This window comes from Armigeres subalbatus, chromosome 3 (genome assembly GCF_024139115.2).
Source record: "Armigeres subalbatus isolate Guangzhou_Male chromosome 3, GZ_Asu_2, whole genome shotgun sequence".
NCBI lineage: Eukaryota > Metazoa > Arthropoda > Insecta > Diptera > Culicidae > Armigeres > Armigeres subalbatus.
In genome coordinates this window covers 313715136-313787224 of record NC_085141.1, presented here as the reverse complement: position 1 = coordinate 313787224, position 72089 = coordinate 313715136, and the positions used below count along the sequence as shown (strand labels likewise).

At 40.1% G+C, this 72089-nt stretch overlaps 2 protein-coding genes across 4 annotated transcripts; one reads left to right on the top strand and one right to left on the bottom strand.

Moving 5' to 3' along the window:
- Positions 1-16442: 16442 nt before the first annotated feature.
- On the bottom strand, positions 16443-63454 carry LOC134220830 (uncharacterized). The gene is made up of 3 exons (XM_062699944.1): positions 63123-63454; positions 17170-17504; positions 16443-17106 (listed from the first exon to the last, which is right to left on the bottom strand). Exons 1-3 carry the CDS (start codon positions 63141-63143, stop codon positions 16602-16604), a joined length of 861 nt encoding a protein of 286 aa, XP_062555928.1. The 5' UTR covers positions 63144-63454; the 3' UTR covers positions 16443-16601.
- LOC134220827 (uncharacterized) lies at positions 46259-47549 on the top strand. Of its 3 annotated transcripts, none has more exons than XM_062699943.1 (4): positions 46259-46650; positions 46720-46918; positions 46986-47114; positions 47194-47549. In XM_062699943.1, the coding sequence occupies exons 1-4, from the start codon at positions 46574-46576 to the stop codon at positions 47254-47256; spliced, it is 468 nt and encodes a 155-aa protein (XP_062555927.1). In that variant the 5' UTR covers positions 46259-46573; the 3' UTR covers positions 47257-47549. The 3 variants fall into 3 exon arrangements, with proteins under 3 accessions (XP_062555927.1, XP_062555926.1, XP_062555924.1); XM_062699942.1 differs by having other exon boundaries at positions 46986-47123; XM_062699940.1 differs by having other exon boundaries at positions 46986-47129.
- Positions 63455-72089: the final 8635 nt, after the last annotated feature.

Sequence of the window (72089 nt, the reverse complement as noted above, 5' to 3'; positions counted from 1 at the left end):
CCCTTGTTATTTGAACGTCATCTTAGATAAAGTTATTTTGTTGTCTACAACCTTCAAAATAATGTTCACGAAAGTTTTCATACATTTCATACGAAAGTTTTCATTGCAAAACACTGTCTATTTAGCGCAATTCTATGTAAAATAGTTCAAGAAACGATTTATTAATTACGCCAAGCTTAAAACCGGTTCCAATTTCCCTTGCGTCTATTGGCGAATGAAGGTTGCATGAAGAAGAAGAAGAAGCCAAAAGATATTGTGTCGCCAGCACTAAATTGTATTCCGACTTCCGACGTTTTACTTACTTCCTTACTTCCGACATCATGAACGTCAGAACGAAATTTGAATTTGCTACTAACACATTGTCAGAAGAGCATTCGGAAGTGTGGAAATCGACATCCGAACTTCAATTTGGTGCCAGCGACGTTGTCAGTGACAAAACAAGCTCGATTTTTTTTTACAGAAAACACCGTGCAGTGCTGCATATTTATATTATTTTTCCGTGTGAATCTCGTCGGAAGTGGGCCTTGCTGCCAGTTCATCAGCGTCATATAAACAATTTTGGTCTAAATGCACAATATTCCTGCGAGCATCATTGAAAACAATATCGTTTCCAAGAGTATTTGTAGCATTCGCTACAATCTGCAATAGGTTAAATGGATAATAGGCAACACAATCTTCAATTTTAGAACATAGCGTTCTCCATAAAGCAATCAAATTCACGTACGCTAAATGGTAGGCCAGTAAAAGCATAACGACACTGACCGATTTCCTATAAAACGATAGGTCGCAATTTCCGCCGCGCTCGATTTCGCGAGATCAAGGTCGGGTCCAAAGAAGTCTTCGGGAAGATTGGGAAAGAGAGAGTCGTGGCTGCACCCGAAATTGCACGAAGAGCCAGCGGTCAAATTAACGTCTCGCAATCATCCAATCGGTCGAAAGGGTTCGCGGGAAATCCGAATTGAATTCGGCGAGGTCACGTTCCTTTATCTGAGGATCACGGTTTCGCTCACTTTCATCCGAACCGCAGATAACAGTGGAAGTGTCTTGCTTTGTTCGTGTTTCGTAATTTAATTTGTAAGTTAGAAAACAACGTGGTTAAACTTTGATTATTGTATTTAATTTAATTCTCCTCGTTTAGTTCAAGTAGTGCAAGTAAATATAGTGTGCGACGTAGGCTAGATTTGTGCGTCTAAAATCAATCTAAGCTAGGTAATGTTAATTGTGCTATTGTGAAATCTGTGCAGTATGGTAATTGTCTTGAGTAGCCGACGGCTATATCTCTTCCGTGATCCGTCAGCAAATCGCTTCAGCGGGGAGTTGTGGTCGTCAATTGCCACCATCGACCAAGCCGACACGTGGAAGTCGCCAACCGCCATTTATTGACCCACGTGGCGATCATCAATCGCCAACTGGCATCAGCGGTAATAGTAGCGCAGGTACAGCAGAAGCAGTAACCATCTAGTGAGACCGGCCCAATTGTTCTTTGAGTGAAGTGTGGCGTCCGCTGAGGACGCCACGGAGAAGTTTTTTGTACCAACCTTAGGTTGAAGAGCGTGAATAGCTTAACATTCAAACGTTTGGATGAATTAAGGTTGGGTGTCGGCGAGAAACTACAACGTGCGCACGTATCGTGATTTATGGCCGCCCACCCAACCCATTCAATGTAGACACCCGGGTGCAACAGCATTTGCCGTTTCGTTGCTGCATCGTCGTCGCATCGTTAGTGATGAAGAAACAACACAATAGCACAGATAGTAGAAGAATTTGAATACGCACACAGATAGAACAGGATAGGTTAAAGAGGAGAGGAAAGAAATTGATAAAATTCAAACATGCCTTATTAAATAAACTTATCATTACCATTCCATGTGAATAAATCCTTGTTGTTTAACCAAAAATAATGTAATATATGTTATTTAGATGATCCTATCCGTTAAATACATGTCTACGTTGCTTCGGAATCGTTTTAGTTTGATTTATTTGTCCTCCGCAGGCGCGGAGTTTGAATTCATGTTGCGCGACCCTTTAGCTACCATCGCGACTCTGGTGGAGGATAGCGTAAACTCCCGATGATGATGAAATGACGTTTTGTTGCGTCGTCATAAGTATGCGTAGACCTCTTACCGCGAATTTTGAAATTTGATTGATGATGCGAGAGTTACGCTGATGCGTCAATAGGGGTTTCTACCTGTTCCATTTTGGGAAAGTAGTCACACTGGACCGATCTCATTCTTATCTGAAGATTGTACTTGGAATCGCCTTGATTGAGTCTCATCCGAGCAAATGAACTTGGTATGCGGTCTCCTTTATTGGAGTGGCGCTTAAGCCGCACATTTACTTAAGATCGCCAGTGCCAGCTACATATTGCACTAAGTAGCACAACTTTGTGTTGGCCCAACTCTCGGCGGAATGATTCTCTCACTCTTCGTCTTCATCCTCATTCATCGTGTTGGGTTTGTTACACAATGAGTATCAACGTCACTCTCTGTGCTGTGTACTGAAATCTCCTCATTGTGCACAGTGTGTGAGGAAATGCCAGCTCTGTTGTATGCTGGGCCCAGGGTTTGCACGCTTAAAATCAATAACACAGAGATGTGTTTGCTTCACACAAGACGGACCTAATGCAGAACAACACCTAGATGAGCGACAGTTACACAGGCACAAAAATGCCTCGTACGGTCGTGATAATGGTCCTTTTTAACATGTAAACGTTTGTACAGATTCCTTGTTTCATGAGGAACCAAATACTGTTGAAAATATTGAAATCCAAGCTTCAATAAAACCACACGAACTATTTTTCTGGCTGTGTAACTGTCGCTCATCTAGGTGTTGTTCTGTAACAGGTCCGTTTTGTGTGAAGCAAAAATATCTCTGTGTTATTGATTTTAAGCATGTGCAGAAATCGCTCTCAATAGATAACGAACAACGATAAAAGAGAGACAAAAACTGTTCCGAATCATAACAAGCCATGATAACAAATGTATCAAACAGCCTCCACAGAAAAATGGTGATTTTCGCTTTATTTTCGCTCCTTTCGTTTTGGTTACTGCACAGCTGTGTAGAACAAGTTGAAATGCATCATCAGAGCCAGTGCACCCCGCATATGGAGCTTACTAAAAGAAGTTTATCATGGAGTATAGCCTCCCGAATCAGTTCTTTATCATGACAGCTTGCGAAAAAGTCTCTCGCGGTATGGTGCATGTCGTATATGTATACAGAGCTGATAAGTACGATACTTGCCCTTTCTCTTTGATATCCAATCCCTGGTTGTGCCAATATGGACTACCTGCTGCAATACCAGGAAAAGGCATTTTGGAGAATTCAAAATAAAATTTTGAAGCCGATTCAGAAGTTGTCTTCCTGATAGTACCATTGAACTTCATAGAAATTCTTAGTCAAAAATCATCGACAAATGCGAAGGTATCCCCGTCTATCGTAGCATTGGTTCCGAGGCGGAACCTCGCGCTCTGTTTTGCCCACTAGCGTGTACTTCGTCTTCGACGTATTCGTCACCAGTCCAATTTTTGTTAGCTCACGTTTCAGGCAGAAGTACAGCTCTGCAACCTTTTCAATTTTTTGGCCAAACATTGACATTTCATCCGTGAAATTGTGAAAATAGTGTGACACCGTCATGTGCGTCTAGATTTTGATTCAGAAGAAATGAAAACGAAAACCATAAACCATTTGGAAGCTCGACTACTTTGGACGCAGTGAAATGACGTCAGCAGATATGAAAACTCTATGGCTCTGAATGTGCCTACTTATGCAGCGAAGCCACCGTTAAACATTCCTACCTCGAAAATGGTAGAGAGGGAATCATTGATTTATGTCCTCATTTAGTTGATTGTTGACTAATAAAGTCGGAAAGCAAGTTAAAGTAATTTCTTTTGTTTGCCTTTCATAGCTTGATCCAATATTATCAATACTAAATTCGTCTAGGGCATCTTTTGCTGCCCCTGCCAAAGATATTGTTGACGACCCAGGTATCCGGTTCACGCAATTGCAAAGGTGTCTCTTCTAGACCTTCTATTCGATAAGCAGTTAGCACGAATAAGGGTGTCTTTCAAGATGCTGCAAAACTTTCAGTCATCCAACAATCATCCGGTAGGACGTCTGAGCACCACCTAGCCGACGACCGTAAGGGCTTACTGAGGAAATGCCTTTTTGTCAACTCGAACGGGTAAGTTCATCACGTAGGGCTTGGCATAAAAAATTAGACAAATCGATCAAAATCTATCCTGGAAACAGGTTGAGGCAATTGTGTTTAATCCAGCCCGGTGGCATCCCTATCTCACACAATAGGTTTGTTTTGCAGCCAACATTGCGCGACCGTATCCCACTGACAGTTCTGTATCCTAATGAGAATCAAATGTGATGTTTGTAAACAAAACATATACTATCATGAATTTTACACTGAGATGTTGACTGCAAAAACATGGCGTCCTGCCACCCACCTGGTTTAATCGCCCAAGATAGAGATCTGCCAAGTCGGCCTTTGCACGATTCAGAGTTAGCAGGAACCCTGAGTGAGTAAGTAAGCATACTAATATTAAAAATAACGATAACAATTCGTCAAAATGTATGTGTATGTGTGCATAACGCAAAATTACATCTAAGCGATTGAGATGGCTCTCAGTAGTAAAACGAAGATGTGCATCAAGATAAAGAAAACGATTTCATATATGTATTACAATATTATTAAGATGCAATAACAAAAATCGATAGAAATAAGTAATAAGTCCCACACACGTAATTTATGGCGATGTCCCTTCACAATTCACAATTTACATTACAATGAGCTCGGTGGTCTAGTGGCTACCGTTTCTGCCTTATAAGCAGGAGGTCGTGGGTTTAATTCCAGGCTCGTCCCTTTCCAACTTTGTATTTCTATCTTAATTTGTTCTGTGTATCACGTTCTACCAAAATGATTCCTACTGTTATAAACTTCCACACAATCCCAAAACCTCCCGTGGCACCTATGAGATGTCGTAGAGTTCTCTGCATCTTTCTTAAGTAGGTATCCAACTAACCATCACCATCCTTTCACTTCCTCAGCATTCGCAAGTTTCAAACTTCGAACGCATAACTATCGCAAGATCCGGGAGTTTAGCTCTGTTTTGTGTGGTTGGAAAGTAAATCATTCTTTGCGCGATCGATCGTGTTTTCTATCGGATGCAAAACGATTGCGCGAGCATCGATATGCTCTGCTCTGCTGATTGTGAGGGCTTGGTCAGCATCGTAATTGGTCTTGAACTAATGATACTCCAAAGCATGTACAGTGACAATAGTTTTCTAATCCCAAGAAGGCTATTCAATTGGTGAGCTATGCATATTTATTTGTTGTTTCTCGGTCAATCACGGCTAGTAACTACGACGTGTACATTCAATCAAGCGAAGCTGAGCTAAGCTAATACTTAGAGATACTGTCACTATGGGGTCTGAGGGATGAGGTTGTGTAACGACTTTAGGGATAGGATTAGAATTATATCCCGTATAGTCTTAATAACCAAAATGTTCGAAATTTTGTTGAGTAATTCTCGCTGAGACCGGGCCACTATTGACTAAAATAAATACTCCCCCTAAACAATTAGAAAATTCCCATAAAAAAAATAAAAAATTGCCAATAAAGAAATCATGGTATGAGCAATAAATAAATATTAAATTTACACAAATAAAACAAAATTTCCATAAACAATTAAAATTTTTCCACAAAACAAAAATAAATAAGCACTTTTAAAAGCAAAAATTGCAATTATAAAAGAAGAAAAAAATTAAATGTTCCACGAAAAAAAATACTAAGTTTCCATAAATAAATCAATATTAGCAATAAAAACCCAAATTAATCCACCTAGCGGTGACGATGCCTTTCTCGATTAAATCAAGATATACTGAAGGTGGTAACTTCGTTTTTTCCAATTCCTATCTACCAAAAATGTTGGCAATTTTGTTTTTCTGTAAAATAAGCATAATACATTATGTTACAATCAAGTTATGACGATCGTGAAATTTTCTTTCATCTATTTTTGACAGAGAAATTATTTCAAGTATTGTTATTTGTAACACATATTGATATAATTGTTATGACTAACTGGTCGGGTTGGTATATAACATCATGGGTCTCCAAGACTTCTATAAAAGGTTCGATTTCGGAGTCAAATGTACACGAACACACTTAAAATAAATCGCAGATTTCTGTGAAATTTCACCGAAATCTCAACAGCAGAACTGTTCGGTGAATAACTTTACAGATTTTCGGTGGTTTTGACAGTTGAACAAAGGAAAAATCACCAAAAACTTGGTGAAATAATTACCGAGCAGTTCTGCTGTTGAGATTTCGGTGAATTGAAGCAAAATTCACCGAAATCTGTGAAATGGTTTAAGTGTGAACATTTTGAAAATTAAGCCAATTATTCCCAAGGCCAACTAGAATATGACGTCAAATACATTTAAGATTATTCAACCAACGACACCCCCACCCCCCTTCGCCAAGGCCCCGATGCCATTTTTGAACGATTCCTAAATATAATTAGAAGACTAACAAAACCGCATACATAATATGGAAATAAGGAGATGTAGGTATAAAACGAAAACTATATTCAAATTTGCCCTTGACATCACTCAAACTTCACCATAAGTCCACACCACCCAAACCAAACAGCATGTTGAAACATCAATGAAATCCCTCTTTTTCCCCTTCCAATGTATGACACAAAACAAACGCAATCACCACCAAGGCCACGAGCGTACGAACCAGCAGTTAATCGTGTCGTTATCGAGTGCAATTTCTGTTGCCAACGAAGAAACTTACAACTGTGTTGGTGCGAATGCTCCGATAAAGTATTGTCGAGCCGCCACCAAACCGGACCGCGCGATTGAGCACTCGCGCTGCGACGCGAGTCGCGACAATTTGAAATATTTCATTAGTAGTGCGCATCATGCACGCATGGATGTTCTATCATGCGCACTAATCAGAAATGAGTTGCGACGTCTGATAACTGCAGATATTTCGTTTTATTGAAAACAAATTTTCGATTTTCTACTATACACGGAATATAATGGCAATAAACATTATCGAGTCGGCTCTACACTTAAAAGCGCGTACGTTGTTCGTCGATTAGTTTTCGTGTTCAACACGTTCCACATTGCAAGCTTTGAAAAGCTTTGCTCGTTGCGTTATCGATATTGCCGTAGCGAGGTTTCTAACCCATCGAGCGAACGTAATTAAAATAACGCATGGTAGCTGCTCAATGCTCGTAGTCCCGATTAGGGGAAAGTGGGGCAAGATGGCCATACTAAGCGGTAACCCTTGTAAAATAGTGACACTGCTTCAAATTCTGCTGATTTCTCCATGAAACACCTTTATGATGACCCGTCTTTGAAATAAGTATCAATAAACACTGATTAATAAAGTTTCAGTATCTTATAAACTGGTTTTAAAAATGCTGTTTTTATGATGCCTATATTTACCATATGGGGCAATATGACCACCCCCTCGGGGAAAGACGAGCCTGGACCAAAAACTATATCAAAAGTGTGCTAAATTTATTTAGAATAGGGGACACATTTCTTGCACTTCTATGGATTATATTCAAATGATGCTTCGTTTAAAAATGTCGTATTTCATGTTGATTTCTTGACAACTGGCACTACGACAATATCAGAATTTGCCTAACACTAATTTCTACTGTTAAAACCATATCCTTTGTTTTAAATCATCTCTGATTCACGCAGAAACTATTTTGATCATTTTTTAAATGCATTTAAGTGTTAGGCGACTCTTAATCCTGGAGATGACCTTGTTCCTATACAGTTGGCAATACCGCCCCAAGCCGACGTATATCCAAAGATTTTTATCCTATCAAACCTAATTACTGTGAATCTTCTCAAATTATTATTGTATATATGCTATAGTTATATAAAAGCTTTGGTAAATTGTCCTGAAAAATGAGTAATTTAGGCTTCAATTGTTAAATTATGTAACTAGAAAATTATAAGAAAATTCGAATTTCAACTAAACCATCTTCAAATCAATATTACAAGAACAAGTGAGGTTGTCAAAGTGCATTTTTCAGTTGTATAGCCCTTTTACATTATTGTGAACCATCCCTTGTAATAATAATGTGAATATAATGCTCACTTAAGACATAATTAATGTTGGCTGTCTTGCCCCATATGGCCATCTTACCCCACTTTCCCCTATATGGGAAAAAATGGAAAACTGCCTAAACCATTTTCATTGTCAGCTGCGAATGCATTAATCAATCTTGATGGAATTAAATAGCATGTAATTAGAAGAATGGCTCTGCGGAATGCATTTTTTTTTTTATTTTTTTTTTTTAATTTCTTTATTAAGGTGTTTTTTTACTGCGGAATGCAACTTGCTACGATAAAATCAGTTAAGTATAAGTACATGAAAATCGTGTGAGTTTTTGAGGTTGAAAAAGTGATTATACAGACACACAAACACACACACACAGACATCATTGGGGGCAGCAGGGACTTTGTCCAAGGGCTTGACGACCCCTCCCCATGGCCACTGCGAGTCAGACCGGGACCATTGTCCCTAACCCCTAATCCCAAGGCGTCAAGCGACCCGTGCCGAGGGGATGCATGGCCAGGGGGGTGAAATAATAAGCTAGGCATTTAACGGAGCCTGTGGGGTACCTGGGCACCCTCCACAGTAATTGTCCCTTACCGCGTCATGCTGGGCTCTGGCGTGGTGGACCTCTTTTCCCGAGCAACTCGTGGGACCAAAATGGAAAACCAAGGCAATTCTTCAACTAGTGGTAGTAGTGTAGGCGACAACCCCTTCGCAAGAGGTGGGTTGTTCAGGTCTCCGCCTAGGAGGCCAGAGGCAATTGTCGGCAGCTCAGTGCGCAGCGCCAGCGTGGGTCACTTAACCTTCGTCTCGGCTAAAAAAACGCCGGTAGAGGTTATTGACGGCCCATGGCTTGTGGAGGCGATGAACCGCAAACGCGATGGGCTTTCGGCCTTCGAGGTGGCGACGGAACAGCTGGACGCCATCATCGACTTTGCGTCATCGAAGCATAATATCAGTAAGGACCTCAAAAGGAGCTTGCTGAAACTTCGAAAGTCGATGTTGGACGCCAAGCTGGAAAAGGCGGTCGGGACGGCCAAGTGCGAACCCGTGAAATCCATGGAGTCAAGGTCTACCCAGACTGAGGCCCAAGAATTCGCGGATTTGGGCAAGGTCGAATCGACCGAGGACGTGCCAGCGAAGACGGTGGTGCCAAAGTCTGCCCAGACCGAGGCTCAAGTATTCGCGGGCACGTCGGGGTGGCTGCTCCAACGGAGCAGACACAAAAACGGGGAGACAGTCTCCAGGGGATGAGCTCCTGGGGCCGCCCCAAAACGCGGAGGGTTACTACCCCGAACAAGGGTAGTGGGGCTGGGAAGCCGAACCCTGGCCAGGTACCTCCAAAACCGGGGAGGAAGGACCTGGAAAGGTCCGTCCACCCAGGAAAGACGGTGGTAAGGGGGTTACGGCAGGCTGAGAGCTCTCAGCCGCCCCAGACCAGGGAAATAGAGGGGGATGACGCCTCCTGGACCCTGGTCAAGAATAAGAGGAAACCGAAGACGTCAAGGGCCGAAATGAAGGCCCAGGCGAATGAGGGTAGCAGAAAGTCTAGGGTAGGCGCCAATCGCTCCAGGGGCGATGCCCTAGTCATCAAAACGGACGAGGCTAAGTACTCGGACGTCTTGAAGGCGATGAGGAGTGACGTCAAGCTCGGTGAACTCGGCGCCGACGTACGTCGAATAAGACGTACCCGGACGGGCGAGATGATCCTCGAGCTAAAGCGGGGCGTCTCGCAAAGGCGCCGCCTACAAGAAGTTGGCGGAGGAAGTCCTAGGCGAGACGGTCAAGGTGAGGCACTCACGACGGAGGTGAATCTAAGGGTTAAAGACCTGGACGAGATCACCGAAGTCGAAGAGCTCGTCACGGCACTGCGGCGACAGTGTGAAGTGGAGGCGTCCACCGCAGCCGTTCGGCTACGGAAAGGTCCAGCAGGGACACAGGTAGCATTGGTTCGGCTACCTGCAGCTGACGCCTCCAAGGTAGTCAAGTTAGGGAGCGTCAAGGTGGGGTGGTCGGTATGCCCTGTGGGCATATACGAGCAACCCGAAGTTTGCTTCAAGTGCCTGGAACCGGGGCACAAGCAATGGGACTGCAAAGGCCCTGACAGAAGCAAGCTCTGTCGACGCTGCGGATTGGAGGGACATAAGGCACAATGCTGCACGAACCCAACTGTTTGATCTGTTCCAGCAAAGCTGCGAACAGCAAGCACCCCATGGGGGGTTCGAAGTGCCCTGCGTTTAAGCGTGTTGCAAAATCACAGTGCAGGTAACGCAGCTAAACCTGAACCACTGTGATGCAGCCCAGCAACTGCTGTGTCAGACAGTTGCTGAATGGGGGACGGATATCGCCATCATAGCAGATCCTTACCGGGTACCCGCCAGGAACGGTAATTGGGTCACCGATGGGTCTCAAATGGCAGCGATATGGACAACGGGGAAATACCCAGTTCAAGAGTTGGTGTCTTCGACACACGAGGGCTTCGTCATTGCCAAAATCAACGGGGTCTTCTTCTGCAGCTGCTATGCGCCTCCTCGATGGTCGATCGAGCAGTTCGGTCGAATGCTAGATTGTTTGACGGCTAACTTGATGGGGCGTAGGCCGGTGGTGATAGCGGGGGACTTCAACGCTTGGGCCGTGGAATGCGGAAGCCGATCCACGAATCAACGGGGGCAGATCCTGCTGGAATCACTGGCCATGTTGGATGTGGACTTGGCTAATGTCGGTACCAAAAGTACCTACAGCTGGAACGGCGCCGAGTCGATTATCGACGTTACGTTCTGGAGCCCTGGCCAAACGAGTAGTTCGAACTGGAGGGTAGATGATGGCTACACACAGCGACCACCTGGCGGTTCGCTACAGTATCGACTATACGACAAACATTTAGCGGACGGAAGAAGGAGCGAGGCCTGGTCTCGTATGTGGAAGACATCGTACTTCAACGACAAGGTGTTTAAAAAAGCGTTCCGCCGCGAGCACAATACTCTCGGTCTGAGCGACGAGCAGCTGGTAACAGTACTCTCGCGTGCATGCGATGCCACCATGCCTAGGGAAAGTCCACCCTAGGAATGGGGAGACCACCGGATTACTGGTGGGCTCAAGCAATTGCGAACCTGCGCCGCACCTGGCTACGGGCATAGAGGCGGATGCAACGAGCACGCACAGAAGAGGAGCGTGTTGAACGACGGGTGGCGTTCGTGGCTGCTAGAGCCGCTCTGAAGACTGAGATTAGATCAAGCAAAAAAGCCTGCTTCGAGGGCCTGTGTCAAAGTGCCAACGCGAATCCATGGGGTGACGCCTATAGGGTCGTAATGGCCAAGACACGTGGGGCGATGGCCCCCACAGAGCGGTCTCCAGAGATGCTGGAGAGGATCATCGCGGGGCTCTTCCCACGTCACGACCCAAGCCCCTGGCCTCCCTTCGTGGAGCTGCCAGGAGCCAGGGTGGCCGACGAGGGAAGAGTAACTGTGGCGGAACTTGCGGGGAATACACAGTCCCTTAGTGTAGGTAAGGCGCCAGGACCGGATGGTATTCCGAACCTGGCCATTAAAGCGGCCATTGCCGAGGCTCCCGAGATGTTCAGATCTGTCATGCAGAGATGCCTGGACGAGGTAGTCTTCCTGAAGCATGGAAAAGGCAGAGCTTGGTCCTATTGCCAAAGGCGGAAAACCACCGGGGGATCCGTCGGCATATAGACCAATATGCCTGCTTGATATGGCGGGAAGGTGCTCGAGAAGATCATCCTCAACAGGTTGTTGATACGCACGGAGGGTGCGGATGGTCTATCGAGTAACCAGTTTGGCTTCCGAAAGGGTAAGTCGACCGTAGACGCTATCTTGTCGGTTACCAAATCCGCGGAGATAGCTATCCAGCGTAAGAGGAGGGGAGTTCGCTATTGTGCAGTAGTGACTCTCGACGTGAGGAATGCTTTCAATAGTGCCAGTTGGGCAGCTATTGCAGATGCGCTCCTGCGTCTTGGAATTCCCGAGTACCTGTACAAGATTCTCGGAAGCTACTTCCAGAATCGAGTACTGGTATACGACACGGAGGCGGGTCGGAAGTGTGTTGACATAACCTCAGGGGTTCCGCAAGGTTCCATACTGGGTCCGGTGTTATGGAACGTCATGTACGACGGTGTCTTGAGGTTGAAGTTCCCGGTGGGCGTGGTAATCGTTGGCTTCGCTGACGATATTACGCTGGAGGTCTACGGCGAATCGATCGAAGAGGTGGAGTTGACTGCAGCCCACTCGATCGCAATTGTGGAGGAGTGGATGAGTTCCAGGAAGTTAGAACTGGCTCACCACAAGACTGAGGTGGTTGTTGTTAACAACCGAAAGTCGGAGCAGCAGGCGGTGATAAGGGCAGGCAACTGCACGATCACCTCTGAACGCTCAATCAAACTCTTGGGGGTAATAATCGACGATAAGCTCACCTTTGGTAGCCACGTCAATTACGCCTGCAAGCGTGCCTCCACAGCTATAGTGGCATTGTCCCGGATGATGTCCAATAGCTCTGCGGTTTATGCCAGCAAGCGCAAGCTTCTGGCTAGCGTTGCTCTGTCCATACTGAGGTATGGGGGCCAGCTTGGGGCACGGCCCTGCGTATTAACTGCTACAGAACGAAGTTAGAAAGTACGTATAGGCTCATGTGCCTAAGAGTTGCGAGCGCGTACCGTACCGTGTCGCACGATGCACTCTGCGTCATCACCGGTATGATGCCTATTGACATCGTTATCGGTGAAGACATAGAGTGCTTTGAAATGCGCGGCACGAGAGGCATCCGCAGGACTGTCAGGTTGGCCTCAATGGTCAAATGGCAGCGTGCGTGGGACAGTTCCACTAAGGGTAGATGGACACATAGGTTGATACCGGAGATAGGTACGTGGGTCAAGAGGCGCCATGGAAATCACTTTCCACCTGACCCAGGTCCTTACAGGCCATGGTTGCTTCAGACAGTACCTACACCGGTTCGGACACTCGGCCTCGCCCGAGTGTCCGGTGTGCGTTGGTTTAGAGGAAACGGCGGAACACGTGTTGTTCGTGTGCCCGCGTTTTCGCACAATGCGTGACCACATGCTTGCCACATGTGGTCTGGACACTACCCCGGACAACCTAGTTCGGAGGATGTGTAAAGATGAAGTTGGCTGGAACGCCGTTTTATCGGCTATCGTCCAAATCGTCTCGGAGCTACACAGAAGGTGGCGCGTGGACTCGAGGGATGGCTAGTTCAGGCGCAAATAAGAGGTGGTCCAAGGGTTCGGAGTCGGCTTCATGGGTCATACCGGTGCCCTGTGGTCGAACTCGATCCTTTTATCAAACAAGTGGCCGCGTGAAAAACAACATGGTATCGTCGCTTTCGCGGCGTCGGTCAACCGGGCGGGTTCCGAGCCCGAGGACGGAAAGGGGTCCTCGTCAAGGCTGGGGCAGGCGTATGCACCGCGTCGGCAAGTCCCTCTGTGTGCTGGCGAATAGGCCCTATCGCAGAAAGGTCAATTTGGGGTGCACGCGGCATCATCATTCTTGATACCAGTCGTGCAGAGGGAAGCAGGCGCGAAGTCGACCCTGCCCACCTTCCAAGGACATAGGGCGTGGTAAGGCCACCTGGAAAGCCGGCAATGCGCTGGCACGATACCATGGTGTTCTTCTAAAAAAGCGAGTCACGATGTTCGATGCTGCAAGGACACGCAGCTAACCTCGAGGGTGCGTTATGCACTGGCCCCCTTTGAAGCATTACTTTCTGGTTGTACCGAAGGGACGATGGGCTTGGCGGCAATGGAAACGGTTTAGCTGGTCGGGGATGCAGTCCTGCCTCCCTCATTGGAGGTGGCCCCTAACCCAGCACTTCCTGGTCAACCCAGGATGTCTGTTGAGCAGATTCCCCCTCCATTGTTTAGGAAGAAAAAAAAAAAAAAAAAAAAACACAGGCATCATCTCGGTTCATCAAACTGAGTCGAATGGTATAAGAAACTTTACTATCAGATGTTCCTGTAAAAAGTTCGTTTTCAGAGTGAAATGATAGCCTTTCGGTAGAACTTTGTTGTACGAGAAAGGCAAAATTAACAAAATTTTCCACAAAATAAATATATTTTTTCCACAAAAAAATAAAAATTTTCCACAAAATGATCAATAAAGAGCAATAAAAAAATAAGAAAATTTCCATAAAGAAATATAAAAAAGCAATCAAACTGTGCTTTTTAATTTTCCATAGATGACCCCTTCTTTAAAAGCGTTTAAAGTTCATGTAAAATTTCATCAGCTTTATTGCTTTGTTGTATTTTTTATGGAAATTTTCTCATTTTTTTTATTGCTCTTTATCGATTATTTTGTGGAAAATTTTTAATTTTTTATGGAAAAAAATATTTATTTTGTGGAAAATTTTGTAATTGTTTATTGCTAATATTGATTTATTTATGGAAATTTTGTATTTTTTTCGTGGAACATTTTCATTTCTTTATGGAAAATTCTCGCTTAACTTTTCAAAAGCACCTAAGTAACATTTTTTTCATGAATTAATTTGAGTACTGCAATCGAAAGCTTTCATGTTTTTCTGTTGATTGCGCTATTCAAATTAATTCATGAAAAAAATGTTACTTAGGTCCTTTTGAAAAGTTAAGCGAGAATTCTTCTTTTATAATTACTATTTTCGCTTTTAAAAGTGCTTATTTATTTTTGTTTTGTGGAACATTCTTAATTGTTTATGGAAATTTTGTTTTATTTGTGGAAATTTTATATTTATTTATTGCTCATACCCTGATTTCTTTATTGGCAATTTCCTAATTGTTTATGGAAAATTTCTAATTTTTAATGGAAATTTTATTATGCTGCCGGCCACTTTTTGCACGAGGTTCTTAAAAATGCCTAAATTTATATTCTTTCTAAAGCTTTCGCCGAGATAAATTCTTCAGAAAGATGAACCCCTCGTTAGTTATACACGAAATCATTTTAATGGACCCCTCGATTTTTGTCAATTCTTGACTCACCAAAACTATCATAACTCCAACATTTCTCAACCGATCATAGAGATCAGCATATCGTTGGAACGAGGAAGAGTGCATCCCCAATTTGCAATAATTAAAATAGAAGCAGCCATATTGAATTTTGCCGCTATCTTGGATTTCTTTTTGAAAACAATGTTTCCGCCTGGTTCGCAACCACCGATTTAAAATATTGATACATCGATGGCAAGCTTAGCTTATATTGTGCATTGTGTTCAAAAATCTCAGGTGCATGTTTTTTCTATCAAAAGTTATGTACTATTTACCAATACCAAAATTCCTAAATTATTTAATACAATAACTTGAATACGGCTCCGTTATGCTCAAAACTTTTGAGCCCTTCAAATAAAATACTGTTGTAGATATGCTTTTCATTTTTGAAACATATTTGTCTTAGAATAGTGTATGAAATCAAGGAACTGACTTCGTAGTACCATATTAACCATAAAAAATAATTTTCGTTGGTCAGATGGCCCTTTAAAAAATAATTTGGTAAATCTTACATAACTTTTGGTAAAAAAAACATACACCTGAGATTTTTGGACATAATGCACGATATAAGCTGAGTTTCATTGATGTAATTATATTCAAAATCGGTGGTTGCGAACATGGCAGAAAAATAATTTTCAAAAAGAAATCCAAGATGGCGGCAAAATTCAATATGGCTGCTTCTATTTTAATTATTGCAAATTGAGCAAATTGAGGATACACTCTCCCTGTTCCAACGATATACTGATCTCTATGATCGGTTGAGAAATGTTGGAGTTATGACAGTTTTGGTAAGTCAAGAATTGACAAAAATCGAGGGGTCCATTAAAATGATATCGTGTATAACTAACGAGGGGTTTATCTTTCTGAAGAATTTATCTCGGATCCTTAATATACTCGCCGAAAGCTTCCGAAAGAATATAAATTTATTTTAAGAATCTCGTGCAAATAGTGGCCCGGTCTCAGCGAGAATTACCCTGTTCTTAGATACATTAAACCTGTATTCAAGGCATTCTAAGCAGAAGTAATTGGAAAGGTCATGTTGTCTCATAGAATTCTTATTTTTGATGCAAAACAGAGCCTTTGAATAGGATTCTGAAAGTAACTTGCGAGAAAGAAACACGTCTGAGCTGCCAGAAAGATTAATATAGTTCCATAGAAAACGCATGGGAATATGTTTATGATCGTTTACTTAATAGAACAAACTTTTGGTTTCACTTGGCCTAATTGTAAACTCAGATGCTATTTATATGATCAATTAACTGACTAAATTTGTTAATGTTTGAGCTGGGCTTTACTCAGTAATGGGCTTCATATTTCAACTAAGCAAAAAAACTAAAATTATCATTTGACCATGTATTTTATTTAAAAAAAAATATCTTGTAAAGCTACATCCTTAACCTATCCATCCATTCAATTCCCCATTCATTCTGCCTTAAATAATTATCTGTAATATATAAATTATATACATTTCACATCTTCCTCACTTCCATCACAATTTGCGAAGTATGTATCTTGTCAATCTTACTTCCTACCACACTGGAATGCCGGCAGCGCAAACTGCCCGGACGCGGCATTCACCGGCAGACTATTGCTCAACATGACCGGGAAGTACGCGTAGGTTCCATTTCCACCGGCACCGCCAGCCGACTTCGTTCGGCTCTCTTCGGCTTCCCTCCGTGCCAGACCATCGATGAGGGTCTTCAGCTTGGACTTGATTTCCTGCAGTTCGCCCTTCAGTTCGTTGCACACTTGTGAGCAGCTGCCATCACCGCGGACAACGGACTCGTGCAGGTTACTGCTGGCACCGAAGTCCGGTTCGAACGCCGGAGTAATACGGGCAGAGGTTGGGCGCGCGGCCGTTGGACGAGGAGTCGTGGGGGCACGTGTGGGCGTGGTGCGTGGCGTGCGGGGAGTCGTGGCTGGCAGATTCTGAACCAGCTCAGCGTACAAAGTTTTGCAGGCCGGTGGGAAGAACAGGTCCTTCCATTGAACGTCCTTCTCTACTGAGGCTTGATAAACGTTGTTACTGGAAAATGCAAAAGCGATTAGTTGCTGAAGTTTTTAGAAAAATCACGGGGAGACGCCTTACATGCTCTTTTCCAGTCGGGAGATGTAGATCTTGGTAGCATGATCCGGTGCCACTACGCGATAGCCTTTAGCATCCGATACGTAGTGAGTTAGATGTGGTTTACCATCGGGGTCCACAAATCCATAACATCCGTACGTGATGCCGTCCGGGCCCTTGACCTTATGCTGAAAGTGATGATCCACCGGCTTTTCCACATCCAATCCATACTCGAAAGTTCCCTCTTTCAGTTTGGCACTTTGGAAGTACGAGTTGGAATTCTTCTCGACGTTGACAGTGATATCGTAAGCGGAGCGATCGTCGATGGACAACGCCTGCACTATGGTGACTAATACCAGCTGCAATTCAGAACAGAGATATGGAGATACGATTAGAATTGACATTTTAATGGGAAAAACAAATTAGCGATTCTCTTGTGATTTACATATGTAGGAAGAACTCGGATCGACCCGTAAGCGGCAGCAGAGAAGATGACCCAAACAAACATCCAACTACAGGTGGGCGGACGGCCGACTCATTTTCCCATATTTCTGATTGGTCGCTTTACGTTGAGATCATAAAGCTCAAATAGAGATGCCTTGATTTACGGCATTGTAGGTGATAAAATTTCTTGAAGCGCGAACAGATTGGCCGATCACCGGAATCATATTACTGATTATGGCTTCCCAATATGTCGTGGAGCAAATTAGCTCAGTGAGTTGCGCGTCGCAATCAAGATGCTAATCGAATATTCAAAACCACACATGTTTCGCTGTGTGGAGTCCATCGGTTGGGAAATGTTTTAGTTCAAGCTTTAGCCATCTTTTGGAAAAGTGATGAAGTGTGAAGATTTTGTTTTAAAATGTTTCAACAGATGTCGTGGCCCATCAGTTTCCCACGCTCGAATCAATTTCAACCGGAAAAAGTTGATCGTCGAACTTATTTATGAGACACATAATTAAGTGATTATCATCTTTATTCTGTCACGTACGGTGTAAGACAATATTTTGTGATAAAGATCTAATAAGTAATATCCCGATTTTATCACTCAATCTGTTTTTTTTTTGGTGAAAAAATGCACAAAATCGAAAAAAAATTATTTGTTTTAGAAATTTAAAATAGCTTATGCCATGGAAAGGCAAAATACGTTAACGGAACCCGCATTTTTTTTATCGAAGAGGTTTACAAAAAGACAGGTACTAAGAAATAATTCATAATAAGCCATAGGCGGTGAAAGTTATTTAATGAAAATCATTGACCTGTAATTTTGAGTCACCTTGGACCATATTTTATTTTGAGTTGCATTCACTCAAAAAATAGCTTCTTCAACTAGAACAATTGCTTATTAAACTTAAATAGTTTGTTGCGACGGTTGCTCAGCGTTTGAAGTCTCGAAGGAAGTTATTAATTTGAATTAAATCGACCTAAAATTGAGTTCAGCTGGACGAGCGTGTTGTTCAAATACTACTCGGCCGAATAACACGTTGAGCCAAAACACGTTTGACCGAATTGAACGTTTGTCCGAAACGGTTATTAGGTCGAAAATGGTTTGACCGAAAACGTGATTTGCTAATTCGCCGGAAAAGTAGTTTGCCCTAATAGGTCATTTGGTTGAAAATGGAGAAATGGTCGTTTGGCTGAAAAATCGTTTGACCAAAATATCGTTTGGTAGAAATGGTCGTGTGGCAGAAGCAGCCATTTGTTCCGAAAATGTCCTTTCAGCAAAACAACCATTTCGGCCAAACGGCATTTTCGGCCAAATGACCTATTTTTAGCTGTGCATATGCACAGCACATGTTTCGAAATGGACAAATTGATATGAAATTTGTGAAAAAGAATCCACGTGTTTTGGAGGGACTAGAACCCTTAACTCTAGATAAGCGTGATAACTCCTGCACAACAAGACCACTTAAAGGTCACGTTTGTGGAAAAGCCATCAGAAACCGAGTACCAACCTCCACCGCGGTTAGCTCTTTTCTGCAAATTGAATATCTTTCGGTTACTTGATTTGCCAAATCGTCACATTTGCTTTACTGTTGTATATCCGCAGTCAAGCCACAGCCCTTAAGTGGTCTTGCTGTGTAAGGGTTATCACGCCTATTTAGAGAGTAAGAGGTCACGGGTTCGAGTCCGTCCAAGACACGTGGATTCTTTTTCGCAAATTTCATATCAATTTGTCCATTTCCAAACATGTAAAGCACAAACATGTAAAGCGCATATGCACAGCCAAGATATTTAGCAAAAATATTTATGTACGGCCGAGCTGCCGTTATTCTAAATATAATGTTAATGTGGATTTAGGAAAAGATAAATTACAGCCTGGATATCAAATATTTTAACCAGAAGAAAGTTAATACCAGAACGATCATTACAAAAGAAGATTTTTTTGGGGAACAAAACATTAAAACTCTAGCCACGTTTACTTGCAGATATTCTTTTTTTGTTTCTTTCTGTATCATTCCCAAATAGTTTGGGAAGCTAGTCACGGAAAACTCTGCGGACTTCTTCGAATTTGACGTGGAAAATTATAGATCTGCGGTGTGGCAAATTTTAAATGACGACGGCGGTGTGCCAAAACTGTCGGCGGCGGTAGCGTGCCGCGGCGACACACACCTCTACTCGTAATTGACTCGACCAGCCTCTTAGTCGACGCTTTTTATAACTGAACACAATATCAAAGATATTTTAAATATAAAATCAAATAATACTAGATCTGGTACACTAACATTCAGCTCCAGCAGGATAAATATGTGGGAATACTGAAAAGGAGTTTTTCCCTGAGGGTGCCATCATAGGTGTGCAGTGTAATCTGACTGTAGGCAAGCGGGAGCCACGTGCACTTCCAACACCTTATGCCATTTGATGGTTCACTGCATGTGGCTATCGACGCATTGCCCGATTGCTTTGATTGCTAATAATGTGACTGTCAGGTATGGTTCGCATTGAGCCTACTTCGATGGTTTCAAAGTAATTTAGTACTGTAAAACCTCTTTTTACGCTCCCTCCTTTTACGCTCCCTCCTTTTACGCTCCCTCTTTTTACGCTCAAAATTCCAAATAACGCTCCCTCTTTTTACGCCCTATAGGAGCGTAAAAAAAGTTTCAAGCATCTATATGAGGCAAATTTGGATTAGTTTCGGAGGTTGTTTTTAGATGATCTAAGTACTACGGATGTTCTAGAAACAGAATATAGGCCTGCATGCGAAGTGGTATTAGCGGTTGTCATGATCTACGAATTCCACACAGTCAAGATCTGTTGATCAACCTTCGTAATGGAGACAGTTATTGAAGAATAAACAAGTTGTGTGACCCCTTCTTGGTACATGTTTGTATTCCAAGTAGTTCTTGTTGTTGTCGTGGGCTCCAGGAAGTCTACGAACTCCACAGAGTCAAGGTCTGTGGATCAACCTCCGTAATGGAGGCAGTTATTGAAGAATAAACAAGTTGTGTGACCCCTTCTGGGTATATGTTTGTATTCCTTGTAGTTCTTGTTGTTGTCGTGGGCTTCAGGAAGTTTACCAACTCCATAGAGTCAAGGTCTGTGGATCAACCTCCGTAACGGAGACAGTTATTGGAGAATAAACAAGTTGTGTAACCCCTTCTTGGTATATGTTTGTATTCCAAGTAGTTCTTGTTGTTGTCGTAGGCTCCAGGTAGTCTACGAACTCCACAGAGTCAAGGTCTGTGGATCAACCTCCGTAATGGAGGCAGTTATTGAAGAATAAACAAGTTGTGCGACCCCTTCTAGGTATATATTTGTATTTCAAGTAGATCTTGATGTTGTCATTGATGCCAGGTAGTCTAAGAACTCCATAGAGTCAAGGTCTTTGGATCAACCTCCGTAATGGAGGCAATTATTGAAGAATAAACAAGTTGTGTGACCCCATCTGGGTATATGTTTGTATTCCTTGTAGTTCTTGTTGTTGTCGTGGGCTCCAGGAAGTTTACCAACTCCATAGAGTCAAGGTCTGTGGATCAACCTCCGTAACGGAGACAGTTATTGGAGAACAAACAAGTTGTGTAACCCCTTCTTGGTATTTGTTTGTATTCCAAGTAGTTCTTGTTGTTGTCGTAGGCTCCAGGTAGTCTACGAACTCCACAGAGTCAAGGTCTGTGGATCAACCTCCGTAATGGAGGCAGTTATTGAAGAATAAACAAGTTGTGCGACCCTTTCTAGGTATGTATTTGTATTTCAAGTAGATCTTGATGTTGTCATTGATGCCAGGTAGTCTACGAACTCCATAGAGTCAAGGTTTGTGGATCAACCTTATTTATGGAGGCAGTTAATGAAGAATAAACAAGTTGTGTGACCCCTTCTTTGTATTCCTTGTAGTTCTTGTTGTTGTCGTGGGCTCCAGGAAGTTTACCAACTCCATAGAGTCAAGGTCTGTGGATCAACCTCCGTAACGGAGACAGTAATTGGAGAACAAACAAGTTGTGTAACCCCTTCTTGGTATATGTTTGTATTCCAAGTAATTCTTGTTGTTGTCGTAGGCTCCAGGTAGTCTACGAAATCCACAGAGTCAAGGTCTGTGGATCAACCTCCGTAATGGAGGCAGTTATTGAAGAATAAACAAGTTGTGTGACCTCTTCTTGGTATATATTTGTATTTCAAGTAGATCTTGATGTTGTCATTGATGCCAGGTAGTCTACGAACTTCATAGAGTCAAGGTCTGTGGATCAACCTCCGTAATGGAGGCAGTTATTGAAGAATAAACAAGTTGTGTGACCCCTTCTTTGTATTCCTTGTAGTTCTTGTTGTTGTCGTGGGCTCCAGGAAGTTTACCAACTCCATAGAGTCAAGGTCTGTGGATCAACCTCCGTAACGGAGATAGTTATTGGAGAACAAACAAAGTGTGTAACCCCTTCTTGGTATATGTTTGTATTCCAAGTAGTTCTTGTTGTTGTCGTATGCTCCAGGTAGTCTACGAACTCCACAGAGTCAAGGTCTGTGGATCAACCTCCGTAATGGAGGCAGTTATTGAAGAATAAACAAGTTGTGCGACCCCTTCTAGGTATATATTTGTATTTCAAGTAGATCTTGATGTTGTCATTGATGCCAGGTAGTCTACGAACTTCATAGAGTCAAGGTCTGTGGATCAACCTCCGTAATGGAGGCAGTTATTGAAGAATAAACAAGTTGTGCGACCCCTTCTAGGTATATATTTGTATTTCAAGTAGATCTTGATGTTGTCATTGACGCCAGGTAGTCCACGAACTCCATAGAGTCAAGGTCTGTAGATCAACCTCCGCAATGGAGGCAGTTTTTGAAAAATAAACAAGTTATGTGACCCCTTCCTTATATATGTGTGTATTTAAAGTAGTTCTTGTTGTTGTCGTGAGTTCCTGGTAGTCTACGAACATAGAGTCAACCCCCTTAATGGGGGCAGTTATTTGAAAATAAACAAGTTGTGTGACCCCTTCTTGGTCTATGTTTGTCTTTAAAGTAATTCTTTTTGTGGTCGTGTGCTCCGTAATGGATGCAGTTATTGAACGTTGAACACTTTTTGTGGCCTCTTCTTGGTACAGTAATATCCCGATTTTATCATTCCTAGTGAATTCTGGGTGATGAAATAGAAAATGTGACAAAATTGGAACAATTTTTATTTTAATTTTTTTTGTTTGTTGCGCCAATATGAATCAGTTTATGTCTTGGAAAGGCAAAATACGTGAACGGAATCCGTAATTTCTTGTCGAAGAGGCTTACAAAATTCTTGACAGGTTCTTTGAATTAATTCAGAATAAACCACAGGCGATGAACGTTATTTCACGAAAATCATTGTAGTTTGCGGTATTATTTGAAAATAATAAAAACGACAAAAATGCGGGGTCGACAAAATCAGAGATGACAACATCGGAGAGTGACAAAATCGGGTCAATACTGTATATTAGTGTTACGACAGACAAGGATACCTTCGAGGTGGTCGAGGAATTCGTCTACCTCGGATCCTTGCTTACGGCTGATAACAATTTTAGTCGTGAAATGCGAAGGCGCATCATTTGTGGAAGTCGGGCCTACTACGGGCTCCAGAAGAAACTGCGGTCAAAAAAGATTCGCCACCGCACCAAATGTGTCATGTACAAGACGCTAATAAGACCGGTTGTCCTTACGGACATGAAACATGGACAATGCTCGAAGAAGACTTACAAGCACTCGGAGTATTCAAGAGACGGGTGCTTAGGACCATCTTTGGCGGTGTGCAAGAAAACGGTGTGTGGCGGCGAAGAATGAACCACGAGCTCGCCCAACTCTACGGCGAACCCAGTATCCAGAAGGTAGCTAAAGCCGGAAGGGTACGATGGGCAGGACATGTTGCAAGAATGTCGGACAGCAACCCTGCAAAGATGGTGTTCGCTTTCGATCCGGCAGGTACGAGACGGTGTGGAGCGCAGCGAGCGAGATGGGCAGGCCAGGTGCAAAATGACTTGGCGAGCGTGGGGCGTATTCGAGGATGGAGAGATGCGGCCTCGAACCGTGTATTGTGGCGTCAAATTGTTGATTCAGTGTTATCTGTTTAGATGTAGTCTAAATAAATGAAAATGTACTGTATATATTTGCATTCCATGTACTGCTTGTTATTGTCATGGGTTCGAAGTAATCTACGAACTCCGTAGAGTCAAGGTCTACTGGTTACCCTCCATTATGGAACCATTAATTGAAAAAATATCAAGTTGCGCATACAATTAATTGCATATTATTCGGCAACTCGGCCGTACGAAAACCATTTTTTTGTTAAATATCTTGGCTGTGCATATGCACAGCATATGTTTCGAAATGGACAAATTGATATGAAATTTGCGAAAAAGAATTCACGTGTCTTGGAGGGACTCGAACCCTCAACCTCCTACTCTCTAGATAGGCGTGATAACCCCTACACAACAAGACCACTTAAAGGTCACGTTTGCGGAAAAGCCATCAGAATCCGAGTACCAACCTCCACCGCGGTTAGCTCTCTTTTTTGCAAATTGAATATTGTTTGGATGCTTCATTTGTCCAATCTCCACATGTGCTTTACTGTTGTATATCCACAGCCAAGCGAGTGCACATTGTTTATTAAACGAGAGGATCGCACTCCATGCCCCTCAGTAACTGTCTGGGCGGGACGGTATAGAATGCGAATTCAATCGCACATGGAGCATGGAGTGCGATCCTCTCGTTTAATAAACAATGTGCACTCGCTTGGCTGTGGATATACCATAGTAAAGGTGAGATTGGACAAATCAACATCCGAAAGATATTCAATTTGCAAAACAGAGAGCTAACCGCGGGGGAGGTTGGTACTCGGATTCTGATGGCTTTTCCGCAAACGTGACCTTTAAGTGGTCTTGTTGTGTAGGGGTTATCACGCCTATCTAGAGAGTAGGAGGTTGAGGGTTCGAGTCCCTCCAAGACACGTGGATTCTTTTTCGCAAATTTCATATCAATTTGTCCATTTCGAAACATATGCTGTGCATATGCACAGCCAAGATATTTAACAAAAAAGTTGCGCATCTTCATCTGTTGGAATGTGTGCATCCCAAGTAGTTCTTGTTGTCATGGGCTCCAGGTAATATACAAAATTCATTCATATCACGTACGTAACTGTTTATTCCTTGGAAATGCAAAATGTCAATAAATTGGAACGAGACAATTTCACGCCGGAAACGCAAGGAAAAAAACGGGCTAATATTGCATAGACCATGTACCGTATTTATATCAGGTTAAAGACCAACTGTTATTGGTGTAAGCCTAGAAGTATTACTCCATAAATTTCTAGGATGGCCATTAGCATATGCCATGAACACATTTTATTCTATGGACCACAAAGCGGTTGTACCACTTTTGAAACAAGCCGAAAGATTTCTGGTTACGCGTGTAGATCTTAAGGCCTTTTCAGGAGTTTTTTTTGGATAACCATGAACCTATGCAATGGATGCTTTATATTTTATGTACCACAACGAGCTTGTACCACTTTTGAAACAAGGCGAATGATTTTTGGTTAAGCGTGTAGATTTTAAGGCTTTTTTCTAAGGGGTTGTACCACTTTTGAAACAAACCGAAAGATTTTAAATTACACGTGTAGATCTTAAGGCCCTTACCCAGGGTTTTCTTGGATGACCACGAAACTATACAATGGACGCATTCTATTATATGTACCACAAAGGGGTTGTACCACTTTCGAAACAAGCCGAAATATTTTCAGTTTACGCGTGTAAATCTTAAGGCCTATTCAGGGTTTTCTTGGATGACCGTGAACCTAGGCTATGGACGCATTCTATTCTATGTACCACATAGGGGTTGTACCATTTTTGAAACAAGGCGAAAGATTTCTGGTTACGCGTGTAGATTTTAAGGCCTATTCCAGGGTTTTCTTGGATGGCCGTGAACCTATGCAATAGACGCATTCTATTCTATGTACCAAATAGGGGTTGTACCATTTTTGGAACAAGGCGAAAGATTTCTGTTTACATATGGAGATCTTAAAGCCTATTCCACGGTTTTCTTGGATGACCGTGAACCTATACAATGGACGCATTCTATTCTATGCACCATAAAGGGGTTGTACCACTTTTGAAACACGGCTAAAAATTTCTGTTTACTCGTGTAGATCTTAAGGCCTATTCCAGGGTTTTCTTGGATGACCGTGGCTATGGACGCATTCTATTCTATGTACCACAAAGGGGTTGTACCATTTTTGAAACAAGACGAAAGATTTCTGGTTACGCGTGTAGATCTTAAGGCCTATTCCAGGGTTTTCTTGGATGACCGTGAACCTACGCAATGGACGCATTCTATTCTATGTACCACAAAGGAGTTGTACCATTTTTGAAACAAGGCGAAAGATTTCTGTTTACGCGTGTAGATCTTAAGGCCTATTTCAGGGTTTTCTTGGATGACCGTGAACCTAGGCTATGGACGCATTCTATTCTATGTACCACAAAGGGGTTGTACCATTTTTGAAACAAGGCGAAAGATTTCTGGTTACGCGTGTAGATCTTAAGGCCTATTCCAGGGTTTTCTTGGATGACCGTGAACCTAGGCTATGGACGCATTCTATTATATGTACCACAAAGGGGTTGTACCATTTTTGAAACAAGGCGAAAGATTTCTGGTTACGCATGTAGATCTTAAGGCCTATTCCAGGGTTTTCTTGGATGACCGTGAACCTAGGCTATGGACGCATTCTATTCTATGTACCACAAAGGGGTTGTACCATTTTTGAAACAAGGCGAAAGATTTCTGGTTACGCGTGTAGATCTTAAGGCCTATTCCAGGGTTTTCTTGGATGACCGTGAACCTATGCAATGGACGCATTCTATTCTATGTACCGCAAAGGGGTTGTATTATTTTTGAAACAAGGCGAAAGATTTTTGGTTACGCGTGTAGATCTTAAGGCTTATTCCAGGGTTTTCTTGGATGACCGTGAACCTAGGCTATGGACGCATTCTATTCTATGTACCACAAAGGGGTTGTGCCATTTTTGAAACAAGGCGAAAGATTTCTGTTTACGCGTGTAGATCTTAAGGCGTATTCCAGGGTTTTCTTGGATGACCGTGAACCTATGCAATGGACGCATTCTATTCTATGTACCACAAAGGGCTTGTACCACTTTTGAAACAAAGGCGAAAGATTTCTGGTTACGCGTGTAGATCTTAAGGCCTATTCCAGGGTTTTCTTGGATGACCGTGAACCTAGGCTATGGACGCATTCTATTCTATGTACCACAAAGGGGTTGTACCATTTTTGAAACAAGGCGAAAGATTTCTGGTTACGCGTGTAGATCTTAAGGCCTATTCCAGGGTTTCTTGGATGTCCGTAAACCTATGCAATGATTGCGTTCTATCCAATGTGTCACAAAGCACAAGTCCAAGCTCCAGGAGGTTCTTGTAAAACTTTAAATACGTGAAAACGATGATGAACGTCTTACTGTGCGTTATCAAGGGTCTGCACTACTCATGACTAGTTGATTTTTTGGCGTACCAAGAACATCTTAAGGCCTCAGCATTCAAACAATTGGACGACCATGACAACGGAAACAATTTGGACGACCCTAATACCAAAATTGGTAAAAGACACATCTTAAGACTAAAAGTGAGGTAAATATCAAATTTTGCTCACCTAAAAGATTGCAAACTTTTTTTACGCTCCAAATTCCAAATAGCGCTCCCTTTTTTACGCTCAAAATTCCAAATAACGCTCCCTCTTTTTACTCCCTAAATTAGAAATAACGCGCCCTCTTTTTTCTCTCTAATTCCATTTACGCTCCCCCGTTTTGGGCGCAAAAAGAGGTTTTACAGTATTTGATTTGTATAGTAAATGGCAAGTGCTATTTCGCTGCCACACAATAGGGTATTTATTTCCAAAACGCTTCCTCAGTCTCGCCAAATAAAAATCTGTTGATAGGATAAATACCACATTATGAAACCCTAGAGGAAAAGCTAACAAATATCTAATGGCACGTTTGAAACATGCGGAGATCAAAGATGTTTTAGATCAATTCGTAACTTGGGTTCGATATTTAGTAGTTTGTCACTAACTCATTCCAGAGGCTGAATTTAAAAATGTGTTGTATGGTGGACTGCGAAGGTTTGTCAACAACTCTGCCTAAGGATCTTCATCTTCACCGACAGTCTAAGGAATTAAAGGGGTGGAATTAAAGGGAATTGTACAAAACTCGTCTTATGGCAGTGAAAATATTCCACTTAGAAAGAGCTGAATAATTTTCTTGGAGCTTTGAGTACTTTATCAAAACGGTCATTCACAATCACCATGGCTTGGGTCTCTTCTCATTGCTCAATCCCGGGAAATGATAAAAAGGACTCTTCGGCAAAGGTGGGCGCTATGGATTTTACGAAGAAGGTGATGTTTCACATTAGTTCGTCAGAAAACCTGAATCAGCTGGCAACAAAAATGAGCAAATGGGGAGATGCCCGAGCAAAGTCCGAAAACATAATGAGAGCATATAGAAAACATATTTTGATATTGATATCAAAATGAAATCATAATTTGTTTTCAAATATGAATCATCATGACTGATTACATGTTTTGATCTCATTTTGCTGTTGATTTCTAAATTGTATGATCTGACATCAAACTGTGTACTTATTTTGTTATCGGAACCAATATCAAAATTAGTTTTCGATTTGCTCTCATCGATAGCAGGAATAGTTTTCGATTTGATGTCACAGTAAGATTTTTCTGCTGTAGGTTTTGATCTTTTAACCGTTAAAACGACCAAAAGGATATCAACCTGAGTTATCAAAATTATGCGATTTCACAACAACAAAATTAGTTATCGATTTGCTCTCAAGCTTTGCTCGGGTAGCTTACCCGAGCAAAGTCTGAAAACATAATGAGAGCATATAGAAAACATATTTTGATATTGATATCAAATCGAAATCATAATTTGTTTTCAAATATGAATCATCATGACTGTTTACATATTTTGATCTCATTTTGCTGTAGATTTCTAAATTGTATGATCTGACAGCAAACTGTGTACTAATTTTGTTATCAGAACCAATATCAAAATTAGTTTTTGATTTGCTCTCATCGATAGCAGGAATAGTTTTCGATTTGATGTCACAGTAAGATTTTTCTGCTGTAGATTTTGATCTTTTAACCGTTAAAACGACCAAAAGGATATCAATCTGAGTTATCAAAATTAGGCGATTTCACAACAACAAAATCAGTTATCTATTTGCTCTCAAGCTTTGCTCGGGTGGTTGTATTCGATTCTTCCGTCGAAGCGTCCATGGTTCAAAAAATTGAATATGGGACGAGACTTCATTCGAACCACGTGTCGTCTAATGTTCAATCACTACACTCGGAAGAAAATCTCTGTGTTTGCGGTGAGGATTATCAGGACATCGATCATGTCAAGTGGGCGTGCGAGGAGCATCGTGGCCCCAGGTTTGCGCTAACTGAACATCTTCGGGTCCGAGGAAAACAACCAAAGCCTATTAGGGAAGTGTTTCCGGGCCGTGATCTCCCATGTTCACTTATTTTTGAAAGTTGCCCTTGTCTGTCGTACCCCATTACGAATGTCTTCCTCTTGTTGTCCATTTTAATGTCTGTATGTCTTCCTCTCGTTGACGTCTCAAAAAAAAGTTTGTTTGTTTCGTTATAGATGTGAAACATCGCTAAGAATGTGAACTTTGTGAGCATCAGCATCGTAGTTACTTAAGTACCCTAAAATCCTTTCCATTCCTACTGTATTATTGTATTTCCTAACCTCGACCAAACCGCGAGTCTTTCGGTTCCCCAAAACTAACACTATGTATAAGAATCAAGAAATGTATTGATAAACTTGATTTCGGCTCCGTAACGCTTCTCGGCAAATGAGCCTTCCAAATAAATGAAAGATTTAAAAAAAACTCTGCCTAAGATTTTGTTGTTTGAATTCCACTAAAAATAATTCGAAGTGCTAGTTGCAGTAACTTATATTACTTTGACAACAAAATTTCAATCATTTATATTAACATACTACAATTAGTGCTTTACCCCCGTTATTAGTAGAATTAAAAAGACCAACTATTGAAGCAAGTTGTAAAAAAACCATCAGTCTCTTGGTTGAATTAGTGACAAACTACTAAATGATTGAACCCAGATTACTAAATGATCTATTGGCATGCATAATCAAGAAGAATCATGCGATTTAAATTCACATTTTTATGTAAATTCTTCATGTGCATTTTGGGATTTTCATCAATGCATACTTTGAAGCGTAATGCTACTACGAACGAAAGTTGATGCGCATCACACCAGAAAACCAAATGGGAGAACGATTCAAACGAATCGAAAGTTTTGTTTATCTTTTAATCTAGTGGAAATTCCAACTAATTATAATAATTATATTGTGGGAAACTAATAAACCAAATGCAAAATAAACTTGTCCAGTAACGGATTGAGCAGCGAAATTGATTCTAGTTCAGAAATCAAGAAAATGTTGCCTGGAGCGTCCAAATAATGTTCCTCGTAGCAATTCAACTGATCCAAAATTGAATCGGATAGGTATCTCTCATCCCCATTAACTGAATTACTTAGAAAATTAATATTCAGTTTTCTGGGTTTTTTGGCGTTATATCGGTCCACGGGTTACTAATAATACAACCGTTTTAGTCAAAGCCGACGTTTCGAATGTTTATTCATTCATCCTCAGAGCATCTAGCAACACGTAACCGTATGAAAAAAAAAGTTCTAAAATTGCCGTCGCCTCCCCCCTTAAAAGGTGGTAAGATTGAACGGGGACTGGAATAAATTCCCTTAACATGTGCACTTTACAATCCAATCATATTCAGAAATAGGTGGTTGAAATTCCAAAGATTCCCAAAAACTTTTCAGAGTATCCAGGATCCATCATACATATGAAAGTTCAAAACAACTCGAAACATTTCGGGGTCATGAATTCTCCTTAAAATCCTTCTAGAAGCTCCCCTGGGAACTTCTTAATTCATCCGGGAAGTTATCCACCAATTCCTTTTGAAAATCGTTCGAAAATCCTTCTCATGTAATTGTAATTCCTTTTTATCTAGAAAACCTTCACTATTTTTTTTAGGGAATTTATGAGGAAATTCCTTGAAGATTTTTTACTTCTTTCTAAGTTTTACTTCTAGACATTTCTTCGGCTATTCTACCAGCAAAATCTCCGGCATTTCTTCTGGAATGCATTCGAGAGTTCCTTCAAGAATACATACGGAATTTCCTCCCAAAATTCCACCAGAAGTTTCTTCCAAAACTTATGACAGAAATTCTCCGATTTCGCTGCATAACTTCACTTGTAAATCGATAAGAAATTCCTTCGGAAATTCTTCAAGGACCTTCTTCAGGCATTTCTCCAGGAGCTCTTCCTATAATTCCTCCGGGATGAAACCGCCATAAACTTAATAGCGAAATCCTCTAGGATTTCATTCTACAATTCTTTTCGCAATTACTTCAGAGTATCCTTCAAGAATTCCTCTACAAATTTCTTTGAGAATTTCTCCAGGAGTTCGTCCAAGTATTTCCCCGGAATTTCTTCCAGGTATTTTTTCGGGAATTCCTTCAGGTACTTCTCCTGGAATTCCCTCAGGAATTACTCCTGATTTTTTTCGCCGAATTGTCCTAGAATTCTTTCCGGACTTCACTCGGAATATACTTCAGAATTTCATTCGGAAATTAATTTGAGAGTTCCTCCAGGACATCTTCCATTGAGTTCTTCCAGGAATTTCTTCAGAACAAACGCCCGGGAAAGCATCCAATAATTTCATCAGCAATTCATCTGGGAATTCTTTCAGGATTTTATCTGGGAATTTCGGCATTAATTCCTCCTGGTATTTCATCCGAGAATTACTTCTGATATTTCTCCGGAAATTCCTTCAGGAACTTCTCCAAGAATTATTTCAGGACTTCCTAGTGGGAATTCCTCCGGAAGTGCTTGTGGGAGTACCTCCGGGAGCTCCTCCAGGAGTTTTACCAAGAGTTCCTCCGGGAATCCCTCCAGGAACTTCACAGGGAATTCCTGGATTCGAGGTGAGCCAGCCTTGGACTGAAAACTTCCCAAATTAAGATAATAATAATATTTGATGTTATGGCCTTCAATCTTCTTATGCTCAAAAACGGGTTTTACGTTTGTATCCGACGTTTCGGTTACATATATTGTACCTTTATCAAGGAGTTAACTAAGTCCGGTTTTATTGTTATATTGTCTTAGCATTTCCTAATAAAACGGGACTTAGTTAACTTAGCGACTTAGAATTCCTCTGATAATTTCTACGGGAATTCCTCCGGATGTTCCTCCGGAAATTACTTTGGGAATTCCTCTTTTGAGGTGTATCTCCCGGAGGAGTTCCCGAAGGAACTGCCGGAGGAGCTCCCGTAAGAACTCTCGAAAGAATTTCAGGAGGAACTCCTAAAAGAATTCCTAGAGGACCTCACAGAGGAACTCCCACAGAAACTATCGGAAGAACTTCAGGAAGAATTTCCATTTAAATTTCTGAAGAAAGCCTAAATGATTTCCTGAAAAAAGCCTGAATGAGTTCCCGGTAGAGCTACTGGTGGAATTCCCGAAGGAGCTCTTGGAGGAATCCCGTAGGAACTTCCGAGGAATTTCTGAAGAAACTCCCAGGAGAATTTTCATGATGCCAGTGCCAGGAAATGCCAGTGCCAGGAAAAAATCGTGGAAAATTAATCTTACAGACAAATCTCGTCTAGCTGAAACCTTTGTAGGGGTATTTAGCTGCACCATCGTCATCGTCAGAGGACATCCCGGAGAATTCCCTGAGGAGAAATTCTTGGAGGAGCTTCTGGGTGAATTTCTATATAAATTCCTGAAGAAAACTAAATGAATTCCAGAAAGAAAGCCTGAATGAATTCCCAGAGGAAATTCTGGAGAATTTCCCGGAAGAATTTTTAGAGGAACCCCCGTAGAAGCTGCCGATAGAACTACTGGAATAATTCTCAGAGGAAATCCTGGAGGAACTCTTGGAAGAACTCTTGGAGGAACTGCCGGTGGACCTCCTGGAAGAATTCCCGGAGAAGTTTGTAACCTGCACACGTCTGAAGGCCTCGTGATAGCTGCAAAACAGCTGACAAAGTCGCCGCACGGAATGGAAACAAAAATCTATCTCCATAAGCGACGGCCGATCACACAACTTAGGCAGGGATCCAAACCAATCCTCAGTTAGTTGTCGGTTAACTGCCAAGCAGACATTACGCGCAAGTGTCCCAGTAGTGAGTCAAAGTAGAGTGTCGCAGTACAAATCGCCTGACCGACGGGAATCAAAAAAATGGTAAATTAGGAAAGTGGAGTGAGACAGTAGATGCGGTGCAGTGTAGTGGGTGTTTTGTAAAGCCCTAGGGCCAGGTAGTAACTCCACTGATTTGGCTCAACTGAGTGAAGTTACTAATTATTACTCTACAGAAACCCTACAGAAACGAGTTTCGGTAATGTTGTGCCTGCACCGGGAATCCGCGATAATGGAGTAGTGTGGATGTGCTAAGAGATCGGTAAGGGTTGAGATGAGTGCTTGAAGCAAGTCCGAAGTGTTTTATTAGTGGCGGAAAATCATCATATTGGCATTCCCTTAACAGGCCTTACGTTCGCTACATAATCATGCATCCCAGAGCGATGGTGAACCAGAGTGGCAGTTGGCATGGACAGCTGGCATGGTGCCGGCGAGCAGTCTGGGTCTGTCCGGGCAGACACTACGGTTAGCGGTCGCCGCGGGATACACTATTTACACTGACACACACACAAAATACTAAACTGTAGGTTAATAAATTAGCGTAAGTACTAAAATACATCTTTTAATTGCATGTGAAATTTATGTTTTTATTTTTGTTGCGGTGATTCCGAGTATTGTGCTTTTGTTAATTGGTCCCTATATAGTTAGAACCTATTGTTGGCGGTTCTGGGTACGTGGGCAATGGGAGCCAGTACCATCTTCGCCTCTTTTCAACTTTTTGTCTCCGTCTCATGCACCCCTGAAGGGGGAGATGACAAGTTTTTGGAGAAACTCCTGGAGGATCTCCCAGTGGTCTTGATGTTTTCACCAGAATTCTTTCAGGATTACCTTGGGAATTAATCTAGGTGTCACCGGCAACACTGTCGACGGTCGAATCGGTTGTGAAACCACTGTCGGATCCCTCGCGACTGATAGTCTACCATCAAGTGGAATGACAGATAGCGAAAGAAGAGTGTCAGATAACACTCGGGCGGCAAAGAAACGAACAGCTCGCAGTTAGTCAATGTATTTGATTGTGGTGAAAAACTATTGTACTTCCAGTTGAAAACCGAAGTGAGCTCTCGCGATAATCGAGTTTTCTCACGTTTCCTTTTGTCGCAACTACGTCGCGACTAGTGCGCATCATGGCGCACGACGGTGGCATAGATGCGCACTAGTCGCGATGCAGTTGCGACATCAGGAAATAAGGAAAAACTCAATTGTCGCGAGAGCTCACTTCGGTTTTCAACTGGAAGCACAATAGCATAGCTCGGATCAATCTATAGTGAGTTGCAGAGTAAATTACTAAATTTATATTTATATATACTGAATTCGTTTGATTTATTTAGTTCTTTGTACGAGTGATGATTTCGGCATCAACTGCAATTAATTAGCGCATAGTTGTCAGTAAAGGTATAGTTGATCCATAGTTTGTATCATTATTAGATCCCATGTGGAACCAGTACGTAACCTGAAATTAATGAATAGGATTTCTTATTATCTGTAGACTGTAAAACCGTGAATTGCATTTCTGTAGACTGTAAACTGAACTGAAGATCCCCATAATTCCTGATCGGCCTTAGAACTGAAGACCATGAAACACTGAAAATGTAAGTTAGGATTAGTATTTCTGTTTTTCCACTGAACTGATTCCGAAATAATAAATTTCAGCTTGTAGCTGCTAAGTATGCAACTTTAAAGACGGTGTTTGTTCTGACTTTCGGGAACATTTCGAAAATTTCATTTTCGGTGTAATTTCTGTATAAATGTACGGTGGAATTCCAGGAGAAATTCTTTAAATTTTTCACAAGAAATTATTTGAAACTTTCAGGGAAAATTTTAAGGAATTTACACAATAAATTCGAAGATTTTTTGCGAAATTCTCAGGAATGTTTACTGTCAGTTCTGCGGAATTTCCACAGAACATTCTTAGTAACTTCACGGTGCAATTTTTCAGAAATGAGAAATTTATGAGAAACAGCACGAAGAATTATCGGAAGAATTCCCTGCAGAACTTATAAAGGAGCTCGTGGAAGATTTCTTGGAGTAATTAATGGTGAAATTCCTGAAGACATTGCCGAAGAAGTTGCTGGAGGCATTCTTAAAGAATTCCTGATAGAACTTCAGATAGAATGACTAGAGCAATTGTCGAAGGAATTCCTGGAGAAAGCTTGCATATTGTTTTTTTTTCTGCCTATTTTTTATATAATAAATATTATTTCAGAGCGGATCTGTTTAGAAATTCAAATATCATTATTGTTGTTTAATAAACGCACAACGCGAACGTTGCATTGTGGGCATGAATGCGTCTAGTTTATTAGCGTTGCGTTCTAGTACACAACGCTGACTTCAACGCCCAGCGCAACGTGCTATTGTGATCCAGCCTTTACTGTTGGCTGTGGATTTCGTTTCAAAGTTTTTGGAACTTAGAAGGAAATAGTGCCAAGGACTAATATTCATGTGTTTTCATAAAACCACTATAAAACTACGAAAGACGCAAAAAGTTGCCCCCCCCCCTGCTCGAAATCCTGGCTACGCCCATGGTAAAATTTATTATGCGACCCATTGGAATGTTCAGCGCGAAATAACCAAACAAACAGGTTCCCACTAATTGTCAAAATAGATAAACACGATAAAAAACAGCTGACTCGATCTATCTCATGAAATAGGCCTTATAGGATGCTGAACAGCCAAATTTCATGCAATTCTAGAGTGCTAGAGTAGGAACTACGAACAGTTAAATAGGTATGTATAAAGTTTGACAACTAAGCGGCTTTGAATAGGTACTTCAAAATCGGTAACATGCGCTTTAAAACAAGTTTGACAATGTGTTCAGCCACTAAACATATTGTCTTGCCGCAACCCGGTCAACATGTATTGAGTTCTAGGGCACTGTGTCAAGTCAACCTATACTAATTTTAACGATAAAGCCGATATGCTGGCGAAAATCATCTAGTCGGTTTACGGGGCCAGAACCTTTTTGCAACTTACTTTCTTCTTCACTTCGTGTGAAGCTGAAGGCGTGAGAATCTATTGAATTGGACGCCAAGTTTGAAGAGGCCAGGCAATCCAATAACCAGGAAATCGAAGTGTTCTATCACCCCGATTGTTTTTATAACTTGCAAAATTTTAGAACTTTTCAGCTTCAGAGATAGAGGGTCTCATTTTCTGAGCCGAAACAATTTGAAGCTCATTGGTAAACTTTAAAATGATATGTATCGTTTCTACAACATTGAAAAAGGTGTGTAGAAATATCTATTAGACCGTTTCCCATCAATTTTCTAAAAAGTCCACCAGTTCTTCATGAAATTCCAGTTTGGTGGTGTATTTTATTCAAAATGTTAAGCTGGTAGCGTTCACTTTTAGTAGCAAACAACTTGTCGCAGAAATCAATCCACTTCCGATCCAACCGAACATTTTCCTTCGTCAGACTTGTCCTATTCATATCCGCTCAGTTCAATGTTCGGTGGGAAGGAGTTACGGAAAGAAATATTTGGCACAACAACACAATCAACCGACACGGAATGCTGAGTAATCCAGTTCAACAAATACGATTTTGCTGGATGAGACAAACAGATGAGCCATGCAGATCGTTTGCTTAGATTAAAGCAACGGAGGGGGAATCTGTATTATGTTTGCTCACCCATAAAGTCATCACCATTGCCGGTCGTACCGAGTCACGTCTCAAGACAGTAAAAATTATCCAAATTGTTGATCATCACTTACTGCTACGAGAGGAATCTGAGTGATGGTTGTTGACTCTGAAACAATCGGTAGCTCGAAAGAATGGAATGCACTCTGATTAATAATTTGATAATTAATTATACAGAATACCAACTAGAGCGTCGAAGAGCTGAAGATTATAGTTTTATTCTTTTTGCGTCATGATTCTACATTCTGACTGGGACTTGAGATGCCTATCGGCTTAGCTACCTTAGTATTATCTACACTTTACATTTATAAATTTGTATCTTGTATGGCAGATTACAACCAAGATAATATCATTTTCTCACACATACAGACATCACCTCAATTCGTCGAGCTGAGTCCCTCGGTATACAAATCTATGGAGCTCCGAGCCTCCTACCAAAAGTTCGGTTTTGGAAAGCCTTTACATATACTTAGTACACAAGAAAGGCAAGTGCCTCAAAGGGCACATCTTCTTCTTCTTCTATTGCTCTACATTCCATCTGGAACTTGGCCGGCTTCTCAACTTAGTATCCTATTAGCATTTCCTCAGTTATTTATTGAAAGCTTTTCTATGCCCGCCATTGCATGAGTATGTATCTTGTGTGACAAAAGTACAATGGATACACTATGCCCAGGGTGTCGAGAAAGTTTCCAACCCGAAAACATCCTAGACCGGACCGAGAATCGAAATCGCCATCTCCGGATTGGAAATCCTACGCCTTTGCTCACAAGGCTAAATGGAGACCCAAAGGGCACAAACCATATTCAAAATCAAATCAAGCCTGTAGATTTTTGGTTACGCGTGTAGATCTGAAGTCCTCAACTTCTGGAATTTATTGAATAATTAAGAACATCTTCCATACACAGATTCTGTTCAACGTGTTACAAGGGGCACACAACATATACAAAACAGGCCTTTGACCACATTAAATGATTCGGGTCATATACGTATCGCATAAAAACTGATTTGGTGTACTTGTTAAAATCGCACACCCACAATAACATGTTTATTTTACAACAAACCATCGAATATTGGAATGGACGAATGAAAACTTCCGTGGACATAAACAGATTTTTGTAAGACAAATTTGATAAAATTGAAGGGTATTTTGGATTACTGATTCTGAATATCCCATAGTTCATTTAATGCGCCAGAAGAAGATACTTTAAAATTAATAGGGGTATACACTTAACAGCGTAGGTTGCTGCGTATCTGATTATAGAAATGTTTCACATTCAATCACAAGAAACATATTTCAAATCGCAAATGAAACATTTCCATAAACAGATACACAGCAACCTACGCCGTTAAGTGAATCCCCCTAATGTTACTCACTGTCGTTTCAATAAGATTCGAAAAACCAGCAGTTGGTAACTACGACGGGAATTAGCATTCTACCCTACAGTTAAAAAATGCGTTTGTTGCAGTGAAGCAGAACACCGACCACATACGAATGCAAAATATTTTAACACATTGCAGTCCACCACGCGGGTGTGACAACTGTTCACAAAACCTGTTTTGGTCAAACCACCGCTAATCGAATGTATAATTAGCTAAAAAATCTGTTTAGAACCTATTGTTTCGTAATAATTTCAAAACGTGAAGACGAATGCGAGAATCGGTGATAAGTGTTGCTGGTGACTGCTTATTTTTGTACCGTCTTTAAAGGGTGCGGAAGACGTCCCGAACACGCTGGCTGCACGCGGTGGAATCGGACCTGGGGACCCTAAACGTTCGAGGAAACTGGAGGAACATCGCCCAGGACTAGAGTTTCCATTTCCCGGCCATTTTCATTGTCCCGGGATTCGGGATGAACTTGTTCGTATATCCTGGAAATCCTGGATCCTGGATTTTCGATGTTTCCTTAGGAAACTTATTTTTTGATTTAAAAACGATTTTATTCAATGTTCAGGGGTGAAGTTCATGTTTTAGAAAGCTCTAAAACAATATTTGATGCAGCGACCTGCATTAATGCATTCTAGCACCGAGAAAAAATACTCCCAATGAATTGGTGAACTAACCTCGTCCCCTATTCAGTATGATTTGGTTAGGCTAAGAAATTTTGTCCTCACTGTTGGTCATAAAATACTCGTTTAACTGGGTGCTTTGCATCTTCAAAATAGAAGTTTTGTTAATCATACTAAATTAAACAGTTAAGACATTAAAAATATTCTCAAATTATTTACTATGGAAAACTAAGGCTATGTAAGAAATTTAATGATTGGTAAATTCGGTGACCTTCTCGAATTCCAATTAAATCCACGATTTAAACGCGATTCTGAATATTTGAAGGTGATGCAATACTTGAAATAGGTTTTGTAAAACCAACTTGAGAATATTTGTACTTTTAACTGTAGTATACGTTACAGTTAACTCGATAATTATCGATAAATCAACGAGTACTCGATAACGATAACATTAAATCAACGCTCACTTTATCGTCAACGAAACATCATCGTACAACCGTTATACGATAATTTATCGATTAACAACCCTGGAACAGATTATGGTCCGGGAAGATTTCGGATCTTAAACATAGTGTCGATGGATTATCTACAGAAACGTAATCGCGCATAAGTCTCGTGGCTTCGTGGGATCATGCATTGGCTGCGAAAGTCACGGGTAGCGCCGTACAGAATTTAGTGGGAGGTTCGAACTTTCGGTAGCTTGCTAATTGGTCAGTAGGAGTCCAAGCGGAGCTTTGGTCAGGAGCTGGTCAGCAGAAAAAAAAGGCATAGCATCGGGGTCGGACCACTTATACATGCGCATGTGCTGGAAAGTTTGTTGTACGAACGTCGATTGGAAGGACATGAATTGGATCAAGAATTGTTTTGGAGGCATGAAGCTCAGGAAGACTGACTCAATGTTGGGCGGCGCGAGGAGATTAACAAGGCGAATATCAGCTAGTGTACACAACCTCGCTGTAAACGGGAGATGGGTAGGAAGCAGGCGCCAAATAGATGTAGCTGATCTTGTACTGTAGTAGATACTTGTCGTTTAATTAATAGAGAGCTGTAACTGCTGGAAAAAGTATCAGTCAGTAGCTCTCCATTGAGTGATATAGGGGATCTAATATGGTTTGTGAAGGTGTTCTATTAACACTCCCTTTTTTTGTCTGTTCCTCTCTTACTAATTTAATAATAAGATGATATCGATTGTGCATCACAAATAACCTTGGCTCCGTATACATGCCTGAGCCTACCAAATAAACGAACTTGAAAAAAAAATCATGTCTGATGGGAGGTTTAAAAATATGATATAAGTTTATCACCTAAGTTGGGTTTCGCGTTCAAAACAAATAACTTTTGTGGGAAGAAAAATTTACACTGTTTGCGAACCGGATATGAAACTATATTTTATGTCCTGGGTATCCCGGGATTTTCGGGATTTCAAAAATAATATCCCGGGAATCGGGAAATCCCGAATTTTCCTAAATCCCGGGATTTTTTGTCCCGGGATGTCCCGGGATGGAAACTCTACCCAGGACCGACGATTATGGAGCTCTACAGTACGCCAGGCATAGGTGTATCAACGCTGTAGCCAACCAGATATCCAGGTAGGTAAAGGGTGTACGGAATCAAATTACATCACTTTCAAAGGTCGATAGCATTTCGCATCCTGGGTTTATTATAATGAAATGAGAAACTGGACTAGACTTCATCTCATAGATCATTGTACGTACTTCTCATGAAAAACCAAGCAATGAAAAAGAAATTGATTTGTTTCTCATTTTTGTAATTTTCTTTGGCAGTGAGAAGTGAGCACGCATTTAAACAAAAAAATAAGAGATGGCGAAATTGATGCCGTATTTCTTCATTTCGCGATGAGATGAATGTATGTTCAGTAAGATGGAAAACGGCATAATTCCCCTACTTTGCAGGGGAAATATGGTCGATATGCGCACCCTAAGCAAATCTTTTAATTTAATAATGATTTTATCCGAAACAATATATTTTCGAAGTGTAGACGAGCTCGGTGGTCTAGGAGCTACAGCTTCTGCCTCATAAGCAGGAGGTCGTGGGTTCAATTCCAGGCTCGTCCCTTTCCTACTTTGTATTTCTATCTTAGTTCTTTCTGTGTTTCACGTTCTACCAAAACGATTCCTACTGTTATAACCTTCCAAACAATCCCAAAATCTCCCGTGGCACCTATGAGAGGTCGTAGTTCTCTGCATCTTTCTTAAGTAGGTGTCCAACTAACCATCCTTCCCTTTCCTCAGAATTCGCAAGGACGTGGCCAGGACAGATCTCGAATATTGGAGAGTGCATTGCTTGCATCTAAGAGATAGTGATAAGTCCCAAATCAATATATGTGGTAACGGATGAAAGTGATGCTACTCTCATACAATAGTCTTGGCTTGTACCACCTACAAATTTGTGCGAATGCTAACAATGTATTTTCGAAGTGTTTATCAATAATCTAACATATTAATCATTATATGGTCCAAGAATTTTGAAGAAAAACCAAAAATATTACAAGAAAACGATTTTATTCCAAAATAGTGTATTTCCTGGGCAATATGGGCCACCCAAAAATGGTAATCAAAATATTCCAATATTATTCATACAAATCATATGAAAGTATTGCTTTGTTTTGTTTGCAAAACATAGCTTGCTGCGTCGAGCGTTTAAAAATAATCGAATGTCATTCTCTGAATTTCAAACAGATCTCTGTTTTGGTGATAATAATGGCTGGATTTAGTCAGCACGAGGGTCCCAGATACCAGCTTTCCATACTCGCCATAATGGTCGATGCCATAAATATTTCTAACAGTAACTGCTTCCGACACTGAGCTGTATTCGACGCTCTCGTATCTAATGTCGTTTTCGTTTTTGCGGTGTAGCTACACTCGTGCTACACTTTTGCACCAAAAATGTTCGTTTTTGATTTTCGTGCTACACCAGTACACCAGTACACCAAAGCTGGTTTTATTAGTAGATCTTTCAATTTGATCTTGAAAATCATTCCTATAGCGGAATAAAACTTGGAATGTTACTTGAGTTGGGCTTCAAAAAACTATTATTCTGTCAACACACAAATGATCCAGTTTAAAGCAAAACTTTATCCACGATGCGATATCCACTTACAGTTGGATCAGATCAAATGCAAAGAAAAAAGATTTTCCTTAGAAATAGACGCGGATCCAACAGTTTTCCAAAAAAAAAACAACTATCGATGACTCGTAAGATGTCTAAGTAGAATAATTTATCTTAGTTTCGACGCTCTTCTGGATCCACATTATAGTGAACTCAAGTTTGTAAGAACTGGCACTTTCAAGTTTAATTCGATAAATGAGATTGTGTTTAAATAAATTGTGTGTTTTCATTCGGATTCTGATAAACTTTTCTCTCAAAGGACCTTAGACGGCCCTGTAAACACACTGTGAAACCTTATTAAATTTCCAGTTCAGGCATCCGTAAATTGTCAAAATCGGATGATAATTGACAGAGTTACAATATATTTATTTAATTTCACCCAAAATTTGCTTCTCCCAGTTAATTTGGTCATGTACAACACTTTACTAAAGCTAATGGCCGCCACAATCGAACTTTTAATAGCGTAGAAGCAGTTTGGAGTTTTGCTTGTGTCGTTTGATATGTTTCCATCATCATAATGCTTAATTCATGATGATGGTGGTCGCTGCGATGTCAAACAACACAAACCAAACGTTGAATAGACTGCACCGTACCAGAACATGAGTTATTTTGGCAGCCATCACCGCACGTAACATGCTGAATAAATGACGAAACAGAACAATATAACTAAAGTTGTTGAAAACAAAATTTTTCCGATCGAAAATCATTTTGCGATAATTGAATACCCGCGCGAATTGTAATGTGCAGTATGAACGGAGCTTTAAACTTCATAAACAGCACTAGCGCCACGCCAACAAACGGTGGCTTCAAGAACTAGTGCTTGTTTCATGGGGTTGGTGTAGCATTTTCTTGCACTGAAACAAGCAGTGTAGCACCAGAAAAAATCAGAGTGTGCCGTGTAGTGTAGTTTGTTGTCAAGTTTCTCCCGTTGTTATTGTTTTCTTTTTATGGTATCCAACAGGTATCCATAACAAACAAACCCAACTGCACTCAAAACGTTCGTTTTTGCCGTGCAAAATGCTGCACTAAACGGCGTCGCTACACCTCAAAAATGAAAACGACATAAGCAACAATTTCCACTTTGTTTATTTATCATTCTCAGAGAAAAGACACATTCTATACCATCGAGTTTGAACAATTTCTCCATTTTCGAAACATTTCTTATTAATTATTTGTATTTTGTAGGTTTTGGTACAAATAAACAATAAACGAATATCTTATATAGAAATACTTGGGCTTACCAGGGAAATTATCTGATTAAGAGAAAAGTTGCTCAAACCAAACAGGGCAAGTTAGTCTCGATCGAAGACGACTGAAAACCATGCATATTATACATACGAATAATCTTGTTTGTAATGCAAAAAGGATCTAAGTTGAGGCCGTTCCGGAGGATTAGGAGAATAAGTTTTCCTTTCGAGTGTACAAGTCCAACCGAAACGGAATCATCGCCGCTGACAATTTCAAAAAACCTGATATATTATTTGAAAATTTGATTGACGCTAATCTGACAATTCCCTGCCTTTCCAGATCGAAAAATTTCAGGAATGAAAATATGATAGGGTTAACTGGGGTAATAGCACGTCAGAGACAAAACAATACTTTAGGGTTTTTGGAGATATTTTTGGCATTTTTTCAGAGTTTGTACTACAGCGCATGTAGTTTGGATTTTAACTAACGATCCAGCAGAAAACGATTTCAAAAATAGGTCTGAACTACCACTGAAAACACCAAAAGATCGCTTTGCTCCGAGGGTGTTTATTACACCTGTTGTCAATTAATGCATGATAAAATGCATAAAACCGTTTATCTCATGCGTTCAAATAGCTTTTTTTACAATCGAGTAAGAAAATAGGGTGAAATGACTGTATGAGAAACTTCGACAGATCCCAGTAAATACTCCCAAATTGTGGACTCCTGACACAAGGCAGCCCTTCTGAAAGTTGATAAGCATTTCTAAAAGCCTGATATAATAACTAAAAGCATATTAAGATCCTCGAAGGAAATAAACTTAAATCGAACTGAAGACTTGTAACAACTTGAAACCTTCATGTGAACGGTTGTTAACATTGGTTAACAGGCAGAATACCACGGGAATTACAGGATTCTGACCTCAACAGGACTTTCGGTTGGATTCGTACAAACGAAAAAAAATAGCTTATATTGTCGTCGGTCTGAAGTAATTCAAGCAATTCTCTTATGTCGAATTCGTTTTTAAAAAGTTCCAACCTAAGTGCTGTCAAAGTGTTTTTTTATTCGCTCAGGTTGGAACTAGGTTCGCACTAGTTCCAACCCCAAATCTGTCGGGTTCGCACTGTGTTGTTTCACGGTTTCGCACCGGGTTCACCAATACAACTGTACTTCAACTGTCAAAACCACGTGGGTGTATAAGTTCATTCAGGTTTTCCTCACAGATTGTGTCCTAAATTAGGTCGGTGGATGGAATTATGTAGTTTGGGAATTCCCCTTGAAACCCTTATGCAGAATTTCTTTTGAAATTCTTCCAAAAACTCTTTCGTGCGTTTCTGAATTTTCTTCGGGAATTCTGCCAGAAATTACTTCAGAAATTCTTTCAGTAATTCTTTCTTGAATTTTTGGCAATATCTTTCAGGCATTCCTCCATATTTTTTCCAAAAGATCCTTTCGAGATGAATTACTTTGGAAATTCTTCTGGGAATATCTTTGAATACTGTTCCAGGATTTTCTCTGGAAGTTGCTCCAGGAATTAATTTGGAAATTCCTTCTGGAATACAGGAACGAAGTTTTCTTCAGGAATTGCTCCGCAAGTTTCGTACATAAATAAATTCTCCAGGAAGTATCTTAAGCAATTCCTCCGGGAGATTCTTGAAAATTGAAGATGTACGGGGCCCAAAATCCATCGGAAAATTATACCAAGATGTGAGGCTACCTTTATCAGGAGAGGTGGCGAGAAAAAAAATTTGCGAATCCTGGAGAATTTTTATTACATGCTTCTGAGTTTTCTCCGAAAAAAAAACTTCTGCAGAAATAGATGAATGTAGAATAGAAAATCTCTTTTACATTCGGAATTCTTGGTATAAAAATGTGCAATTATTGAATATAATTAAATAGGGGAACTGTTCCGATATCCATCTCAATTATATTCATCTCATCGGGAAACAAAGAAATACAGCCTCTTTTTGTCAACATGCGTGCTCACTGCTGAAAAAAAAAATCACAAAAATACGAAACAATCCAAATTCCTTTCCTTTGCTTTGTTTTTGATGGGATGAATATCGGAGCCATGAGATGAATTCCAGGAGCAGTTCCCGTATGTATATCCACCCAAAAGTAAATTCCACTATCCGCAAAAATCAGTTCACCCACTTAACCCTTAAATGCGCAATGTTGTTTTAAAACAACAAACCGAAAATACGTTTATTGTGCATGAATTTATTAGTTATTTACGTTAAAAATATTTTCGGCGATTTCTAAAAAAATAGCCTTGCGCCTTTAAGGGTTAAACATCATGATCATGATTAGTCAAGGCCAACGCACTGCCAGTGCACTGGATGTCCTGGATCATATGTTTCGAATCAAAACAAACACGATGCTACGCACACCAACATATCCAATGACAGATGGAACTGAAAATGTTTTTTTATTCAGGGTTCGTGTTGGCACTGACTCAGGTTTAAAAACAAATTCGACATTAGTCTTCCCGATTGGTCCCAACTTGGATCCGTTTTGAATCACAAACAAGGCAATCGGATTCTTTCCCTAGTAATGGGCCAAAAACAAACGCACGCAAACGTATCCATTGTGTTTGACCCTTAAGCCCCTAAAACCTACAAAATACAAATACAGTAGAAGTTCGATAACTGCAAGTCATTTAACTGCAATACTTTTTAACTGCAATTCGATAGTTGCAACAGTTTTGCAGTTATCGGACCGCTGAACTTCAAACTGATGTCAAACTCAATGACAGCTGCATTGCGCTGCATATTTAGATGCACTTTCATTGCATCTGACGTCGATTGACAACAGTTTGACGGCTAGAATGCGTTGCAGTTATCGAACGGCTACTGTAATTAATAACAAATATTCTAAAAATTAAGAAATTGCTTGAGAAATTGTATAAGCCCGATTGAATAGAATGTGTTTTTTTTGGGTTAATAAACAAAGTGGAATTTGTTGCTTAGATACGAGAGCGTCGAATACAGTTCGGCGTCGGAAGCGGTTACTATCAGAAATATTTATAGCAGCCGCCATTATGGCGAGCATGGAAAGCTGTAAGTAACGAACAAGAAAGGTTTGTTTTGATATGCACCCGTATTCAAGTTCACGGACGAACGCAATGTGTTCGAATCATTTTCCTATTTGGTTTTCCTGGCGTAATTTATATGTTTGAGACGCCATAATCGACATATTTGTCTTATATTTGTTGGATTACCCATGTATTAGTTAATCCAACAAATGTACACTGCTAGAAAAAACATTTTGATTTTCATAAGTCCTGCCTTATGAAACCCTATGAATTCATTTTATTTTAATTTCATAAGGTAACAATGGAAACCATAAGTTTGCCTTATGAAATTCATAGCTGATTATTGTGTAAAATTATCATAAGGCTTTCTTATGAACAAGCCTTGTTCATCTCAACGTTCATCCTCCTGACAGCTGCCATAGTTGCCAAATAAAAATGGCATGCTTCCGCCACAATTTTTATCCAACCAAATATCTTTTGTTATCTTCGCGAAGTATCTACACAAACGTACTGAACAAATCTGAAGTGATTATTTCACAATTAAAAATTATTATTCCTGGGTAAATAATTCATTAAAGTGCACTGAGTGCGCCACATTTTGAAAATCAATCAACTATAGTGAGCTGCCGAGTACAGGTTCCAGCGATCAATTTGAAGACACGTCGGCCCGATTCGGGAAAAAATGAGATCGATTATCTAGTCAAAGCATAATTAAAACGCTTTATTAATATGATTCATGCATAGCATGCACATCCCCAGAGTAGTTGCTTTCATCCTATACCTGATCGATGATTTCCCACGTCATCAGTGTGAGTATGTTTTGATTGGACTCACAACGAGTTTATAATAATTAAATATTAAATTTTCTAATATCTATTTCAGTGAAAGTAAGATCAACCTGCACTACGAAAACTCAGGGATGGCTATTTATCTGGAAGCAACTGCCTGGACCATGAATCAATTGGACCGAAACTTCTCCGAAAACAAAAACAACTCCACGAGTCACGCTGCTATGTCTTTTCCCCACGGTGTAGAGTGTCCTCTACTGTGCCAAGTTTGCACACAGTTCACAGTTTTAAAAGTATGTATAAAAAGAACTATAGTATACATAGCCTTACATAATTAAATACAATCTTTTCATTATTTAGATCAGGGAAAAAATTGTCGTTGCAAAGTACTTCATAACCGTTGGAATCAGCACCTTAAGCTTGTCGTCGTTGAATAGCAGCAGCAACTCGGACGAAACAAAAAGGAAACTCTGGTCTAGTGAAGCTTTGGTTAGCAATGTATACGTAATTCTTTTAATCAAAGGCTAATATCTTCAGGTAAAAACAAACATATTTTTATCCTTTTCAGGAATTGCATGAACTGGAACTGAGAAGAAACTTGGTGATCCGCAGCAAAGAACGTCAACTGTGAAAGACGAAAAAGTCGACGACAATTTTGAAAATCTATTAGCACCAACCAAGTGAACATCAAAACGTTCTTACGATTAGCATGAACGGTGTTTCTGTAGCCGTTGAACAAAGAAAGTAATGCGGTCTAAAGTGCACATATTTGTAACAACATATCGATTTCAGCATTTCGTGCAGATTGTACATTCGTGTGAAGAAGTTTAGCTAGTTGAACGGCTCCTTCTAATTATTCTGAAATTGTAGTTCGTATTAGTCAGCAGCTGTTTGAAACTAATACTTACCGTTGACCTTTATTCATTACTGGGCAGCATATTTAATCTGTTCTATATGTATTCGAACGACACCATTTCGTCAACCAAAACTCGAGCGTATTTAGAAGTTAGAAGTTTTTATGATTGCGGAAAGTGAAAAGCACCCAGAAAAGATCTACGGCAATGATTAAGGAACAAAAGCATGTTGTCGTTTATTTTTCTTCAATGGCTGTACTTTTCAAATGGAACTCGGCCTGCTTTCAACTTCTTTTAATATGTCCACAGTTATTAATTGAAAGCTGCTGCTCGTCAATTTCATGAATGAGCATCCTGAGTGGCAGCTCGAAGTAGCTCGAAGTTATTCCCATCCCTCTAATGTCCATTTGTTGATTGTCCATGACCGAGTTGCTCACTGGACAGCACTATCCTGCATACTGAGACCAAGGAACGAATTCGTCATTTCAGGATTAGCAATCCTATGCCGTTGCTCGCAAGCCAGGAATTCAACAGTGGAATTTTGCCGTTTAAATGGTTTCAACCTGGAAATTACAAGACCTATGTCGATTGTCGTTACCGTTTCGATATGTTGACTCAAATGCAACGCAGCATGTTAATACTTTACAGCAGATATAGAGATGCAGTTTCATGCCGGTGTAGTTTAGGTGAAAATAATGATTGGTTGGTCTTCCGTTTCGGGTCCTTAGTTGGCTTCTTCGGAGGCGATTTTCAACGGTACGACATTGGTTCTCCAGTTAACCTTGCGAGAAAAAGCGAAGGATTGCCAATCCAGAGATGAAAGCTGAAGAAAAATTCTCGATTCCCTGGGTATAATATATCCATTGTACTTGCCACACAAGATACATACTCATGTAGTGGCGGACAAAGAAAAGCTTCCAATTAATAACTGTGGAAATGCTAATAAAATAATGAGTTTAAGAGCCTGCCATGTTCTAGTTTCCTAGTTGAAACCATAGAAGAAGAAATTCGTCATCGTCTTCAAATTCCTTATCTCTGAATTTGTGGTTTTGTTTTATGCATTTCCTATTACTGCTGCAGTTTTTAGTTTCATTATTATACAGTTTTCTCGAAAAGCAATTGAGATAGTAATCGATAGCTATAGCAATTTCGTCATCGTGTTTTTCTCAAGTATTGGCCAAATCACACCATTGAACTACCATAGACCATGGTCTATGCTTATACCCTATAGGAGTAAAATGTACATATCCATATATAGTGCTAGTAAGTGTTTTAAATAAAGACAGAGTTATTGAACAATATATTTTATTATCTTGTTTTAAATTCAAAATTTGGTTTGAGTTAAGATAGAGACCCAAATATGTTCATACCGTGTTAATAAGAATTTCATAACGCAGCCTTATGAAATTTCATAAGGATAATCAATGAAAATGTTAGGGCAACTTTAAGATAAACGTATGCATCTTTATGGTCATAATTCACGCAAGGTTCATTCAGTTCCATAAGGTAACCTTATGATTTTCAATCAATTTTCTTGTGGCTAAATTTCATAAGGTAAGTTAATGAACTTCGAAAGGTTTTTTTCGGCAGTGTAGGCTTCAACCACATTAAATATGAATGCTAAAATTAATTTTTATTCAGTTTAACTTTTTCTGTAATTTTCAGATAGCATTAGCAACCTATTTTTATTAACTGTCGCATAAAGTAAACAATATTCATACAATTCGTTACAATCGAAGCATTATTGCTGTTCCAGAGAAAGCTTTCCCTTTTCCGGTTCAATATACAAACTACCCCAGCTGTCACTTCATACATTTTCTCTGTTGTTTCGCATGGCATACTACGATGACAACACCAAATATGTGTTTTTTTTTCAGTGTGTCAAAGATTTTCAAGCCTGCGGAAGAACTTTGACAGCTGCGATAGAACTTTACGGAATCCGCAAAATGGAAAAATTTCAAAAGATTCGCGATATAAAATTATGACTAAGTTTCGGCGTATCACCGCACTTTCCCCCACAAAAAGTTAAGAATTTCTCACCGGAAAACTGTTCGTCCAAACGACTGACATCTCAATACTAGTAATTTGAATATCAACATATGTGTAGATGTCAATGATAAAGCTTCAAATAAATGATTGAATTTGTTATGATTAAATCATTCAACTCTATAATTAAAGATTATGATTAAAGATTATTTCATATTTCACATTGATTAATGATTATGATTACAGATTAAATAAATGTTTAACAATGTTTAACGAGTACAGTCGCGATTCGCTGGTTGGGCCACGACCTCGGCCCAACTAACGAATTCGGTTTTTTATTTGGGCCAACTGACAGCCATTTGAACACGTGTATTTCGACTTGAACATCACAAATGATGTCCAGTGACGCCCAATCCCGTTTTCCGTGTTTACATTGAATTTTGACGTACGGTTGCTTTTTAGTTGGGCCAAGGCCCAACCAGCGGGGCCTAACTAAAAACTGACCCAAGTATTAAAATCCCAACCAGCGAATTCCTACTGTATGATTAATGAATAAAACGTTTGGAGTATGATTAGCGATTATCGATCGTGATTAAAATGTAGGACACAATATGTGTATGATTAATGATTAATGTTCGATGTGATTAATAATTAATGATTATGAATAATCAGAATGTTATATATTGTTTAATTGAATGGTATAAAAATGGTAAGATTATGATTATTATGAAATTAATAAATAAAAGCGATGTAATCAATGATTGAAGTTGGTGAGTAATGAATCCAACTTTCCACGCTAGCCATAATGGCGGGTGCTATAAACATATCTGACAAAAACTGCTTCCGACGCTGAACTGTTTTCGATGCTAGTCGTATCTAAGCAACTGTTTTCACGTTGTTTATTATTATGAGAAAGAAATGAGGAAAAATCAACTTTCGTAACAAACTTTAAATAATTGAAAATTATAGTGCTTAATATCACAAAACAATTGCGAATATTTCTTTTTCAGGTCGAAATTATCTTCCCAATTACAAATTACAACAAGAGTTCTGTTTGCTTCAGCAGCTGATATTTTTAGCTAACACGCAACGGTCAGAAATTAAACATTCTTAAAGCTTTATTTTAGGTTGAGTAGTTTCAATGTTTCGATGTCCAAGTAGCTTCGAAGTGCTCCGACTCAATTTCTCGGGCGTCTGCATTTAGTTTAAATTTCCTTAGAATATATGTTTGTTGGATTATTTGGACCATTTACCTCCACAGAGCTAACGAAGGGAGACGAACTACCACTTGTTTCTTCGAATTCAATATGTGCACATAGTAAAAGTAGACAATCTCGGCGGTACTAAAATTTGCGAGATAACATGTGTTGTGTGGATAATTACGTGCATCATGTATGAAATACTTGTACTGGTTTATACTCAATACCTAATAGTCTCGTCTTATACGTGAAATATATTTCAGGTTTTTCATTTTATTTTCCACTAACGCTTTTTCGGCAGCAGTATTGATTATTATTTTTCCACAATGATGACTACATGACCCAAAAGGTGAGGGCGCCATTGGGAAAAGTACTACACAATCAGTTTTAGTTTGATTCGATGTGCGCTGCTGTAGTTTTGATATAGCTTATTGACATTGATTTTATTATCTAGGTGTTAGTTATAAGTGAGGAAAAAAAAAGTTTCAAATAAATAATGTTTTCTTTAGATTTGACCACCAACAAACAATAATTCTAAAACTTCCCTGGGCATAAGTGTTTCATCATGTTGTTCCTGAAACATTTCAACAAATAATTCAATTGCGTTAACCACAAAATGTTCAGTGAACGATTTATTTAATCACACCAGCCTTACACAGTTAAAAATTCCGAAAATTACACGCTATGGAAATATTTGAACGTATATTTTTGTGTTCAATAGCCTCTAAATTTACCTTCATGTACGCAATATTGAATGCAAGCTCCATAGTAAAGACGACCTGTAATTTTAAAAAGTGATGGCAAAATGAGTCGAATCGAACGAAGCCTTTTTATTACATCATATATGCTGTAACATTTTTTATACTGTGTAGAAACGAGCTTCACTGAGCGCAGTCATTTGAATATAAGGGATCGGAGGCTTCAGATGTTTTAAACTTTAGAACAAGTTTGCAATAAACCCACTACTAGCCAAGATTGTTGCCGTCAAGCAGCTCGAACAAAACGGCGAGCTACTGAGTGCTACTGCAGTGTTTCGGGTCTCTAAATGTACACAGTTCGAGCAAAACCTGTAAATTTCCGTTCAAGTAGATGTAACAAATTGACCTCCGTGTTTAACAACATAAAGTTATAGGTTCTTTTAAATTTACACGTGCTGTAATTTATTTGTTTCTATTTTTATTGGAAAATAAAAAAATAGTGCCAACATGGGGAATCGAACTTCGATCCGCAGAGTGATAGCCTATCTCGATAGCCACTCGAGTATTTCCACTTCTTGAGAACGAGCAGATCCAAATAGAACAGGTTAAGCGATCTGGTGATTCAACTACTCTCTAGCAGACTGAACGATAGCTTAAATTTACACGACACGGAATCTCTTCCAAAACGGAACTGTAGGAGATTGAGTTTGCTGAAAGCATCACAGATTTCTCGTCAGAATAGGCAACAAACAAAGAGTTACAGTGATGAAATGCAGCGCAATAGAGGCTGCTTTGTTTTTATATGTGCATATATCCATTTTGGTTGATGCTTATATGAATAAAATCGATGCCAGCTGCAGTTTGAATGAAACGCAATAAAGTTTGTTTTGATTTGTTTTGACAGCCACGTGCTGACTCATCAAGGTTTCTGGTAGAATCATGTAAAATTAAGATAAACTGAATTGAAATTTCAATTATTTTATCGTTTCCATCACAGAACTTAAAATTATGGTCTGGTACACATTCTGTTACCGAATGTTACATTCAATTACGGGTTCCGTCGTGTCTAATTTTCATAATATTTTACTGTGTAGAAAATGAGCCTCCGGTAAAACGCACTATAGAAGGTGCAAAATAGACACGCGAGAAACAAGGGTTTAACGCATGGTTGTTTGTAAACAAGGTTTTTGCCTCTCTTTTATCGTTGTTCGTTATCTCACGGAAGAAAAAAAGTACCCAGCGTTGAGTTTTTTTAAACTTATTTTTGAGTTTTTTTTTCTCTTCTCTTTCATCCACTCTTTCTTCTGTTGTCAAAAACAAAAGAGCGAAACAATCCAACGACGCCAGTTCAATACGGGAAGCCAGTTTTGAGTTTTATTACCTGGGGTCGCAATTGAGTTGAGGTTTATTACCTCCATTTGGGTAAATAAATTTTCCGTTGGGTACTTTTTTATCATGGGAGTAAGAGCAAACTACTTCGACCCCACTTACTCAATTTTGGCTTCCCGTACGGATGTTCGAGGTTGGGTGAATTGAACTCACTATTGGGTAGTTTATTTTTTTCCGTGTATTGAGAGCGATTTCTGCCAGGGCTGCCATAAATACAGATTTATCTGTATTATACAGATTTTTAAACATCAATACAGACTTGATACAGATTACAGATTTTATACAGATTTTTCAAATACAATACACATTTATACAGATTTATATTGATCAAAGTTACCCCAAATTGAACAATAAAAAAACTTGACAAACAATATTTCTAAAACAAGATTAAAATTATCAAATAATCAAGAACAAAAGCCTTATACGTTCACATGTGGCAGTACTCGTTTTAAAAATATGAAAAAGCTATGATTTCACTTACGGGGGAAATATTTACAAAACAATAAAAAATGATCAATGTTCTGAGTCATAATATATAATATATCACAAATTGCAACGTTTCAATCGTTATGGAAAATAAGTTTGCCAGCATGATGTGCTGCAATTGGTAAAAGCAAATTTAAACATTTCGAACAGATTTCAGGCATATCTACAGACTCATCCAGCTCTCCGGTGCTGGTAAATTTTGGATTACCAAAACTGATCTGTAAAAGTTTAAAAACCAACAAAAAAATCAAATTTTGATAAATTTATTTTAAAATGTCGCAGATCGTTTTATTTTAAGTCCAATTATTGCTAAAACTTCATTTATTTTTCAATTGATTTTTCACTTGAAATGGTCATGTGATTTTTTTACGAACTAGTATGCAGTCCAAAACCCAGCAAAATATTCCGACTTCGACTGCAGTAATTTGAATTTAAATTGAATAAAAAAGCGGTCGTTATATATTTAATCAAATTCTGTCGAAGATATGCGTAATCGTTATTCAATTCTTATAAAAATATCATCGTTTCCGAATTAAGGTAGTGAAGTTATTACGAATGTCATCTGTCATAACCAAAACCTAGGTCCAATCTCTAGTTGGAACTCGACAAATATTTGCCGAAGTCCGATAACAATTGATAATATTGTCTGTTTCCTTGGTAACAAAACGCGCCGACCATTTTTTAGGCACTATCAAAATCGTCGCCAACATCTTTATTCTAAAATTATGTTAGTTTTATTAGAAAATAATGTCAATCTGCATTAAAAACAGGGCTCAATTTTAGGAAATAATGTTATTATTGAGTTTATAAATTTTTGTTCACAGTTGATTTGACAGATCTTATGGCCATTTCTGCTGGCGACGATTTTGGCGTCAATTTATTTTGCGACGATTTCAAATCGTCGCGGCCGATAAGGTGGGAAATTGATAATAACAATGAATAATTTATTTTCAGAAATTTTTAGGTGTTAAACTTGAATCTTAAACTACTGAGGAAAATTTACATGATCTAATATTTCAACAATATTCTAATCATTCTAAGAGGCATCTGGGGTTTATAATTTGATTCCCTTGCTGTTTTGGAAGTTCATTGAAAATCATATTACTTAGTATACGATCAGAAAGGCAAAAGATCACATAATATTATATTTTTTAGACTCGTTTTTTGCATAATTTATGAAAATATGGGTTTCCTTACAAATACAGACAATACAGATTTTTATCGTCGCCAATACAGATTTACAAAAAAATCATCTGACAGCCCTGATTTCTGCAAACCGTGTACCCGTTAGGGGCTGTCCATAAACCACGTAGACTCTTGAGGGGGAGGGAGGGGTTTCGGAAAAGTCTACGTTAGTCTACGAAGGGGGACGGGGGGTAAACTAAAAGTCTACGTAGACTTTTTTATTTAATTTTTATTTTTTCAAAAACAATTCATACAGCAGCTTTGTGCAAAGTTCACTAGTTTAATTTTTTTTTCAGATTTTTTCCTTTTTTTTGCAAGACTTTACCGAAATAGTCTCTCGAATTTCTCCAGAAAAATCTTATGGATTTCACTGAAGTACACCCAAAAAAATCTGCACGTTGTTTCCACCTGAAAAAGTACGTAGATTTTATCCACCTGAAATTCACGTAACTTTTACCTGATTTTTCGATAGAATTTTCATTCTACGTGAAAATCAGGTAAGTTCTACCTGAGTTTTTTTTTTTCACCGGACACGTAAGCTTCACGTGAATTTTCCGGAGCATTTGCAGCTACGTGTGCACGTAAAATGTACCTGTAAATTCAGGTAGAAACAACGTTTAGATTATTTGGAGTGTAATAGTTTGAACTACGGTTTAAAAATATCATGATTTCTACAGCAAATTCTTCTGTGTTGAAAATTCTATAAAAACTTTCGAAATTTTTTCAAAGTTTCTACTTGGATTATATAACAGATTCTACTAAAATATCTTTTGATTTACGGCAAAATCTTCTTTAGAAACTACAAATAATTCTTTAAAATTTCCAAGGAAAATTCTTCGGAATTTACAAAGGAAGCATTTCGGCATATCCAACAAAAAGTCTTTGGAATTTCCAAAAGACATTCTTTGGAACTTGTAAGCGATATTCTCCGAAATTTCCTCGAGAAACCCTTCAGAATTTCCACTTAAGGTTTTCTGGAAAGTCCCCGGGTAATTTTTCTCAATTTCGGAAATTCTCGGAATTCTCATGAGGAATTCTTTGGACATACATATAAACGAAATTTTTCGAAATGTCCATGAAAATTTCTCTACAATTTCTTAGGCAGTTCTAATGCAGATTCTTTGGAAATATTGATGGAAAATCTGCAACATTTTTAAACAAATTATTGAAAACTTTCACGAGAAAATATTTGAATTTCCTACCAAAAACTATTTGAGTTTGCACAAAAAAAATTGCATTTCTTGTAAGAAAGCATTTGTAATTTTCATTTAAATGTATTCGAATTTTTTACAATAAATTCAATGAATTCAAAAATTCTCCATAATTTGCACCGAAAATTATTCAGAAAACTCTTTGGGATGTCCATAGGATTCTTTTTTTTTTTTCAAATTTCCTATTTTGCAAGAAAAATTTCGTTTTGGCTCATATCCCGAACACTCGCTTTTAAATAGCCATTTTGGCGTTATTTATGTAATTTTCTCCATAGAAGCTTGAATTCTTCTGCAATATTGATTAAGGGTATGCGATAACACACTTTTTCCTAACGAAACGAAACGAAACGAAATTTAAAATGTCTATGTTGATTCGGATCGAAACGAAACGAAATATAGATTTACTTTCGAGACTTCGAAACGATACGAAATCAAGGTTCAATAAATTCGAAATTTTTCGAAACGAAACGAAATTTTATTTTTTTCCGCGGAATTTATATTAAATTGGTTTTACATTATGTACGCAATTCTGATTACACTTTTTCGAAGTCAAATATCTGTTTTGCGACCAGTAGAGTTATAATTACAGAAGAGGCAGTCTGTTATAAATCACCGCATTCTCGCCGCATATACCATTGGCGGTAAGGCAATTCAAATTTCGTTTAAAACCTTAGTTCACTTAAGAAATATGTACTTATGCTGAAGCATACTTCATATTGCCTTGTCAGCGTAGTTTTAGTCTACATATATATATAGCCTACATTTGCTCACTAGAAGAATCCTGTGCACCTTTCTAAAATGCACAAAGATATGTATTTCAATTTGAATTTCACAGATCCATAGTTTTATATATATGTGTGTCCTTGGCATATGAGAACAGAAAATAACTTTCCGCAATTTTGAATGATGTTTCAACCCGTTCTGGATTTTTTTTTTGCAAATTCCTTGCGAAGATCTAGAAATGTCCACAAATCTTCAATGTTCCGTACATATTGTGCAAAAAGTCAAAAAAGAGCTTAGCCTGAGTACACACCGTAGTTGCTAATCATGATTGGCCGAGAAACAGCAACTATGCACACCTCACCAATTAAATAATATTCTTGGGATACAAAAAAGTTATTCTTATTGTATACTTGCTTCGGAGTTTCCCATTCATGACCAATAACGATGTTGGTCCCGTCCTTACAGTCAATTTAGGATTAGGAGAGGAAAATTAGTTTAACACTCATTGTTATAAGAGACCGTGGAATGCTCTGCATCTCCGTGAGCGCTACGGGAAAGGAATCGTTTGTTAGTAGATAAGGTAATTCATGAGAAGCCCAATGGTAAGCGACTATATATTTATTGTAAACGAAGATAATATTTAGTAGAGAACCCGGAAGAGGCCGCAGACTTCGTGGAAGGCCGCGTACACGATGGCTTTTTGCAGTTGAAGAGGACCTGAGGGCGCTCAATGTTCAGGGCGACTGGAAGCGATTGGCCCAGGATCGATTCCAGTGGAGAAGGATACTCCATTCGGCGTAGGTTCATCGAAGAGCTGTAGCCCATCAAGTATCAAGTAAGTAAACGAAGTTTTTTTTAAAACAAGAAAACGAAACTGTGTTTCAAATCAATCCAACGCAAGATCAATCCCAACTCCCAACAAATATTGGAAGGTGAGAAAAAGCTTATTCCATTCAAAATAAGCTTCTTCAACTAAAATACTAGCTCATTCAACTAGAATTGTTTGTTGGGAGCTGCTTCGTTTAATAAGCTTCTACAATACGATCGATTCCGCACTAAATAATTTTGTGCTGTTCGATGCAGAGATTAGTTTTATCACTTTGCGTTCTCACACACTAGTTGGCGTGATCAGCCATCAACAAGATCTATTGTATACTGGTTAAACAAGCCTTCTAAGGGTCTGTCTCATTTGGAGAATTAAACTTAACGACAGTTCGAAAATTAGCAAATAACCCGGTCATAAGAATGGCTGGTGCAACCCAGCAATTCCAATAAGACATCGATGCAAAATGATTCTATATCTGTCAAAAGTAATCTTGCTCTGCCAGCAGGGTTATTCGATAATTATTGAAGTGTCACTTTTAAGTTTAATTTCAGTTTAATTCTCCAAATGAGACAGACCTTAAGCAGCTTCCAAAAGAACTTGTGGCAAATTATTTTCCGGGTGATTAAATTTTTCTTCTGTGTGTGCGAAGGGGAAATTGTCAAAGTCACCTCCTCCTCTTATTGGCATTACATCCCCATACTGGGACAGAGCCGCCTCGCAGCTTAGTGTTCATTAAGCACTTCCACAGTTATTAACTGCGAGGTTTCTAAGCCAGGTTACCATTTTTGCATTCGTATATCATGAGGCTAGCACGATGATACTTTTATGCCCAGGGAAGTCGAGACAATTTCCAATCCGAAAATCGCCTAGACCGGCACCGGGAATCGAACCCAGCCACCCTCAGCATGGTCTTGCGTTGTAGCCGCGCGTCTTACCGCACGTCAATTTTTATTTATTTGTTGTTAACAGATGTTTGTTTCTTTCTTGCTCCTCCTCCTCCTCCTGATGGTGGGATTAAACTCGACTGTCTCTGCGTTCAAGTCCTTGCATGATCCCATGCGCCAGCGAACATAATTGAACCGAATGAGTAATGTCACTTACTGGTGAAGTGCACATAATCTCCTATGCCAACATGGTGAAATTTAAATTGTAGTCATTTCATCTACAGATCACAACACCTCGACAGTGTAGTAGTTAGCAATTGCGGCTCTAATGCAAAGTATGCGGGTTATAATATAAAAAATCAATTTTAGCCTAAACTTTTGAATAAACTTTGATGAAATGACTATGTATGAACAATTTTAGTTAAACTTTTGGAAACATAGAAGTCGCTTAAATGGTTCGCAGTGAACTTGTTTGGAACTTTTATGTTCGAAGTTTTTAAGGCGCTATTAAGAAGCCTTTATCCTACTTCATAGTTCCTAGAGAGTACCTTTAGAACTTCTTTGGAACTTGAAGTTTACATTGGAACTGTTGGGAGCCAGAAGAAGCTTCAAGACTTATTCTCATCTAGAAGGTGCTGTAGAAACTTTATATGAACTCTTAGAAACTTCAAAGGGGATTTTGTTATGCAATGACGAAGTTTTGGTTGCATGGGTTATGTAGTAAGCGTTAATAGAAAAAAAATGTATAACCTGAAGTTTTGAAAACAACTTAACGATTTTGTTCAGCGGCGCAGCCAAAATTTTTGATAATATGAAGAATGGTTTCAGTTTAAATTTGTTTCGAAATTCCGCGGAATTCCGTTAAATTTCGTTAGAAGCTAGTTTTTTCTAGCGAAATTTTTGCAATTTTACGAAACGAAACGAAATCAAGAAATCAGATTTCGCCATGCTCAAATTCCGCGAAATTCCGCGGAATTTCGTTTCGAACCACCTGAAACGAAATTTTTCGAAATACCGCATATGCTTAATCCTCAGTATGGAAAACTAATGAAAACTTTAGTTTCAGGGCGCTAAAACGCCAGTGTTCGGGATATGAGCCATATTCGGAATTTGAGCCAAAACGGTAGGTAACCATTCTGAAATTCCACGGGAAATAATTTTAAGTTTTCATGGAAAATTTTAAGAGAAAGACATGAACACCGTCTTCGACCAGAGCAGAGGTCGTACAGACTGAACACTCAAACACCTAGCATAAACAATGGACATATAACACCCAGTGGACCAGTGGAGAATTTTTCGATCACGAAAAGTTTCCTCCTTACCGGGGCGGGAATCGAACCCACACTCCATAGCACATGCGTCTAGACGATTGACGTCGCTAACCGCACGGCCACGAAGCCCACAAATTACTCGGTATTTTAACGGGAAAACTTTTGGAATTAAAAAAAAATTCTTGGTTTTTAAACGGATGATTATTTGAAGGGATATTGCATGGGATTTTCAAGAAAGACATCGGAATTTTTACGGAGAGTTCTTTGGAGTATTTACGGGAAATTTTAAAGGTTATCAATCGGGAAATTCTACGGAATTTCCATGAAAAAATCTTTAGGATTGATATTCTTAAAATTTCATCTCGAAATTTTTCGAAATTCTGGAAATTCTTCGGTTTTCTACAAATTTGAACCAGCATGAAGAATTATAGGTCAGATGCGTGACAGATTTTAAGCAGTGGCGTGCCGATGCAAATGTCTGTGGCGGTGGCGCACACCTCCAGGAGGAATCAAATTCAACAGAAATTAAATTAATTGGCTTCGAGATTTGGTTTCAAGAGCTATAGACAGATGATTAAATCTGAAATTTGATTTGATGGATTGATATTTGTTTTGTTGGATTTTGTTCAGTTTGATTTCGTTATATTTGAAATTTGAATTTTACTGTAATGTTCACAAGGGATATGGAAATGGATTTGAATAACTGAATTGCTGAAAACTGAATTGCTGTGATTTTTCCAATCACATATGATGTTTTGTAAAATTTTACGTAGACTTCAAAAGGGTGGGGGAGGGGTTTCAGAAAAGTCTACGAAAGTCTACAAGGGGGGAAGGGGGGGGGTTTGAAAATGTGAAATTTCGGTCTACATGGTTTGTGGATAACCCGTTATGTTACGTTTAGACAAGGCAAGAGAATTGAGCAAGTCGCTTGAATCGAACGCGAATGGAACGTGTAAACACCTTAATTCAATTGACTTGAACGAAAAGAAAGTTTAACATGTTCAACTTTTGGCAAGTCAATTGAATTCATCTGAGTTGTTCAATACATTTGCCCTGTCTAAACGTAGCATTAGATTTCCGTTCAATCAAATAATCTCAATAGAGACTCGATCTCAATAGAGAACGAACAACGATAAAAGAGAGGCAAAGAAACCTCTTCGAATCATAACAAGCCATGAAAACAAAACTATCGCACTTGTATTGAGTTCTCCACTTGGTTCTCCAAGCGCAGTTTTTCGCACACTAACGTCACTGTATATAATATATAAAGTAAAAGTGGGTAGTAATCTTGTTGCGGCAAAAATATCACGAATACTTTTGGAGGAAGACAGCACACATTGACAGGAATACAGCGAAGTCACGCACACCTCCATTCATTTGGAGAAGTCAATAAAAGTTGGGAAAGACCAAGGGAAACATTGATTCGAATAGGCAGCCCCACTGAGGGGGTGTGATAAAGCGCGTTGTTCTCGCTCATTTTATGTTGGGGACCATATTTTTTTCGCACAGCTGTGTAAAACAAGAAATGCATCATCTGAACCGGGCGGCGCCCCCCGCATTTGGGGCTCTTTCAAAAAAAATTATCATGGGTTGTAGCCCCCATAATCAGTTCATTATCGTAACAGCTACCGAACAATGTCTCTCACGATATGCTACCTATCGAGAGTGTATACAGTAGGGTGGCTCAAAAAACACTTTTTCAAATTTTTTGATGGGCCGCCCTCTTATTCGGTTCTATTTGATGCCCTGATGCTCTGGACAAAATTCCAGCCAAATCGGTCAACGTTAGGGCGGTGCTAAACTCGTTGGAAGTTTATATGGAAAAATGTATGCAGAAACATCCAAAAACAGTGATTTGCAGTTGGACGGCACAATTTACGATCAAGAAGCATGATACTCATTCAGATATTGAAGAATTAAATACAGAATGTTATGCTGAAAACCACGAGAAGGTCAGAGTTTATTAGACAAAGATACTAGTATTTTACTTGAGTGTTGTAGGGGTGAATTTATTTCTTTTCAAAGGTAAAAGAAACGAAATTTGCTCAAACCCCACTTCAGAGAAATGCTAATAACTTAGCCGGGCAAACTCTAATCTTCTCGCGGTTTTCTGCATAACATTCTGTATTAAATTCTTCAACATCTGGATGAATATCATGCTTCTTGATCGTAAATTGTGCCATCCAACTGCAAATCACTGTTTTTGGATGTTTCTGCATACATTTTTCCATATAAACTTCCAACGAGTTTAGCACCGCCCAAACGTTGGCCGATTTGGCTGAAATTTTGTCCAGAGCATCAGGGCATCAAATAGAGCCGAATAAGAGGGCGGCCCATCAAAAAAATTGAAAAAAGTTTTTCACATACTAATTTGAGCCACCCTACTATACAGATATGATAAGTGAGATTTTCTCATTCTCCTTTGAATTCAAACCCTGAACGGATATGTTAAGTGAACCACACATTGTTGATTTTCCGCAAAAATCAAAGAATGTTCCTTAATCTTTGCACCACATCACGAAAATGTAGATATAATATTGAATTGTAATAATACTAGTCGTTCAGAAATGTAATACAGAAGATTAATTTGATTTTATGAGTTGGGTCGCTTTGCCTCATGGGTGCGTTTTGCACTGAACTCCTTTTTTTAAATATGCGTCAGTACAATATTGTATAGCCTCTAGATGCAACTGGAAAATATATGGTGATATTAGGCTAGATGTACCAGTTGTGGCTATAGCACCAGTTGGCGCACTAGTGCTTTATATGTCAAATGACCAATCAAATCACCGCAAACCAAGTTCATATCGATAGAGCATATTCAATGATACAATAACACCTTTGATCTCCTCCAAAACAAGCAAATCATAATTGTAAAAATTGATTTTGCTTAATTTTTGACGTCCTCTGCACCAGTTGTCGCACTAGTGGTCCCTATTTGGCCAATCCCATAAGAAAACAATGGGATTTGCCAAATAAGGAACCAAAATTAAGAATAGTGCCACAACTGGTGCATGCGTTCCTATTATGGATTAATCAATTTTGAGGATTATAGCCAATGTTATTGTGGTTTTCACAGCTGTTCTAAGGAGCAGGAAGTAAAACCTTTCGCTTGATATATAAAGACCACCCATGCCTTTTACTTATTTTCTAGAAAACAGTTGTTCTTAAGTATGGCGACAATTGGTACACCCTCCCTATATCAGTTCCCTTTGATACCGAAAAAATAGACAACGAAATAATGTAAATGTTGAAAAAAAAAGCGCCGATGTGCAGAGATCAGAGAAGCGTGGTTACAGTGAGTGATTTTTTAAATCTTTATTTCTTCATAGATATGCTTTAAATGGTTCTCGTTCTGATGCATATGCTAATTGCGTTTGCTATGGGTTTGCGCAAAATCCCAGATTAACCAGCAGTGATGGTAATTTTCTCTTGCACTATACAATGTTAAGAGATAAGCACTTTAGTGATACGGAAATAGTACTTCATATTGCTGAATTCTGAAATTTCAGTTCAGTTCAGTTCAGTTCTTCACACCATTTGACACTTGAACTTTTTTTGAAGAGTAGTATGATTGAGCTTTTAAATATATATGGAAGCAGCTATCATGTATTTTATATTTGAAATTGTATTTGATGTAAAAATCAAATAAAAGAAAATTTCTCAAATTTTTATACAAATTTAAATTAGCTATGTTTTGCCAAAACTAAAGCACGCGTTTACTACACTACATCCAAACAAGTAAACATTTATCCCTTTTTACTTAAAGTAATGTAAGAACTCACCAATGCCAAAATACGATACATTTTTCAACTGTCACTTCACACTTCTTTTCAATTGAAATATCTCAGCTGTAAGACTTGAATTGATTTGATTCCACTGTTTATCTGTTCTTGGGATTTCTTTTACACAGGAAGTCTCGAGCAGATCAGAACACTTAACACTTCTAGTTTCGATTCTTTCTCGTCGCTTTCGGATGTAGCCCCTTTCTTTCGATATAATAGCTAAGGAGCAATTCGATCGATCTTCCCCCAAAAGGATTCGATCCAATTTCTTCACTTCAATTCGTGTTCGATAAAAAACCAATGCTCGCGCACCGTTTGCCTGGTAGTTAACGACTATGCGCTTGGAATTCGCAGTCGCTCTTATTTAAACATACCATCCTCTTACCGGGCGGCAGCAGCAGCAGCAGCAGCAGTCGGAAGCGCTCCACTCGCAGCTCGCAGCTTTCGTCGGTCGAGAACCAAGAAGAAGAATTCGGAAAACCGCATCTTGCCCAAAAACGGATCGCGTCTGGCTGCGACACATACCCGCCTAATCACTACCGTCGATGACGACAACACCCCTCCCGGTAGTGGCAGTGATAGCAGCAGTAGCATCCTCCCCGACGACGTGGCGCGCGGCACAACGCGACGTCAGGCGATGACAGGTGGTGGCGATGTGCGACGGCAGCGGTGGAGAGTATGTTTTTGTTTTTTGATCGCATGCTAATAAACGATCGGAATCTGCCGCCCCGTCATCCGTGTCGCGGGCAGAGCGGATTGATATCTTATCGCTCTCTGGATAGGGACACGATCGCGAACTGCTAAACGTACTCCGCGAAAGATAAGACAAAAGAAGAACGGGCGACAGTGTTTATGATTTTTCTTTTTCCAAACTTGGTCTTGTGTCTTCGAGAGGGAAATTTGCATAATTTAGACAGGTTGAAACTTTTTAATCGAATTTGGCTTAGCTAGAAACAGAACGCCTTTCATGAAAACATATTTTAAGCTCTTTCTAGTGGAATGTATTGACTCGAGTCAAGTACAAGATACTGAAGACGACCTCACAGTTGAGGTCGAAATACGTATCTGGAAAGATAACAAAACTTAGTGGAATTAAATGGAAAGTACTAAACTCGTCTTAGACGGTTGACGACTTTCATGTTAAGGCTCAAATTACCGTCATCCAATCATTGACGAGAAAGACAGCCACGTGCTTGTACAGCAACCGTTCGCTAACTGGGCTAAAACACCAGCCCAGTTAACGAACGCCGCTTTTTAACTGGGCTGACGAGGGAAATCGCGATGCATTGTTGTGATCGTGTTTTACATGATGCTTAAAAAATATACCATTCAGAGTCCCCTCGTCACCGAGTCTTTGTTGTTGTTTTTTGACGGATAACTGCTTTTTAACTGGGCTTTGGCCCAGTTAGCGAAAGCCCAGTTAAAAAACAGTCCAGTTAAAACGCGCCCAGTTAGCGAACTGTTGCTGTACCATCCCCCAGTAATAAAACCACCCACCGAGGAGAAAACGCAGTCTCCAGCTTGATGGGGGAAGTATTTTTGTTTAAAGACTGCATCATCTAATAGCGAAGATACCACTATGTCCGGTGGATGCTTCATTTGGTTGTATTTCGCTTTAAGGCTCCCCCAAACACACGCGACGCGACAGTCGCGACGCGATTCTATCGCTTGGCGACAGCGATTCTGTCGCCTTTGGTATGGAAGCGTAAAAAGAACATTGCCTGCAGCGATCCAACGATAGAATCGCGACGACTAGTTGTCGCCGTCGCGGCGATGAAATGGGACCCATGGGATCCCAACAGGCAGCTATCTACAGCAGGTAGACCCTTTTATCATGAATAAAATTCCAAAAAGCAACGAAGGGGCAAGTGGGGTGAACCCGTTCATCAGAAGCGGGCTGACAAGGTCTCCGTCTCAGCAAACCCAAGAAGAAGAAGAACATCACCGAGAGGTAGTACAGCGAAAAGCCACTCAAGTGAGCAGCCAAGACGATAAAGGAGAGTATCAGCAAATAAAGGAGCATAAGCAGCAACAACGCGACAAACCGCAACAGCAGTTGCCCACGAGCCACGGGTGGAATATGGCTCAACAACTGCCGAAGATTCTTATTGCAAAGAGCTGGGCAGAAGAGCTCCACGAGTTCGTCGATAAGAAACACAACGTGCACAAGGACATCAAGGAGCTTGTGTTAAAGATCCGGAAAGCCCTCGGGTCAGCAATGACAGATTGTACTAATCTGACGCAGAGAGCAGAAAATGCCGAGAGCGAGCTGGCTACAGCCAAAAATGGCCTTTTATCAGCGGCACCATTACAGCAAACACCTGGATTGGTCCCTGGAGGACTTGGTAATAACGGAGAAAAGGAGCACACCGATCTCTTTTCTTAAAAGGCATAGATCCTCGCCAGGAGACGAGTGACCAGGAGGCTCCAAAAAACAAAGGGAGATTTTCCGCAAACAAATGGCTGCCGCACAACCGGACCAAGCCAGTGACGCCAACTTAGGGACCCCCTTGGCAGGTGGTCCAAAAGAAGACGAAGAAGAGCCGCAGCAAAATAAACGAGCAGCAAAAAATCACCAAAAGAAGCGTGAAGAAAAAGGGTTAAGTCACTTGTGGTGAAGACTAGCGAGGAAGGATATTTGGAGGTCCTGCGAACAATAAGGACTGCTCTGGAACTGAAGGACTGTGGTGGGTAATAAGGCACAGTTGAGAGCTATGACGCCTGAAGCGAGCCTCCAATGTGTGGACCTGGACGAGATTACCACGGCAGACGAGGTAACTACCGCAATGAAGGAGCAACTCGACTAAGAAGGGGTCCATCAGGCACGCAGATCGCTGCTATAAAGCTTCCGGCAGATGCGGCTGACAAGGCACTGCGAACCGGTAGAGTAAAAGTCGGTTGGTCGATGTGTTCGTTGAGCCTCTCTCAGCAACCAGAGGTGTGCTTCAGGTGCCAAGAGTTTGGCCAACTGGCACGGAACTGCAAGGGCCCAGATAGGTCAAAACTTTGTAGAAGATGCGGAAAAGAAGGACATAAGGCACAAAGTTGCAAAAAGCCACCAAAATGCCAGATCTGTAGAAGCGATGGACGCAGAGACCATGTTACTGGTGGCGTCCAGCGTTCAAACGTTCCAGCGTAAACTACAGTGGAGGTAACACAAATTAACCTCAACCACTGTGATACTGCTGTGTGTGCTGCCACAGCAGTCCGCGAGGGGCTCGAAATGTGACGTTGCAATCATCTCTGATCCATACCGGATCCCACCAGGAAACGGTAATTCGGTAGCGGATGAGGCAGGAACCACCGCTATGTGAACGGCAGAAAGATATCCTTACCAAGAAAATGTGTATCGTGCAGCTGAAGGCTTCGTGATCGTCAAAGTTAACGGTATCGCACTGCTACTACGCACCGCCACGTTCAACCAAGGTAGCAGAGGAGCTTATCGACAGCACGCCAGTCGTTATTTCTGGGGACTTCAACGTCTGGGCAGTAGAGTGGGGCAGCCGTTGCACTAACCCTAGAGGTTGGAGTCTACTAGAAGCACTTGCCAGGCCAGGAATCAGGTGCTCTTAAATAAGAAATCAGGCTCAGTAAGGCAGCTTGCATGAAAGAGCTCTGCCACAACGTGGACGCAAACCCGCTGTGGCTAAGATTAAAGGCCCAGCGATACCGCTAGAGAGGACCCCAGAAAAACTCAAAACAATTATTGGAATTGTAGGGAAAGGGTCATTTGGCCGAATGCCACTAGACCGATAGTTGTTTGGCCGAATATATCATTTGGCCGAACAGACCATTAGGCCGAAAGAGTCACTCGGCCGAAAGGGTCGTTTAGCCGAAAAGGTCATTTGGCCGAATGGGTCATTTGACAGAATGAGTCATTTGACCCAAAGGGTCATTTGGCCGAAAGGGTCGTTTGGCCGAAAGGGTCGTTTGGCCGAAAGGGTCATTTGGCCGAAAAGGTCATTTGGCCGAAAGGGTCGTTTGACCGAAAAGGTCATTTTGCCGAAAGGGTGATTTGACCGAAAGGGTCGTTTGGCTGAAAGGGACATTTAACCAAACGGGTCGTTTGGCTGAAAGGGACATTTAACCAAACGGGTCCTTTGGCCAAAAGGGTCATTTGGCCGAAAGTGTCGTTTGGCCGAATGGGTCATTTGGCCGAAAAGGTCATTTAGCCGAAAATGTCATTTGGCCGATAGAGTCGTTTTGCCGAATGGGTCATTTGGCTGAATAGGTCATTGAGCCGAATATGACATTTGGCCGAATAGGTCATGTAGCCGAATAAATTATTCAAAAATGAGAAATTAGGAATGAGAAAACAGAAACGCGAAATGAGTAGTGAGACGTCTCATCACTCACTTTTTACAGCGAGAAGTGGGAAATGAGTAGTGAGAAATGAGACGTCCCATTTCTCACTCTTTATTTTTCTCTTCTCACTGTAAAAAGTGAGATGCACGAAGTGAGTAGTGAGACGTCTCACTACTCTCTTTGCGCTCCTCTTTTTTTACAGTGAGAAGTAAGGCATCTCACTTCGCGCTTCTCACTTTTTACAGCGAGAAGGAATAAATGAGAAGTGAGAAGTGAGACGTCTCACTTGTCATTCCTCATTTCTCACTGTAAATTAGAGGAGAGCAAAGGGAGTAGTGAGACGTCTCTCTTCTCATTCCTAATTTTTCACTTTTAATTAAACTAGGGCCAAATGCCCTATTCGGCTAAATGACCCATTCGTTCAAACGACCCTTTCGGCCAAATGACCCTTTCGGCTAAATGGCCCTTTCGACCAAATGACCCTTTCGGCCAAACGACCCTTTCGGCCAAATGACCCTTTCGGCTAAATGGCCCTTTCGAACAAATGACCCTTTCGGCCAAAAGACCCTCCCCATTATTGAGGGACTGTTATAAGGCTGCGGTGTTAGATGGTATCCGAATCTGGTCTTGAAAAGGCGATCCAGGTTAATCCGGATATGTTTCGCACCACATTGCAGAAGAGCATAGACGAAGGAAACTTCCCCGATTGTTGTAAGCGACAAAAGTTAGTACTGCTACCGAAACCGTGTAAGCCACCCGGAGGTGCATCGGCCTACAGGCTTACTTGCCTGCTAGAAACGGTTGTAAAATTCCTTGAGATGGCCATCCTTCACAGCTGGCGATCCACACAGAAGGTGCAAACGGATTATCAAGCATGCAGTTCGGGTTTCGAAAGAACAAGTCACAGTTGACACCATCTGGATAGTCGTCGAGGCAGCTGAAGTAGTCAAGAAGCAAAAGAGGAGAGGAAACCGCTACTGCACTGTGGTAACCTTAGACGTGTCAAATGCGTTCAACAGTGCCAGCTGGGAAGCAAGAAGCCAGCTCCCTACACAGGATGGGGGTTCCAGAATACATGAAAATCGTTGGGTTTGCGGACGACGTGGCTCTCATGGTATTCGGAGAAACAGTAGAAGAGGTGGAAGTACGTGCAACGCAGGCGATATAAATAATCGAAAACTAGATGTGCGGAAAAAAGCTGGCATTGGTCCATAACAAAACTGAAGTGATGATGATCAGCAACCAAAAGGGAGTACAGCATTGTACGATTCACGGTGCCCCCAGACGCAAATATTATCGCACTTTCATGAACCTCCGTGGTTTTCTCACTAAAAGAAAGCTTAGAGCACCAGGAAAAGGATACGGCTTGTTTTAAAATCTTTCATCGGTGAAATTTTGAATACGCCCTAATATAAAATTGTATGGTTTTTCCCATATACATACATGTTAGCTACAAAATACAAATATATAGTACTTTCCTTTTCAATAGTATTTAAAGCAAGTATTGTTGAAATGCCGCAGTAACAATACGAAATCTTCCAAATAAATGACTGTTCTTCGACATTCGGGTAATGCGTCCAGCCCACGTAGGTCTGTCATACATTAAGATTGATCGAACTATGAATCTGATGGAACAACAATGCTGAACGCGTAAGTTTTTGCTCTTAATTGCTCAGTATACTCTCTAGATTAGACAATCCAATATTTTCAAGGTAATAACCCATATAACAAGACATATTATAATATTGAGTAAGTGATATGTTCCCAATAGTCATGAAGATCGATCACGAAAAGCGCCGCGACTTTGTTTGCGTTCTGTGTTTGGAAAGGAAATCCTAATAAAAGATGTGTGCAAATTAAAACAAGCATAAACTATTCGCTTTCCTAATACATCAGTAATTTTCTGAGCATAGAGATGTAAAATTGAATGATTATAATAAAAAATCACTGACTACAAAAACCTACACGTACAGATAAATCAACCCTAAACTTTTACTGATGAGAATATCGCAACAAATCTTCAAAATCAATCTTTTGCACGGTAAGCTTAGCAAGTAATTCCATCCAAATTACTTGATTTTTAGAACACGGCCAGTATCACTCACTTAAATGAGTAGATCCACTTACTCTCCCAAAATGGGTAAATTTTCCAGCAGAGGTAAAGAGATAACTAACAAAAGTACCCTTTAATGAGTAAACGAGTTTCTCCGTGTATCAAGTATTTTGCGCTCGATAATGGCGGCCGTGTGAGTTCCTTTTTTACATTCAAGAGGTATAAAATATTTACATTTTTTAATCAATATAGACCATGATTCAATGAAAAACATTGGCACTCATCCGGTATCTATAAACAAACCAATATCAAACATTCTCCATTATGATATTCAAGAATTTTGGTAGAGATTACATTTTTTTTTTGTAATAATTTTATTTTATTTTTTGGGAATGTTAAGTCCACAAGATATCAACTTTGATGAATATGATCATTGTTGTAAGCAAAAAGGGAGTCTAGGTGAAGCTATATAATCAGAGTTCACTACGTTGGATTAACTAAAACCAACTCCCTTTGCACTAGTCAATTTCCTCCAGCCCGCAATCAAGCAATACTTCAAGAAGTGATTGTTGAGCAGTTTGCCCACCGCTTTTCGTGCAGAAAGTGTACATCGACGTGTTTTGTACTCGCTCTCCATGCACAACCTAATCACAGCCAATGCCACGTGTGCCGCAACACTCCTCTTCCAGGGCGGCGGAAGTGTCTGCTGCGGATGGACAGTTAACAGCTTCGGCTGACGAAAGACACCTCACTAGCAACATGCCGCCACCTCTAGCAGACTTCTCATACTGTGTGAGACACACTGAACCTTAGTGTGGTGACAATGCCAATGAATATGCCAAGGATTATAATAAGTCAACCGAAAATTTATGAAAATTCTTCTGCTTAGTGATTACAACTAAGATATTCAGGGTGGACAATTGCAAACGATGCGTTTTTTCACCTACCTATGTTCTATAAATAATTATCATACCATTTGCTTTGAGGCTTGAACATAATACATACCACTCCTGCCGTGAGTTTACAATTCAAAATCAAATTCCAATTATGCTCAATTTTCTAGAATATATTACACAATATTATTACGACTTCAACGGCATGCATGTTTTATTTCAGGATTCTAAACGCGGATTTTGGACATAAATTCGCAGCGATTTCAAATGAAAGTAATACTCCGAAAAATCCGTTAAGAGTCAGTTAGTCAGTACCTATAAGTTGTCTGCTAGATGTGGCGGCATGTTGGTAGTGAAGTGCCTTCACTCAGCCAGCAACCGTTACTTGTCCATCCGCTGCCGCCCTGGAAGACAAGACAAGACAAGTACGCAAAACAGTGATAGCAATGCAACAAACGCTACTTCTTGAAGTATTGCCGGATGGAACTGACTAGTTGGTTTTATAGGATTTCAGTGAGACATACTATTAGGGTATCGCCGCAAAAAGATTCCCGTTCTTTAAAAAATAATTGATCATATCATCTTAGAATCTACGATTTCTTATGGCTTTCACATTCCTAGGAAATAAAATGAAAAAAAAACTATTAAAAATCTTGAGAAAATCAACAAAGGCTTGAATAACTTGAAGAGAAAATGTATGAGTCCCGGAGATGAGCCAGCCTCGGGCTGAAAGCAGGGATGCCAGATGATATTTTCCAATGTCTTCACAGTCGTTTAAAAATGTCTTCAAATATCTTCAATATTAAGATTATGATTATCAGCGAAAAGCTTTTCTATATTCCCGCCATTGCATGAGTATGTATCTTGTGTGGCAAGTACAGTGAATACACTATGCCCAGAAGATCGAGAATGTTTCCAACCCGAAAACATCCTTGACCGGACCGAGAATCGAACTCACCATCTCCGGATTGGCAATCCTACGCCTTTGTTTGCAAGGCTACTGGAGACCCCAATAGGTGTGTAAATTCAATAATCACCTTGTTTTACTGATGTTGAATAATGTTTATTATTTTAACATTCAAATTGTTAGAATTCAAGAGAATATTTTTTTTAATTTCTTGTTTTTTTTTTAAAACTAGTTTCCCCTGGATTTTGTACTGAGTCGGATTTTGAAACTGAATTTTCACGTGGAACTCTTCCAAATTTCTTTTTAAGCTTCTTATTATTTCTGAAAGTCTCCTGAAAAAAATTGCTGAAGAATTCCTGTTGGAACATCCAAAAAATTTAATGAAGGAACTTCTGGATAATGTTCTGAAGGGACTTCCGGAGGAATACTTGGAAGAACTTAAGAAGGACCCAGGTATCAGAACGTCGGCTCCAGGGGCACGTTCACCTCAATTTGGGAGATTTGCAACCAAAAGTTCCTTTAAGAGTACAGTTTTCGCTTAATTAAGCTTCACAGAGCTGCTTAAGCGAAAAACGTACTCTTAAAGAAACTTTTGGTTACTTGGGGAATTCCTGTAGAATTTTAAGGATGAATTCCGGAGGGATTTTCTGGAGAAATACCTGAAGGATTTTCCTGATGAATTTCCTGAGGAATTATTGAAGCAAATTCTGGTGGAATTCCAAAAGAAACTTCTGGAGAAATTCTTGGAGGTAGTTGGAGAAGCTTCTTGGGGTATTGCTGCAGAAAATTCCGAAAGAAATCCTGGAGAA

Excerpts from the sequence above, each read along its gene's own strand:
- LOC134220827 (XM_062699940.1), top strand. The coding sequence starts at position 46,574 with ATGCATAGCATGCACATCCCCAGAGTAGTTGCTTTCATCCTATACCTG. Across the intron at positions 46,651-46,719 it reads TTCCCACGTCATCAGTGTGA|TGAAAGTAAGATCAACCTGC; the intron begins GTATGTTTTGAT and ends TATCTATTTCAG. Across the intron at positions 46,919-46,985 it reads CACAGTTCACAGTTTTAAAA|ATCAGGGAAAAAATTGTCGT; the intron begins GTATGTATAAAA and ends TTCATTATTTAG.
- LOC134220830 (XM_062699944.1), bottom strand. The coding sequence starts at position 63,143 with ATGTATCGTATTTTGGCATTG. Across the intron at positions 17,505-63,122 it reads TGTATCGTATTTTGGCATTG|CTGGTATTAGTCACCATAGT; the intron begins GTGAGTTCTTAC and ends TCTGAATTGCAG. Across the intron at positions 17,107-17,169 it reads TCCCGACTGGAAAAGAGCAT|TAACAACGTTTATCAAGCCT; the intron begins GTAAGGCGTCTC and ends TGCATTTTCCAG.